Here is a 72,089-nt window from a genome sequence, read left to right on the forward strand (position 1 = left end):
TAAGAGTCTGGGCTGCTAATGCTGCATAGTTTTGTATTACCCATTGATCTCTATGTACAATCAAAAGGGTATAAAAGGCCTTTCTAGACAATAGAGGCCGGGCCAGTCATTGAAAAGACTGGTTTCCCCCATGTTACTCTTTTCTTACTCTATTTTCTGGCTGAATTCCCATCTGGGGCATGGAGGCTCACCATGTCTACTTACTTGCCCTGACTTCTAAGATCCACGAGAGAGGGAGCCCAAGGTGGGGCACCCCCCTGCTATTCAAGAGGACGCCAGCGGCCTAACGTAGATGGTGCAAGTTCCTTGTATGGAACTTTATTGGTTCTCCACGTAAACCAAGTTATTCATTCTCTTTTCTCCACTAAAATTTCCTATTATACTATGTCTTCTTAATCTCTTTATATTTCTAACTAAATAAATAAATTTTTCCTCGCCAACGCCATTCCCGCTTCGAATTCCATGGATCAACCGGGGCTCGACCCTGGCAACGATGGCTACTCCATTTCTTCTGAGGGATTCCTGCCCGCAGTAGTAGATATAATGGTCATCTGAGTTAAATTCACCCATCCCAGTCCACTTTAGTTTACGGATTCCTAGAATGTCGACGTTTCTCTTGCCATCTCTTGTTTGACCACGTCCAGTCTGCCTTGATTCATGGACCTGACATTGCAGGTTCCTATGCAATACTGCTCTTTACTGCATCGGACCTTGCTTCCATCACCAGTCACATTGACAGCTGCGTATTGTTTTTGCTTTGGCTTCATCCCTTCATTCTTTCTGAAGTTATTGCTCCACTGATCTCCAGTAGCTTATTGGACACCTACTGACCTGGGGAGTTCCTCATTCAGTATCCTATCATTTTGCCTTTTCATACTGTTCATGGGATTCTCAAGGCAAGAATATTGAAGTGGTTTGCCATTCCCTTCTCCAGTGGACCGCATTCTGTCAGACCTCTTCACTATGACCCACCCGTCTTGGGTTACCCCATGGGCATGGCTTTGTTTCATTGAGTTAGACAAGGCTGTGGTCCTAGTGTGATTAGACTGACTAGTTTTCTTTGAGTATGGTTTCAGTGTGCCTGCCCTCTGATGCCCTCTTGCAGCCCCCACCATCTTACTTGGGCTTCTCTTACCTTGGGCATGGGGTATCTCTTCACGGGGTATCTGCTCCAGCAAAGCACAGCCGCTGCTCCTTACCTTGGATGAGGGGTATCTCCTTACCGCCGCCCTTCCTGACCTTCAACGTGGGATAGCTCCTCTAGACCCTCCTGCGCCCGTGCAGCCACTGCTCCTTGGATGTGGGGTTGGTCCTCCCGGCAGCCGCCGCTGGCCTCGGATGTGGCTCCTCAAGGCCGTTCCTGTGCCGTCACAAGCTGGCACTCTCGGCTGCTGTTCCAGCCTCGGACGTGGGGTAACTCCTATTGGCCCCCGCCCTTTGGACATGGGGTTCTCCCAGCTTCTGCCCCTGACTTGGGATGTGGGGTAGCTCCTCTTGGCCGCACGTAGTGCGCTGGTTCCAGCCACCTGAGCTTAATGCATTCAAACCCCTCTGATGGCTCTCTAACTTGCCTGACAGGTTTAGCTGGACTTTTACAACTACACCTGTGGCTGTTTACAGCCTCCCAACTGCGAGAGGCATGGGAAGCTTAAATAAAGCCTTTTGAGGAGTTAACATTATTAGAATGGTACTGGTGAAGGGTGTCATTGTTGAGCCAATGTTTGCTGCCAAGTTTTCATATTGTGAGCATTAATTAACATAGTTGATATATAGAAATATAGGTAGTGGCCATGATATTAACAACACTAAACCTTGAGTTAATAAATTATTTCCCTGTTATAGCCCACTGCACCTTTGCCCTATAGGAATGCAACTTTATCTAGTGATTTCGGAGAATGGTGCCTGACTTTAGGAAAAAAAACACTTTCAGAGAAAATAAGCTTTATGCTTAACTAACCTTTATCAGAAGAAAGAGTCGTAAAATGTTAGCAGGACTCCGGGCCAGAAGATGATGTAAATCACCTAAGACCTGTGTATACAAATAGGTATACAGAAAGAACGCCTGGTTCTGATAAGGGTCAGGGCTGCTGACCGTGCATGACTCTGCATCTTCCATTATTCTCTATGTACAACTTAAGGTATAAAAGTTCCCTGTGAAAATAAAGTTGCGCCCCTTGCTCACCGAAGCTTAGTCTCTCCGTGTTGTTCTTGTCTTCTTTCTTTTTCAGTTTGACTCCTTGGAGTGCTGGGGCCCTCTGAGTTCACATTCATGCCCAGGCTTCTAAGACTCACTCGAGAAGATGCCCAAGGTGAGGCACCTTCAGCGGTTCCAGAGGGCGCCTGTGGCCTACGTGAACAGTGCAAGTCCTGTTCTGGGGATTTAGTGGCTTTCTGTGTAAACCAAGGAATATCAACCGGTCTCTCTCCTCTATTTTCTTAACTGCAACATTCATTCTTTCTTTTATTCTTCCCCCCATCCCACCCCCAACCCCCAACCGATGCCGTCACCCTGAGGATATCCCTGGATCCAACCGGGCTGGACCCCGGTAAAGAGGAGAGTGAAAAAGCTGGCTTAAAAATAAACATTAAAAAAGCCAAGATCATTGCATCCAGTCCCATCACTCCATGGAAAATAGATGGGGAAACAATGGAAACTGTGACAGACTTTATGGGAAAGTATTGTGATCCATATGATTCTGTGTTTCTATGGAATATTTTTTGTTTGTTTGTTTTAATTTGACCCCAGTTAGGATTTCTTCTAAGGAAGAAATGAATTTCTGGTGATAATGAATTTCTTTAGTGTTTCTTAATCTGGAGTAACTCTTAATTTCTCTTCCAGTTTTGAAATACAGTTTTGCAGATGTTGTAATCTTGGTTAACAGTTGTTCTCTCTCACACTTTTAATTTATTATCTATTGCTTTGTTTCCTGGAATATTTCTGCTAAAAAATCTTAGCAATTTTAAATAAGTCTGCATATACATGTGAGTCAGTTTTCTCTCACTGCTTTCCTGTTTCCAGCTTTGTTTTTTGTCAGTGGTGGCACCTGAATAAAGTTTCAGCCTTTTGTAGACCCTTTTGGTATATCTTTTACCAGTGAATATGAAACACAGTTCTGTCATCAGATACCAGGGAGAAGAGGAGAAAGATGCAACAGCAATTTGACCCTTAGATGCTCTGTTAGTTTAGGAATGAAGTTCTATTCCCAGTTGTTCGTGGAAGATTGTTTTTGGTTATATTAAGTCTTCCCTTTCTGCGTCCAGGAAAGGATCCACAAACAACCCTGACAGGTCTGGGGAGGGTTAATGTAAATTATTGTCTTTATTATTGTTTTTATTATTTAATACAATAATAATTTAATTATTTTAATTATTAGTTATTTTAACAATTTAATTAAAAGACAATAATATCTTTATTATTTATAAGTCAAATTATTGTCTCTTCTCACTCATTTAATAATTTAATTAATAAATATTAACTCTAAAAGGATATACAATTTTACATGCTTTTAGAATGATGGTTGATTGAGTGGTGAAGAAATGCAGGAAGCCCATTTAAGTACTATGAGATAGAAGTGAAAATATATAAGAGTGGAGAAGGGAAATGGAATAATGGAGACCCATGGATATTTTAGTTTAATTTCATCTTTAACCATGTTTGCTCTAATGTTAGGCTGCTGTCATGGAAATTTAATCTACAGACTTTCTTTGAGATGGATACTTCTGCTTTGAAAGCATGAAAAATAACACACAAGTCATGTTCTTTTTCTGTAAAGGTGGATGTGGCTGCTGTCCACTGGATTGATGGCATTGCAGAGCTGAGCACGGACTGCACTGGCCTCATCCAGAGGGACATCTGTGCCCTTCAAGGCATTGTCTCTTCTGTCTGGTGGGTACTGACCTCAGAGAAAGGTCAGGGGAGTGTCATGAGCTCTTTAGGTGGAGCTAAGTCTTCTTCAGAAAGAAATCCAGAGGTGGAGTTCAAACTGAAGACACCCGAAACAGTGGAGGCTTCCACTTGTCTGGAAAACTGCCTGGTAACTTCAGTGGTGTGTACAAAACACCACTTAGAACACAGAAAAAAGTGCTGTCCCTACAGCAGCAGCATTGGGCTCAGATAGGTCTGCCAGTGACAAATGCAGCCATCTCAACATAGTGGCCTTCATTACTTCCAGTTGCCCTGGAGGGAACCATGCCAGACGTCTCCCCTTCCTGCAACTTTCCAAATAAGTATCAGTGAACATATACAAGGCACTGCCACCTCAGTCCTACAGGATAGCTCAGCCAATGTAGTCTCCAGTCTGTACAAACGAGGAGCATTTTCTCTGCGTGCCACCACCTCAGTCTGTGAATCCTCACATGGTATCACCTCTTGCTTCTCCTGTGAGGCTCTTAATAGCTTCATCATCCCCAGGCACCCCACATGTGCTCTGTGCAGACAAAAGCCTGTACTGGAAGATTGGTGTCAGTCATGGGAACCTGGTTAATTCCCACTGTTGGAATAATGAGCAGCCTAGGGACCTTCTGCCAAGGCAGTCACCACTGGCCTGCTGGGGGACACAGGTCTTCTACCACTGTCACCCTGGCCTTTTCCAAGACTCCTCTTTCCTTCTCAGCCCACTGCAAACATCTGCTCTGAAATCAATAAGCATTATGCCAGGATTTCTGCCTCACCCTCCATCACCATGTTGAAGCCATACATGAAGATCAGCAGCAAGTGCCTCATGGCCAGACCCTGCAGCAGCAAGTATCCAGAGGGAGCTGAAAGCACGCAGCCGGTTCCTGGGGACACTTGGGGGAAAAAAACGGGTCACGACAGAAAGGATGGCAGCTCACCTCCTCTATTGGAGAAGCAGATGGTTACCAAAGGTGTCACCAGTAAGCCGCCAGACTTGTCTTCTGAAATGGTGGGTGTCGTTGCTTCCAAAACTGACCACATGAAGAAGATGGCTCCTGAAGTCTTGGCTCACAGCCGAGCTGGAAGTGGCTTAGTGTTCTCCAGAAGTGAAATTCCAGAAAAAACTCTGTTCCCTCCAGGAAATGATTGTGCTGTCTACAGATCTGACATCATTAGCAGAACCCCCTCATTCTCGTTGGTGCATGGGCCAAATTCTAATGAAGAGAACAGTGGTAGAGGCTTGCTTCTGAAGAACGAGAGTTTGGACTGAGCCATCCCCCAGCTGTGCAGTTCATTTTGTTCCTGAATGAGAATCACACCTGCCATGGTCACTGATGTGTTGGGGTCAAAGTTGAGTGTGGGCCACCCAGCCTTTGTGTTGTCAATCCCAAATGGTAGTGTGGATGTCACCAAAACTAGTAGGAGTTCCATGGGTTCAGCGGCGTCTCTTAATCAACATATGGGTCAGGTGTTGATCACACCTGTCAAACAAAGCAATGACACTGGCAGCAAGGGCATCAAAGCCAGGAACCCAGAACGGAATTTCAAAGCAGTGAGGGTGATCTTCCACCAAATTTGGCATTTCTGTCTCCAATGGAGGTGTTCACGTCCCCACAAATTTCCTACCATTGGAGTTACCTTCCCTACTTAGCACATGAAACCATACCTCTAAATCCTCTCTCGTATCATATCAAGAAACCTGTGCACCCTCACCCAGTTTTGTTGCTAAGCAGTACTCCCTTTCGCAGCCATCTTGCTCAAAAGCCAAGGTAGCCATGGGCCTGCCAGAGTTTGTGACAAATGAAGGCACATTGGTTGGACTCCTGTAGAGATCACTAAAGAATCAAAGAAGTTACCCTGCTCTGATGACAGATCCTCCTATGAGGACCCAAGCCTTCAAAATAAATTTTCTGAGATGTTTGGAGCTAACAGAATCATGTTACATTCGGAGATCTCCAGCGACAGGAACCTAAATGGAAGCCCTGTGTAGAATCAAGGGAAAACTGTCATCATAAATGACAGCCTTCTATATGTAGCTCTTCTGCAGGAAGAGCCAGATGAAAGATGTAATGCATACATATAGCCAGCTTTACAACTGAGTCTCCGCCAGAGTGCTGAGGGCACCAAACCCCTGACTGACCCGGTGCTTCAGCCTTATCAGGGTTTAGTTATTCTGAGGGAGGAGTTGGGGTGCATCAGTGATGAAGCCTATGCTTTCAAACACACTCCAGACCCCTCAGTCTTTAGCTTTAGCAAAGGGAATGTTCCAGTGGGACACAACAGGGAGAACTGAGAAATGCCAGTCTTGACTCTGTTCCTGCAGCCAATTCTGGGAAATGATTGCCTTGCTGTAACTTCTGGTAAAAAAGGTACCCAAACCCTTTTGCATGGCTGGTGCCCCACCAAGTGTGGATATCACCTCCACCAATACCAAAGATTGAGCTCACGAGGCAAAATCAACCAGTAGCAAAGTTCTGAAACCGAAGCTGTCTAGGCTGGCAAAGAGAATTGCTAACTCTGCTGGTTATCTGGATGACTGGTTTAAGTGTATCACTACAAGGCTGAATGCTTATTCTAGTCCAGCCAGGAGCGGCAGGCATTGCCGCTGAGCCCTCCACCTGAATTGCAGCAAACTGACCAGGTGCTAGTTTTTTAAATGCATGAAGAGGAATGGGGGGTTATTGTATGGTAGGGCAACAGGGAGATTTGGTTAATGAAGCTTATAATAATTTAAATGCTTAAAATTATTATGAAGTGTGTCCAATAAGGGAAACTACATAGTAGAATTTAGATCCTTCAGGTTAAAAAACTTCACTTGAATGGTGATACCAGAAGTTTTAATAATTGCAGACGATATTTAAAGGTTTCGTGATGTTTCTCAGTTATTTTACTTTCTATGCTGTTAGCGTATGTTTACATTGATGTTCAGAACGTGTTATGAGATATTTGGAGAAAATGTGTAGCAGCCACAAGTCTGGTAGTTATGCAGGATTCACACATCCACGTAAGAACACACCTCTTGCATAGTAGTGAATTATGATTCATACAGGAATTTACCAAGACTTTTATCATTATCTGAAAAATGAATAAAGCCAAATTATTTTTGTAATGTCATGAAAAAATATTAGCTCATGTTTATGGAATTTGAGAATTATATACCTGATATTAATTACATAAGGATTACAGAAGGACAGTATTTATGTATACCTGCTGCTTATCATCAGATAGTTTTCCAAATTTATTCTTACAAATTATTTTTATTACGATATTACATAAACCTTTAGAGTTAAGTTTTACTGCCAAATAGTTGAAGGGAATTTTATACCTATGCTCACCTTTGTTCCTTGTGCATCACTTCTTACTACTCTCTTTTATATGTGATTGTTCTTTTCTATTTATCTGAGAAAAAGAATATTGTTTTTGCAAGTGTATTCACTGAATGTACATTCACATGGAATATATTCCTTCATACCAAAATTTATGAGGAGTATATGATAGAACAGCTTTATTTCATAAATCATTGTTGGTTTCAGGCATATATATATATATATATATATATATATATATATATATATATATATATATGTTTGTTTGTTTGTTTGTTTTTTGGAAGATACTACCTTAAAGATAGTGAAAGGGAAAATGAAGTCGCTCAGTCGTGTCCAACTCTTTGCAACCCCAAGGACTATAGCCCATCAGGCTCCTCCGTCCATGGGATTTTCCAGGCAAGAGTGCTGGAGTAGATTGCCATTTTCTTCTCCAACCCTAAAGATAAGGCACCTAAAATAGTTGTGATATGTTTTTTGGTGTGTGTGTGGGGGGGGTGGGGGGTGGGGGGGGGTGGGCCTCTGTATTTATTTTCTTTCGAGCATTCAATGATGCCGTTCCCACAGTTCGAGATGATAGAAAGTGAAGCCAGCCTGAAGCCAAAGATTCTGAAATTTGTAAGTTCAGCCCTGTTACCTGGTAAAGAGTGAAAGAAAATCCGGATAAAAAGCTGAAGTTGGTAGCCCTGGAGGTCATTGCTGACCGGAATGACACAGAGAGATATAAGTACTTTGTGATACCGCATCTATGAGAACAGGTTTGACTCTATTCTCAGAGTTGAGAGAAGTGAGTGAAACAAGTTCAGTTTCAGTTTAGTGCCTGCAAGGGAAAATACCTTGCTCTTTCAGTTAGTAGAATGAAGAATTGATGGTCTCTTTGAACTTTATTGTGCCCCCAAAGGAGGTTCTTGAGACACATCGTTTTTCAGAGAAGCACTGACTCTGAAGTTACAAAAAAAATCTACGTAGTACATCTCCAGGTACATCTCTGTGGCAGGTGCCTAAAGGAAAAAAAAAAAAATATATATATATATATACTTGAAAATACAGTGCTGAAGATTTTCATTTATCCTGTGAGAGAGTGTATAGGTGTGCTTAGTCCCTCAGTTGTGTTTGACTCTTCGCGACCCCTTGGATGGTAACCTGCTGGCCTTCTCCGTCCATGGGGATTCTTCAGACTAGAATACTGGAGTGGATTGCCATGCCTTTCTACAAGGGATTTTCCCAACTCGGGGATAAAATCGAGTTCACCTTCACTGCAGGGAAATCCTTCAGCATTCAAGTCACCAGGGAAGCCTGAGCTTCCGGCATGCTGGCAGTTGAATAAAATTTTCACTTTAGAAGTCAGTAGATTAATTATGTTAACTAAACTAGCAAATGCACAAATAGGAACCATTAGCTGAACTGCCAAAGTAGATTCCTACCTTCTTTTCGAAAAATGCAGTTATGGTCTCCTATGCCAACTCTTTTGCTTGAGCAAACCTAGGACCTGCTCAGTAGAAGTGCCTGGGCAGGAACTGGAAAAAGACTAAATCAAAGAGCTTCATGCAGCTTCGTGGTCAGGAAACCTCTCTTCCATAAGACCATGTGTATGTTTTGTACATTAGAGCTTTGAACAGAGAGTGCTGGTACTTCTTTTGTAAAGGATATAAATTTTTAACAAAGTTAGGATTTGCTGGGGTCTCTAAAATTACCTGCATTGTTGGGATTTTAAATCATTGGGTAGTCTTAATCAGTACTTTTCCATTTTGCTTCCATCTAACGGGGCGTGGCTCAATAGTAGAGAGGTTGCTGTGCTGGTTTGTTTCTATGAAGAATTATAAATGTCATCATGGTGATCCTTTTGTGAGGTAATTGTATGGTACAACATGATGAATTATGGGACATATGAGCTGTGAGTCATATGACTGTGCTGCAGAAAGCAAGTGTTAAAACATAGACATGATCACCTCAGCCTAGACTGTAAGGCAAAGGAGATGTGATTCTCTATACTTAGAAAAGTAGCAACAATGACAGATTGTCATGGTCAGTCCTCCTGCATATCTCTTTGTGTAGCTCTTTGTCCTCAACTGGAGTCATTTGGATAGTGGTTGAAATGACCTCATTTACAAAAGTCCAAATTGAGATCTGCAGAAATGTGCTGTGCAGCTTCTCTTCCAAGCAGTTCAGATAGCCTGTTAACTCGATAGTCAGATGTGTTCTTCAGGAGGATAATGAGAAATACCTCGGGAGGCTTCATTTAAGAGAATCGGGATCTTTGATCTGAGAAGGCAGTACTGAAAAGGTGTCAGTTATTTTATATTTGTTTCTCATACTGCATTGGGTTGGGTGAAAGGGTGGATGGATCTAGTTTGGGAAAAGATCCTCTTGTGAAACAAAGAAAACAACTGACTATGGGTGGGCTTCCCAGGTGGCTCAGACAGTAAAGAATCTGCCTGCAGTGAGGCAGACCTGGGGTTGATCCCTGGCTTGGGATGATCCCCTGGAGGAAGGCACGGCAACCCATTCCAGCATTCTTGCCTGGAGGATCCCCATGGACAGAGGAGCCTAGTGGGCTACAGTTCAAGCCCAAAGATGGCAGCCCACCAGCAGCCTGGTGGCTCCCCCGTCCTTTGAGATTCTCCAAGCAAGAACACTGGAGTGGGTTGCCATTTCCTTCTCCAATGCAGGAAAGTGAAAAGTGAAAGTGAAGTCATTCAGTCGTGTCTGGCTCTTTGAGACCCCGTGGGCTGCAGCCTATGAGGCTCCTCTGTCCATGGGATTTTCCAGGCAAGAGTATTGCAGTGGGGTGCCATCGCCTTCTCCAAGGACAGAGCACAAATTATGGGTATGGCTTTGTTGTTTCAGTGGACCATGACTTTAGCAGTACAGGTTTTCTGATCATAGTTCAGAATGAGGAAGCACGGATTTCATCCTTTCTGTCCTTGAGAATAAGGCAGGAGGTGATCTGGCTGAGTGGGAATGGTGACACATGTGCTGCATGCTCCTAGACCTAGAGGGTGAGGAAGCACGATCTGCATTCCTTCAGTTTTTACCAGATGGGAAGCCTGAAGAAGACAGGGAGACGGCTCACTTTTTAGAAGTGCTCTTGTCTAAGGAGGAACAGGAAGATGAAGGTCCCCTCCCCCGACCCCACCCCAGTGAATCTGTTTGCCAACATGTATGAAATAAGTGCTCACAAATCCCCTGGATATTTTCTGTGGGTAGAAGACGCTAGTGAAAAAGTCAGGCAGGTGAAATATAAACTAATTTCAGGTTTACTAAGTTTGAATGAAACGGAAACCTTGTGGAGAAAACCGCTTTGAGAATAATGGCTATTTAGACACAGTTGAAACTGCTAACAGAGATAGCAGCAACTATATGATAGGTAACTACATGACACTTGAAGTTGAAATGTAAAATGCGGACTTGGAATCTGAAACTGCCTTGAATCAGAGGGCATATGTGACAAGAAAAGGATGGAAATTTGTCTTTGGGATACGTTTAAGTAGTTGCATGTGCGGGAATACGGAAAGAATGCCAGGCATAGTGTTACATGTATAGGTATGAAGAAAATTCCTCTTGCACAGGAAATGAGAGGAGTTACATGGTTTCAGTACTAAAAATTTCCCCTAAAAGTTTGAGAGAAAACCGGACAGAGAATTTCACTGTAATCAGATTGACTGCTGTGACATTGCCTGTGAACTTTGTAGATACAATTAGAAACTTTGCTAAAGAGTTCCATCCATGATTTATTTTTTTCTTCATGATTTGCCCTGTTGAACCAAGTACATTACCAGTTTTCTTTCTATAGTGCCGGGGGCCAGCGTGAGGAACTCCGCCCATGGCAAAGGTCATGAGGAAGGAGGCCTGGCATACACAAAGGCATGATCAAGGCTCAGGAAACCCCCTGTTCCTGAGCATCTACCCCCAAACCAGAGTCTCTTTTATGCTGTCACCTACACCTCTGACTTTACGGGGGGCTCTCCCCCATCACCATTTCTCTCAGAGAAGGAGTTAACTTGCAGCTCCAAGTCAATAAAAATTCCCAGGCGTGACAAGAGTGTTTCAGCTTATGGACTCCTCTGAAGGTTACCTAGCCCACCTGTATAGGTTCATCCAGCCACATGTGATTGTTTACAGCCTCCCAATCTGAGCGCCATGAGATGTTTTAGATTTACTAAAGGCAAAGTCTTTTGGGAAGTTGGAAATTATTAGTATAGCAGTTGGTTAGGAATCACATTGGTGAAGGGTTTTTCATTTGTTGTGCCAATAATTGCTGCTAACTCCCTGCCCTGGGTGGGACAAGGGTGTCTCAGATCAAACCTCTCTGTTGACAGACTAGCTTGTGTGACAGGATTATCCATACTCCTGCCACATGATTGTTTACTACCTCCTAACCATAAACAGCACAGAGAGTTTTGGAGTATTTTGAGAGTCTTAATTAGCATAGGGCTTTTCTCATTGTTGAGTCATTGATTGCCACCAGGCCTCCATATGTTTAGGCACCTGGGAATATGTTAATCAATGCATTTGGAATATAGAAAAGGAAATATAGTAGTTTTTAAGGTTAGCAAGACTAGACTTTTTGAGTTAATGCATTTTCTCTTTTGTAATAGATCACTGTACTTTGTTATAAACCGCTGTGTCCTTGCTATGTAAAAATGTAACTTTATCACTATCTTAAGACTAAATAGATCTTAAGGGGAGCAGTGGTGAAAGGATTTTCATTTGTTGGGTTGATGTTTGCTGCTAAATCTCCATGTCCCCTACCGTTATAATGAATATAACTAGCATATAGGATAAATAAGTATTAACCTTTAAGCATATAGGGGAAAAAAGCATTAACCTTTAAGATTAATCATGTTAGCCTTGGATTAAATATATTCCTTTCTAGATTGTAACTCACTACCCCCTCACCCTATAGGAATGTAACTTTATTTGGAGGGTGGTGCCTAGTTTAAGAAAAAACACCCTTGGAAGAAATAAGTTTTTTGGTTATCAGAAGGAAAGGATCATAAAATGTCAGCAGGTCTCACTCATGGCCAGAAGATGATGTAGAATCCCTAAGACCTTTTTAATCCCTAAGCACCTGATTTTGATAAAGGTCAGGACTGCTGACCCCCACGTGACTCTGTATTCATCCCTATGTGTAACAAAAGGTATAGAAGCACACCTCAAAACAGAGAAATTGGATCACTTTCTGCAAAAAAACTGATTCCCCCATGTCATTTCTTTCTTGCTCCCCGTTTTTTCCGGCTGAATTCCCATCTGGAGCATGGATGCTATTCCACATGAACCAAGTTATTCAGCCTCTTTTTCTCCACTAATTTTCCTTCTACACTATCCGTTTCTAATCTCTCTATACATCTGTAATTAAATATGCATTTTTCCAAGGATGCCGACTCCATCCCCACCTTCAAATTCCCTGGATCCACCAGGGCTGGACCCCGGCACTGTAGCTCATATTTGGTAAATATTTGGCCTCTTTATTACATCAGCCTTCACTCATTACAAAATGTGAAGCTCAGCATGTCTTCCTACAGATTTTTAGATCAGTATTGTCTTTGTAGGATTTTGCTGTGAAAGGAAAGGACCAAATTCAATGGACACTTCACGTTCTTTTCTTGTTTTCATGTCCCCAGCTATAAAAATGATAGTTACAGATCTGGTCAGTATAGGAGATAAGGCATTGTCATTTAATATGGGATCTTTCACCTGCTCCCCAGATCCTCCATTCTCCTGGTGACTTTTGGGCCTTCACTTTTGTATTAGTGTCTCCCTTCTCCAGGTGAGTGTAGCAGTAGGAAAAAAACAAAACAAAACAAAAAAAACCAAACACGATCTCTTCAAGGTCCCTCAGGACAGAGATCTTCCTGTGGAGAAGGACCTGATGGACAGGCAGCCTGAAAGTGAGACACCATCCAACCAGATGGACTTGAAGATGCCTCATAACCTCACTCACTTGCTGGATAGAAGCACAGTGTCTCAGGTGACACTGTGGAAGAGCTTCCAGAAGACCCTTTGCTGAAAGCCAAGCAGAAACGAGTCCCAAAAGCTTAGTTGCAGGAAGCCAAAAAGGAACTGAAAGAAGACATGGTGCTCACTGTAGCCTCTCAATGTCCAGGCGAAGTCTTGGGGTAGAGAAGTGAATGGCTCTGTTCTCTTACCAACTCCAGGGCAATATGGTATAAGATTACATAGAACCCACAGGCTCCGGGTATCCTGCTCATACCTCCTTTTACACCTCATCAGATGCTCAGGCTGAAAGACAGCCAAAGAAAATACTCAAATTGTCCCAAGACTTTGTAACCTGCAGCAAAGATAGTGACCAGACCTCCCTCCTTTACTGTACTGCCATTACAGAGATAGAGTGAAAGTGAAGTCACTCAGTTGTGTCTGACTCTTTGTGACACCTTGGACTATTGCCTGCCAGGCTCCTCCATCCTTAGGATTCTCCAGGCAAGAATACTGGAGTGGGTTGCCACTTCCTTCTCTAGGGGCTCTTCCTGACCCAGGGATCCAACCTGGGTCTTTCGCACTGCAGGCAGATTCTTTCCTGTCTAAGCTACCAGGGGCTCCCGTACAGATGTATGACAGTCTGACCCTTACTGCTAGGGAACTTTTTGATTACTTTGCAGTTATTTCTCCAAAGAACGACTGACCTTAGAGGGAAATGACAAGCAGTTCCTCTAACCACTTAGAAAACTCACAGTACAGTGAGCTGACTAACCGGAAGCTGAGCATCAAATTAACAGGGCCCAATCACCCAAAGCAACACCACGTGCACCTTGGAGAGCAGCAGACATTGGCAGCAGAGAGCAACCATGGCCAGCAAGGCAGGAAGAAAGTAACCCAGGCCTTTAAGCCTCAGAGCAGTAAAATATCTAAGGAGAAACCCAGCGGAAAGAGGGCAGAGGCCAGATGTAACGAAAGTTGGTTGGAAAATTCTGTCAAATCCAAAGACGATGAACAAGGTGTGAGGGGGCCACTCCTGGAGGGTGGGTCGGTCACCTACCGTCTGTGACGGAGGGTGTTGGAGGAACCTGAATGACACTGAAGTTGATTGAGTAGCATGTGGTTAGGTGAGTAGTTTTCCCATGAGATCCTACTAGCCTCCATACTTCCCTCTGGAATGTTTACTGAGAAGCTCGTTTGAAAGGAGGGAGCTTTATTTCTTGGGCCTTTCTTTACCCAGACTATCGCTGCCGAGGAAGATGTCTTATTGAGCCCTGTAGCTTGACAGCACCCTCATTTCACCTTCTTACCGAATTAATTTCCTGCTTCCTGATAACATAGACTGAGTGACCTTGTTTGGGACTGTCTTGCATCTGAGCCCACAAAGTGGGATTGGAAAAGTGTGCATAGCTGACTCCTGCTTTAGCCCTTTAAACAGTGTTGACATTTGGCATTCTGTGGATTAACCTGTTTGCTGTTTGAATGTCAACTAATTAAAATATTAAGGTTTTGCAGTTAAATTACCATGTCTTTGAAAACTGAAGTGATCAGTGTTTACAGAAGGCTTATTTTCTGCACCAGCTAAAACTTGAAATCCATTTTTCTCCTTTCCCTAAAGACGCTCCTTCACCCCCTTTTAGGCTTTCCTGTATTCTCTTGACTCCCTACCCATAAAGAATCTTTTTATCCATTATTGCAGGCAATCAGATTCAAACCCAGACAAACTTTACATCAGGCTTAAAAAGCATACCAAACAGAGGAGAATTAAAGAAAGCCCAAAGCCGGATGTACTGCACACAAATGAACAAGAGGATTGCCAGGAAAACACAGATGACATTGAGAAACCATCTGGGAAGTGACTGTGCAAAACCAAACACCTAATTCCTTAGGGGCCCAGACAGTGCACTTCAATGACAAGGGACAGTGCAGATGACAAGGTACCTTTTGATATCCTCTACTAAATGATGGTTATGTAGGCATTCCACAGATCAGTGTTTGCCTACCTGTTATTGCTTCTCAGAACAAAAAAAAAAGCTTTTCTTTTTCTGACCTCCTTTTCCAAGTTCAGTCCTGCATTCAAAGGACCATGTCTCCTAAGTGGTGATGAAATTTCAAACTCGTTAGACAAATCTCTTCCCCTTACACCCCTTTGACATCTGTCCCTCATCCAAACAAGTGAAAAGGAAAATTACCTTATGTTAGTTTTATATGTCAGAGAGAGGGGAAAAATGCAAGTGTTGGAAGATGGCCTTAAATGTTTGCACTGCCTGGTTTCATGACAGGTAACCATCCAGAGATTCAGAAATCAGCCGAGGCTCACTTCTAAGTATCATCAGTCACCAGCCAAGCAGGACCAGTCCTTGCAGCCACTGTGTTCAGGTTTACTTCCACAGATGACGCAGTCTTGCCCTCTACCGCCAGAAGCACGGAGACTTAGTGCTAATAAGAATGCTGGAGAGACCCTGCTGCAGCAGGCTGCTAACTTGGCTATGAGGTGGGTGTACCTGTGGGCATTTCAATTCGGAAATTACTTGCAGCTGCTACTTGACATGAGGTGGGAGAGTGCCTGGCTGGACGAGGATGGGGGAGGAGATGAAATACAAAACAAAGCCGCCTCATATTACAAACTGAGCTAGGTATCCTACCACAATGTTTGTATCAGTAATAACTGTGCTTATGCTGTGAGTCTGTTGGTGACTTTTTTAAGGATGAAAAGAAAGTCTTGTCATGAAAATTCACTTTGTTTAACTAGGTGGATTGCTTTGACATCCTCTAATCTTTTCCGCTTATCTCTGCTGCAAAAGTTGACCTAACCCAGGGTTTGTGGAAATGAACCCTTTTTAATTCTCATTAGCAAGGGGAGAGAAGTTATTAACCCTGTTTTGGCTTGCTTGTGAATACATAGACATTGGGGTGAGATGTGCATCATGTCTGCCAGGTAGGCAGTAAGGCAGCAGGGTTGTGGAAATGGTGGTGGCCAGACCTCTGTTTCTAAGAGTGCAGGGGAAACCAAGGTCAGATGAGACAAGGACTAACAGTTTGCACCAAATTTCTTGCCCGTTTTACCAGTATGGTTCCATAGCCATCCCCCATCTTTCCCAGGACTTGGTCACACTGGAGTTGCCACCATACTTCCTCCTCTTTTTTTGGAAAGGAGCTGCACAGTCACCCAAAGTAACCATATGCCAGTAGCCAGGTTTACCAGCATGTCACGTTAGATTCACAGCTTGAACAAATGGAAGATTCTTGTTGCCTACCAGCTGAGGGGTCCTTTTTAGTTGATGTGTCTTTTGAAAGGGCGAAAAAAATGCTGCTCACAACATACCTCACAACTGTGAATGCCTAGAGCGACCCCCTGTTTCACATGTTATAAGTGAGTCATTTACCGGTTGTCATAGAGTGTCTTCCTGTGACCCCTTAACAGCTCCAAATTACCAAGTGTTGGGTTCCCTGTACCCTCTGTCTAAGTTGTTTACATCACCATTTCCAGAACCTAACAGACAGATCTCTGCTGAGTTTGACTTGAAGGGAAACACTGACTTGTTTTCTGATGGCAGATGTTGTTCTATTTGAAACTTTAACCAAGGTAATAAAACATTGAAGAAGTTGCTGCCCTGTGTCCTGGAAGAATGTGTGTAAATATATTCATATTTTTAATAAGCCATTTATATCTTTAGGAGTTTTAACTTTATTGAATTAAGGATAAATACAGAGTTCCCACACAACCTTTTCCTCCCCAAATTTCTATTATGAATGTTTGTTATAACTGATATATGAATATTATGTTATTAGTAACTAAAGTTCATAGTTAACATTAAATGTCACTCAACTTTTTACAACCTCCTGTTTTAATTAACTACTGACTGATATTTTAACATACCAAGGAAATAAAATTGATAACAGAGATTTAACGGAAACAGTTTACAGAGAACAGAAAAAGTAGGGGCACACGTTTTTATTTCATACATGAAATGTATATGTTGAGCCCTATCATTAATGTTCAGCTCAGCTGCTCAGTCAAGTTTGACTCTGACACCCCGTGGACTGCCACACACAAGACTCAAGGCTTCCCTATCCATTACCAACTCCTATGGTTTGCTCAAACTCAGATCCATTGAGTCAGTCAGAGATGCATCCAACCATCTCATTCTCTGTCGTCCCCTTCCCCTGCTTTCAATCTCCCCAGCATCAGGGTCTTTTCTAAGAAATTAGTTCTTCATTTCAGGTGGCTAAAGTATTGGAGCTTCAGGTTCAGGGTCAGTCCTTCCAGTGAATATTCAGGACTGATTTTCTTTAGGATTGATTGGCTTGATCTCCTTGCAGTGCAAAAGACTCTCCAGAGTCTTCTGCACCACCGCAGATCAAAAGCATCAATTCTTTCGGCACTCAGCGCTCTTTATGGTCCAATTCTCACATCCAAACGTGACTACTGGAAAAACCCAGTAGCTTTGACTGGGTTTGACTACCCATACCTTTGTTGGCAAACTAGAGTCTCTGCTTTTAAATACTGCTAAGTTGGCCATAGCTTTTCATCCGAGGAACAAGAATCTGTTAATTTCATGGCTGCAATCACCATCTGCAGTGATTTTGGAGCCCAAGAAAATACAGTCTCTCACGGTTTCCATTGTTTCCCCAACTATTTGCCACGAAGTGACAGAATCCGATGCCATGGCCTTAATTGTTTTAATGTTGAGTTTTAAGCCAACTTTTTAATTTTCTTCTTCACTTTCGTCACGAGGCTCTTTGGTTCCTCTTCACTTTCTGCCATTAGGGTGGCATCACCTGTATACCTGAAGTTATTTCTCCCAGCGGTCATGTTTCCAGCTTCTGCTTCATCCAGCCTGGCATTTCACATGATGTACCCTGCATGTATGCTGAATAAACAAGGTGACAAAATACAGACTTGACATATTCACTATTGTTAATATCACCAATGTTACTTGATGTATCATTAATGTTAATAAATAAGAAATTATTACGTGGATTAAACCTGAACTGGGATGGAGCCTGAAGCAATTAGACGCTGATATTATTTGAAATGTTGTGTGGAGAATATAGGGACACACGTCATTTATATAAAAATCAGAAGTGTTTTCTTCCTGCACTCTGATCTTTCAGGAGATTGATGACCTGGCTAATCTCCTGTGTATGTCCCTCCCTCCTTAAGTTTTGGGTTATTCTTTAGCTCGTTTAACCTATTCTTATTTATTGTTTTTTTTTTTTTTTCATATTTTTATCTAAACTTCTATTGTCATATCCCCGTACCACCTATTGAGTACACCCACCAAATGGGCATGGTTTCGTGTTTATCAATACAACACTTTTGCCATCATCAAGACTTTCATATATGCTCTTGCCCTTTCACCAAGGTGTATCTTGCTTACTTATGTTACAGTGCAATTTAGCCCTGAGTATAGATATCTTTGAGGCTCACTATGTGTGATCTGATCACATCCTTTCTTCTCTACACAGTGATTGGTCTTGTACTGCCTGGAAAACAAGATTTATGATGTGCCTTTTCAAGATAATGCAGGTTACTGTGCCTTCCATGAAGCTTGTGCAAATAGATGGCTCCAAATTACTCAACACCTTCTTATATATGGTGCTAATGTCACTGTAGTGCCCACAAGCTTAGTGGCTTGTCTTGCTTGGGTACTAGCAGTGGCCCTCAGATAAGCGGAAAGTGCTTCATGAACAATGAGTAACCACATTGATAGCAAAATCTTTTTGAATGAGTCAAATGTACTTTGGCAAAGTAGACATTTTTTTTTTCCAGATTTTAATTGAAATATAAGTGATTTACTATGCTGTGTTAGTTTATACATCACAGGTATTCAAACACACACACACACACACACACACACACACACACACACGATTGTTTTCCATTTAAGATTTTTCAGTTCAGATCAGTCACTGAGTCATGTCCAACCCTCTGCGACCCCAATAAATTGCAGCACGCCAGGCCTCCAAGTCTATCACCAACTCCTGGAGTTCACCCAAACCCATGTCCATTGAGTCTCTTATGCGATTCAACAATCTCATCCTCTGTCATCCCATTCTCCTCCTGCCCTCAATCTTTCCCAGCATCAGGGTCTTTTCCAATGAGTCAGCTCTTCACATCAGGTGGTGGAAGAAACGCACTGGCATTTTAGCTTCAACATGAGTCCTTCCAGTGAAGATTCAGGACCGATCTCCATTAGAATGGAGTGACTGGATCTCCTTGCAGTCCAAGGAACTCTGAAGAGTCCTCTCCAGCAGCATGTTTCAAAATATCAATTTTCTGTATGCACCTATCTTTATAGTCCATCCATGACACATCCATACATGACCACTGGAAAAACCATAGATTTGACTAGATGGTTAGAACTGGACATGCAAAAACAGACTGGTTCCAAATAGGAAAACGGGTACGTCAAGGCTGTATATTGTCACCCTGCTTATTAAACTTATATGCAGAGTATATCATGAGAAACGCTGGACTGGAAGAAACACAAGCTGGAAACAAGATTGCCGGGAGAAATATCAATAACCTCAGATAAGCAGATGACACCACCCTTATGGCAGAAAGTGAAGAGGAGCTAAAAAGCCTCTTGATGAAAGTCAAAGAGGAGAGTGAAAAAGTTGGCTTAAAGCTCAACATTCAGAAAACGAAGATCAAGGCATCTGGTCCCATCACTTCATGGGAAATAGATGGGGAAACAGTGGATACAGTGTCAGACTTAATTTTGCGGGGGGGGGGGGGGGGGGGGGGGCTCCAAAATCACTGCAGATGATGACTGCAGCCATGAAATTAAAAGACGCTTACTCCTTGGAAGGAAAGTTATGAACAACCTAGATAGCATATTCAAAAGCAGAGACATTACTTTGCCGACTAAGGTCTGTCTAGTCAAGGCTATGTTTTTTCCTGTGATCATGTATGGATGTGAAGAAGGCTGAACGCTGAAGGATTGATGCTTTTGAACTGTGGTGTTGGAGAAGACCCTTGAGAGTCCCTTGGACTGCAAGGAGATCCAACCAGTCCATTCTGAAGGAGATCAACCCTGGGATTTCTTTGGAAGGAATGATGCTAAAGCCGAAGCTCCAGTACTTTGGACACGAGTTGGCTCATTGGAAAAGACTCTGATCCAGGGAGTGATTGGGGGCAGGAGGAGAAGGGGACGACCGAGGATGAGATGGCTGGATGGCATCACGGACTCGATGGACGTGAGTCTCAGTGAACTCCGGGAGTTGGTGATGGACAGAGGCACCTGGCGTGCTGCAAATCATGAAGTTGCAGAGAGTCGGACACGACTGAGCGATTGAACTGAACTGATAGAGAAGCGAAGTGGGAGGAAGGAGATAGAGGTGACCAGGAGGAGAGGAGAGGCTGTCAAAGGAGAGGGACCTGTCTAGATTGTGAGCAGTTCCCTCAGTGTTCACCACAGCCCGGAACACCGAGAGAGTTTCACAGAGTTAAGTACAGAAGAGAATGCGGAGGGAGGAGATGGAGGTGACCTGGGGGAGTGTTGAGGTCCTTTAATGGACCAGAACCTGGTGGTCTGGAGTCAACGGCTAGAAAGTAAAAGAGAGAGGCTGATGATATTCCCTGATTTACCCAGAAAACCAAGAAAGTCCTTGACACAGGGCTTGTGCCACTGACGTAGGCACTGGGCACCCTCTCAAGGGGATGAAGGCACAAGGAAGGGACCCTTCTCGAGAGGGTTTTAGAAGACCGGGCCAGAGAGTGAGCACGGTGGGTTTCTACACTCCAGTGAATTTTCCGGTGAGAGAGAGAGAGAGAGAGACAGAGAGACAGAGAAACAGAGAGACAGACATTACAGACAGAGAAACAGAGAGAGAGACAGAGAGAGACAGAGAGAGAAAGAAAGAAAGAAATACAAAAGAAAGACACAGGAACCCAAGCTCTGATGGAGCAAAGATGTTTTATTCAACGTAGTGTGGGTGTGTATACTGTCTTACAAGGTAGCTATTTTCAGCAGAGATAAAGATCAAAAGTCCAGACTTACAAATTATCAAGGAAACCCAAGGCAATCCGTATCAAAGAGAGTGGGTTGTAAATAATCACTTTCACCATATGGTTCATAAAAAGGAAGAGGGTTGTAAATAGTTACTTATCGCTGTATGGAAAAACTAACAAAACAAATGCATGCATTCCTCAGTCCCAGGAGCGATTTACCACTCTGTAAGGAACAGAGGATTCATGATAGATCCAAAACAGCACACAGGAAGCTTCCTGTTAAACGCTTTCTGACAATTCCCCCTATTTCATTATATTTGTAAAAAACGTCCCGACCAATTGAGTTTGTCTAGTATTAACCAACCTTACAGAAAGGCAATGATAAACAACAAATATAATTACCAAGACAATTACCAGAGTTACAGTTCCCAGACCCGATGCTGTGGGTAATACTTTGAAACCATCCTCGTGGATCTAGCCCAGAAAATTGATCAGCTAGTTGTTCAGCTAAAGTTTCCAAATTAGTGGAAGAGGGCAGACATTTAGAAAAGGTTTCAAAGATTTCCTTTTGCAGTAATTGTACATTCAGGGAGGCATTATCATGTATGTTTTGTAAATGAAATTTGATTTGTTCCCAATTGTAGGCACTATGGTTGAAATGAACAGGAGTAACACAAATTTGAGTAGAATTCCAATCACATTTTAGTATCACTTGTTTGCAAATCTATTAGTTGATCTCTGACCCATTTGATGGCTGTTTTTAGTTCCTGTATTTCCTCTTGTATATCCTCATCTACCTGATCCTGAGAAACACGCTTATTATAAGCATCTTCAGTCCAATTTTGGATAAAATTATGTGTTTGAATCAAGATATGTAAAGCAGCACCGGCGACAGAAGCAGTGGTGCAAATAGCAATTAACCCCAAAATGCCAAGATTCAGCCAATCCAACGAATTATTTAGATCTTTGGAGCAATTTGGTAAGTAATCTGGAAGCAAGTCCAGCCATGGGGCCTTCTTCCCAAGGTCATTGGAGATTTATTGGTAACCACAAATTACACTGAGATCAAATAATCAAAAGGGAATCATTTCTTAAAGAAATAGAGGAGTTAAGACAAGTATATAGTGGGCAATTAATACAAGTTACAGAACGTAAAGTCTTATTAAATTGTGATTTTTTTTTTATATCTATAACAAAAGGAAGTGTGACACAGGCCTGTTTTAAAATATGATTGATTATAGTGAAAGAAATAGTTATTGTGACTATGACTGGTCCCTGTGAAATGTCCGGTCCAAGTTCCAAGTTCTTCAGTGCTCGCAGCAAGTTTCCAACTATCCCCTTGTTCAGGCCCACTCTGTGTATCGAGGACGATCCTAGGACGAGGTGGGGCTAGTCCACTGTCAAGCCACCCAAGAAGTCCTTTGTCGTGGTAATGCTCCATCATAGTGTCATTAATTTCCCATGCCACTTGAGTAGCATAGTCACCCACAGTGCTGTTAACATCTTCTGAGCAGTTAAATAACCACATACCATGGGGTCTCCAATCAAAAATTGTATGATTAGCCACAAACATTAATTTTCCTGATTTGGCTTGACATTTGTCCCAACGAACAGGGGTATATGTAAAGTTCTTATAAGTAAACCGTTTGCATAAGGTTCTTTGTTCTTTCCCTAACTCCTTCCCTAAAGTCTCAGTAGTATAAACATGGTTCACAGACAAAGAAAGGGCAGTAAATAATCTAAGCAATGTCCGAAAATTCTTTCTGGGAGGCAGGGCAAAACCCCAAGCTTGTCTGCTAATGTTTATGCGTAATTCTGCTGGGCCCATGCACAAAGGAAGGACTTCATAACCCAGAGAAATATTAATTCGTTTTCCTTCTTCTTCAGGGTGTGAGGGCCCTATAATGCTCCAGGAAGAAGGCGTATGTATAGAGTCATTAGTTGAAATGTTTGGTCCTCTCTCCATCCATTCAACCACCTGTAGTAGAGCGGCGTTGGGTATGTAAACCCAGCAAGTATGATTAGTTACAGCTCGAACAGGGGAGGCACAGGCCAAGAGACTGAGCATTGCCAGGAGAATGTATTCAGGACTCCAAGACATTCCCTGTTGAGAGACCGAATTTTCAGCTCGATCAATAAGAGTTTTCATTTGTCCCCTAGTGGGGAGATCATAGGGTTGATGCCGCCGAGGGCGACACTTGCCAGAGATTTTCAGAGCCACCATGGGCCATATTGGGATTTCTTCCTCCTGGGGTCCTCGTTGTCCTGTCTCCATTTGAAGGCCAGGGGCCCCCTTGGGTCGAATCTTCTGAAGAGGAAGCCATGTGAGTTCATTGGATCCATCTGGGGAAATACAAGCTTACCCCTTTCCCTGTAAGATTATTTCCCCAGATTCCCATTGTTTCATTAACCCATCTTAGTACCAAACGGGCAGAGGAAGAGAAGTGTCCTTCAATTCCTCGAAATGCTTTTGTGCTCTTTTTAAGATATCTTCCTGTGGTAAGTGTAAAAAATTTAAAACAAAGAAATAAAGCTGTATTAACAATAGTTATAGATTTATAAAATATCTTATGTTGGACTCTAGTCTGCTTTAGATAGGGAAGACAGTAGTGTTCCTGTGTATTCTTCCTTTTAGGTTTTTTTTTTTTTTTTTTTTTTTTTTTGCAACTTTAGTGTGTGAAGTGCTCATTCGACTATGCTGTGTGCCTGTGGATTATAAGGAATACCTGTAATATGTTTAATAGAAAAAGATTGCAAAAATTGTTTACAGTGTCTAGAAATATAGGCAGGGCCATTGTCTGTATTTATAGAACTGGGAGGTTGCATTACAGCAAAACAAGCTAATAAGTGAGTTATAACATGTTGTGTAGCCTCACCATGAAGAGGTGTGGCCCACATAAAAGAATTAGTGTCAATACAGACAGGCAAGAAATAAAATGGAGAAAGTTCAGGGGAATGAGTTACATCCATTTGCCATAGTTCATTAGGTTGCAAACTGCGGTCGAAGACGTAGGCGTCTACAAGTAGAGCAATTACTAAAAATTTCTTTAGCCTGGTGGTATGGGATTCTCCGCAGCTGGTGTAGGGAGCCAGCCTTGTTATGCAACAGAACATGCTGTTCCTCCGGAGTAGCAAAGGAAACCAATTTATCAGCCCGCTCATTACCATGAGTCATGGTGCTGGGAAGGCAAGAATGTGCTCCAATATGCGTAGTGTAAGTGGGAGAAATGCAGTTTCAAACAACAGATGTATTTTGAGAAAGAGTTGTTGAATAATAGGTTGATTGGATTTTATGGTGGAGGTTGATATGCTTTTTAATACAAAAACTGAATGTAAAGAGTCAGGGACTATATTAATGGGGTAAGGATGTAGGCAATAACTTGAATAAGAGCATATAATTCATTTTGTTGAGCAGAATAAAATTTAGCCTAAAATACTTTATTTTCCTTAAGAGACTAGAATGGAGCTTTTTAGTCCCATCCATATTAAAAAAACAAACAAACAAACAACCCTCACCTTGTGGTATAGGCTGTGAGCTGATAATGCGAGAAATAATAAATTCAGTATTTTTGAAGAAATTTCACAGCTTTCCAGAAGGATAATGAAAAGAAATTTCTCCAAAATATTCCAGAAAAGCTATTTGGTAGCTGGTAGAAGTTTGTAATGCATTCTCAAAATTGAGATTTATTGATATGCATTGCAATTTTATGAGGATCAGAACCAGTTAGAATTTTAGTTCTATGTCTTCCACTGATAATGATTAGAGCAGTTAAATCAAGGTAGGTGTAAGTGACTTTACTCCACTAAAATGGGTATAGATCCATTCTACTGAGTATTCGTGTCAAAGAAGTCCTGTGGGAGAATGAAGAGAGGTGGGAGTATAAATAATTCAAGAGGTAAATCTAGTTTGATGCGAGTAAGAAATTGTTTTTGTAATTTATTTTGCACTAAATAGAGTTCCTCTCGTGGCTCTTGAGAAAGTGAACGAGGGCTATTTAAATCGGGATCTCCCTTTAAAATATTAAATAGGTAATTTAGTTGATAATTAGCAATGCCTAAGGAAGGTCTAACCAAATTTATATCACCTAAGAGCTTTTGAAAATCATTTAAGGTTGATAAATTGTCAGTATGGATCTGAGTTTGTTGGGGAGTAATACGTTGTCTACTAACAACAAACCCCAAGTAATAGTAAGGTGTAGAGGTTTGAATTTTTTCAGGGGCAATGATTAATCCAGAGTTTCTTAAGCATCAGTTCAGTTCAGTCTCTCAGTCGTGTCCGACTCTTTGCGACCCCATGAATAGCAGCATGCCAGGCCTCCCTGTCCATCACCAACTCCCGGAGTTCACCGAGATTCACGTCCATCGAGTCAGTGATGCCATCCAGCCATCTCATCCTCGGTCGTCCCCTTCTCCTCCTGCCCCCAATCCCTCCCAGCATCAGAGTCTTTTCCAATGAGTCAACTCTTCGCATGAGGTGGCCAAAGTACTGGAGTTTCAGCTTTAGCATCATTCCTTCCAAAGAAATCCCAGGGCTAATCTCCTTCGGAATGGACTGGTTGGATCTCCTTGCAATCCAAGGGACTCTCAAGAATCTTCTCCAACACCACACTTTGAAAGCATCAATCCTTCGGCACTCAGCCTTCATCACAGTCCAACTCTCACATCCATACATGACTACCTGAAAAACCACAGCCTTGACTAGCCGGCAAAGTATTGCCTCTGCTTTTGAATACGCTCTCTAGGTTGCTCACAACTTTCCTTCCAAGGAGTAAGCGTCTTTGGGTTTCATGGCTGCAGTCACCATCTGCAGTGATTTTGGAGCTCCCAAAAGTGAAGTCTGACACTGTATCCACTGTTTCCCCATCTTTTCCCATGAAGGGGTGGGACCGGATGCCATGATCTTCATTATCTGAATATTGAGCTTTAAGTCAACTTGTTCAATCTCCTCTTTCACTCTCATCATGAGGCTTTTTAGTTCCTCTTCACTTTCTGCCATAAGGGTGGTGTCATCGGCATATCTGAGGTGATTGATACTTCTCCCGGCAATCTTGATTCCAGCTCGTGCTTCTTCCAGTCCAGCGTTTCTCATGATGTACTCTGCATATAAGTCAAATAAGCAGGGTGACAATACACAGCCTTGACGGACTCCTTTTCCTGTTTGGAACCAGTCTGCTGTTCCATGTCCAGTTCTAACTGTTGCTTCCTGACCTGCATACAGATTTCTCAAGAGGCAGGCCAGGTGGCCTGTATTCCCATCTCTCCCAGAATTTTCCACAGTGTATTGTGATCCACACAGTCAAAGGCTTTGGCATAGTCAATAAAGGAGAAGTAGATATTTTTCTGGAACTCTCTTGCTTTTTCCATGATCCAGCAGATGTTTCCAATTTGATCTCTGGTTCCTCTGCCTTTTCTAAAACCAGCTTGAACATCAGGAAGTTCACGGTTCCTGGATTGCTGAAGCCTGGCTTGGAGAAATTTGAGCATTACTTTACTAGCATGTGAGATGAGTGCAATAGTGCAGTATTTTGAGCCTTCTTTGGCATTGCCGTTCTCTGGGATTGGAATGAAAACTCATCTTTTCCAGTCCTGTGAGTTTTCCAAATTTATTGGCATATTGACTGCAGCACTTTCACTGCATCATCTTTCAGGGTTTGAAATAGCTCTACTGGAATTGCATCACCTCCACTAGCATTGTTCGTAGTGATGCTTTCTAAGGCCCACTTGACTTCACATTCCAGGATGTCTGGCTCTAGATGAGTGATAACACCATCGTGATTACCCGGGTCATGAAGATCCTTTTTGTACAGTTCTTCTGTGTATTCTTGCCACCTCTTCTTAATATCTTCTGCTTCTGTCGGGTCCATACCATTTCTGTCCTTCATTGATCCCATCTTTGCATGAAATGTTACCATGGTATCTCTAGTTTTCTTAAATAGATCGCTAGTCTTCCTCATTCTGCTGTTTTCCTCTATTTTTTTGCATTGATTGCTGAAGAAGGCTCTCTTATCTCGTCTTGCTATTCTTTGGAACTCTGCATTCAGATGCTTATATCTTTCCTTTTGTCCTTTGCTTTTCACTTCTCTTCTTTACACACCTATTTCTAAGGCCTCCCCAGTCAGCCATTTTGCTTTTTTGCATTTCTTTTCCATGGGGATGGTCTTGATCCCTGTCTCCTGTACTATGCCACGATAGTTGAGCTTGCCAAACATGTGTTGACTTTCTAAGATAGAAGGAGCCGAAAACAGTATACCGTCCATATAGTCAACAACAAAGTTAGGAAATAGCTTTCTCACGGGCTCAAGGGCTTAGGCTATGTAATACTGACACATGGTGGGAGAATTCATTATCCCTTGTGGCAGTACAGTGCATTGGTACCATTTATGAGGTCCAATATGATTAGGATAAGGGAGAGAGAAAGCAAATCTCTCTCGGTCTAAAGGGGGTCAAGGTATATTTAAAAAAAGCAGTCTTGTAAATCAATAATAATAATGTGCCAATTTTGAGGAATAGTGGGAGGTGATGGGATTCCTGGTTGTAATGCACCCATAGGTTTCACAGATGCATTAACTCTTCTAAGGTCTGTTAGGAGACACTATTTGTTAGATTTCTTGTTTTATAACAGAAGCAGGAGAGTTCCAAGAATAGGATTCCTCAATATGCCTTAATTCTAGTCGTGTATCTATAAGTTCCTTAGAGGCCTGCAATTTCCCTTTCGTTAGGGACCACTGCTCCGTCCAAATAGGCTCCTCACTCTTCCAAGTTATTTTAATAATTGCATTGTTTGTGAAATGAGCAGTGGCCCCTAAGGAAAATGTGGAATGTATATCTGAGTTTGCCATTGCATAAGTAAGTCCCTTCCTTTTACATCAAGGGGTTAGGCTCTTAATGTTGAAGGTTGGCCTTCTGGTCCCTCACATGGATAAATCTGAGTACTGCGATAAACCTCTTGTACTTTGGTTTGAGAAATCCCTGCAGTTTGGCAAGAAATGTTTTGTACAGGCCAGGATTTGGGCCAAAAATGTTTGGAAATAATAGTAATATCAGATCCAGTGTTGAGAAGACCAGAAAATCTTTTACCATTAATTCTGATATTTTTAGTCGGCCGGGCAAATTCAGATACTAATGAGGTCCAAAAGACCTGTTTTTGCTCTGTACTGCCGAATCTGCCCGTCCACGCATCATTAGAGGAGTTAAGAGAAATGTGAGCTAAAATACAGGGGATGGGATGGCTGTATAGCATCACTGAGTCGATTGACATGAGTTTCAGTAAACTCTGGGAGTTGTTGATGGACAGGGAGGCCTGGCATGCTGTGATTCATGGGATCTCAAAGAGTTGGACATGAGTGAGTAACTGAACTGAACTGAAGGTAAAAGAAGTAACTGATCAATTTTATCCCCCTTATTGAATTGCCATAAAATATGAGACGACATCATAATTTGAATTTCTCCTTTATAATCTGAGTGAATTACTCCAGGGTGGGCAGTAATTCCTTTAGAAGTCAAACTAGATCGGCCAAGTAAAAGACCGAAGGTGCGTGAGGGCAGGGGTCCAAAAAGTCTGGTAGGTATTCTAGAGGGGACTGCTTGAAAGTAAAAGAGAAAGTCGTTTAGGGCTGGAATATCGATGGCAGCACTGCAGGATGTTGAGAGTTTGAGGGAGAAGACAGAATTTGCCCCTGGTTTTTGTTGAAGGGGTTTGGTCGGGGCGGGGTGGGGGTGGGGAGAGGGAGGTCCCCTGCTTGGAGTTTCCCGGAATAGGTTTCCCTTCAATGTCAAATTCAGATTTATGATCTTTGGCCCAATGCATTCTGCTACGGCAATGAGGGCAAGTTATTTTATTTTATTTTTATTTTTTATTAGCTTTCTTAGGGAAGTCCCTTTTAAAATGGTTCTTATTTCCACATGTAAAGCATTCTTCATTTCCCTTTCTTAAGGCAGCAAACATTGTTTCAGCTAGCATCTGCATCCTTTGAGTTTCGGATCCTAGATTGCACAAGCCCTCAAATAATAATAGTCCCTGTCTCATGAATTGGAGCTATAGCCTTTTGACAGTCCTGATTTGCATTTTCATAAGCAAGTAAATTCTCCAGTTGCCTTTTGGCTTCTTTTCCAATTACAGTGTGGGAAATAGCAGTTTCTAAGATAGCTAAAAAATCAACATACATTTCACTGAGTCCCTGTAATATTTTAGTGTAGCTATCTGTAGGCTCCTCTTGAGGAGTGATTCGATCCCAAGCTTCAGGGGCCACTGTTTTTAATTGTTCATATAACAAAGGAGGGCACTGTATTTGAGCTTCTATAGCGTCAAATTGTCCTGTACCAGTTAGCATCTCAAAAGTAATTTGATTTTGGGGAGTGCCCGCTCGAGTATTTCTGTTAGCATGATCTCTGGCTATATCATGAAACCACACTATCCATTGAAGATATTCTCCTGGTTTAAGGAAAGCTTTTATTAGAGTCCACCAATCATGAGGAATAAAATTTTGAATAGAGGATGTTATAGAATTTAGAAGTGCTTTAGTAAAAGGTGAATGTGGGCTGTACATAGTTATAGGTTTTTAAATTTGTTTCACGTGAAAAAAAGTTAATAGCCTCATAATGAGGTAATATGTGCCCTTTAGGGTCAGGATTTCTAAAAACTGGAAAGGCAGAGAAACCATCGGCTTCAGAGACTTGAGATGGCAAAGCCATCAATTCAGAGAGTGAGTAGGTAGCAAATTATTACAATTGAGTATGTGGTAAAAACATCGCTGTTATTCAGAAAGGTGTTTATCAGTTTTAATGTCAAAAGGTGTCTTAGGGGAGTCGTTTCCAGAATCACTGGGTTCTAGCAAGGGAGAGGCTTTGGGATTTGTGCCCGCTGGCAGGGGAGGAGTGCTTGGAGCAACAGGGGCAGGGCTTGTAGGAAAATTCTGAAATATTTTATGTTATTCTAGTTGGGCCTTTTGTAAGGTTTCATCATCTAATTCATATTTATGTAATGAGTGTTCTGCCTTTTACTGAATATCAGGAGGGCTAGAATTACACTGAAATGGCAGAATCACAGGTTTAATGAGAGCCCATCAATTCAGTTCAGTTCAGCTCAGTCGTGTCTGACTCTTTGCGGGCCCATGAGTTGCAGCACACCAGACCTCCCTGTCCATCACCAAGTCCCGGAGTTCACCGAGATTCACGTCCATCGAGTCAGTGATGCCATCCAGCCATCTCATCCTCTGTCGTCCCCTTCTCCTCCTGCTCCCAATTCCCCCCAGCATCAAAGTCTTCTCCAGTGAGTCAACTCTTCGCATGAGGTGGCCAACGTACTGGAGCTTCAGCTTTAGCATCATTCCTTCCAAAGAAATCCCAGGGCTGATCTCCTTCAGAATAGACTAGTTGGATCTTCCTGCAGTTCCAGGGACTCTCAAGAGTCTTCTCCAACACCACGGTTCAGACACATCAATTCTTCGGCGCTCAGCCATCTTCACAGTCCAACTCTCACAGCCATTCATGACCACTGGAAAAACCATAGCCTGGACTAGACGGACCTCAGTCGGCAAAGTAATGTCTCTGCTTTTGAATATGCTATCTAGGTTGCTCATAACTTTTCTTCCAAGAAGTAAGTGTCTTGAATTTCATGGCGGCAGTCACCATCTGCAGTGATTTTGGAGCCCCAATAAATAAAGTCTGACACTGTTTCCACTGTTTCCCCATTTATTTCCCATGGAGTGATGGGACCGAATGCCATGATGTCTGTTTTCTGAATGTTTAGCTTGAAGCCAACTTGTTCAATCTCCTCTTTCACTTTCATCAAGAGGCTTTTTAGATCCTCTTCACTTTCTGCCATAAGGGTGGTGTCATCTGCATATCTGAGGTGATTGGTACTTCTCCTGGCAATCTTGATTCCAGCTCGTGCTTCTTCCAGTCCAGCGTTTCTCATGATGTACTCTGCATATAAGTCAGATAAGCAGAGTGACAGTATGCAATCTTGACGGACTCCTTTTCCTATTTGGAACCAGTCTGTTGTTCCATGTCCAGTTCTAACTGTTGCTTCCTGACCTGCATACAGATTTCTCAAGAGGCAGGTTAGGAGGTCTGGTTTTCCCGTCCCTTTCAGAATTTTCCACAGTGTATTGTGATCCACACAGTCAAAGGCTTTGGCATAGTCAATAAAGGAGAAGTAGATATTCTTCTGGAGCTCCCTTGCTTTTTCCATGATCCAGCGGATGTTTCCAATTTGATCTCTGGTTCCTCTGCCTTTTCTAAAACCAGCTTGAACATCAGGAAGTTCACGGTTCCTGGATTGCTGGAGCCTGGCTTGGAGAAATTTGAGCATTACTTTACTAGCGTGTGAGATGAGTGCAATAGTGTGGTAGTTTGAGCATTCTTTGGCATTGCCTTTCTCTGGGATTGGAATGAAAACTGACCTTTTCCAGTCCTGTGGCCACTGCTGAGTTTTCCAAATTTGTTGGCATCTGGAGTGCAGCACTTTCATAGCATCATCTTTCAGGATTTGAAACAGCTCTACTGGAATTCTCTCACCTCCACTAGCTTTGTTCATAGTGATGCTTTCTAAGGCCCACTTGACTTCACATTCCAGGATATCTGGCTCTAGATGAGTGATCACACCATCGTGATTATCCGGGTCGTGAAGATCCTTTTTGTACAGTTCTTCGGTGTATTCTTGCCACCTCTTCTTAATACCTTCTGCTTCTGTTACATCCATACATTTTCTGTCCTTTATCGATCTCTTCTTTGCATGAAATGTTCCCTTGGTATCCCTAATATTCTTGAAGAGATCTCTAGTCTTTCCCATTCTGTTCTTCTCCTCTATTTCTTCTCACTGATTGCTGAAGAAGGCTTTCTTATCTCTTCTTGCTATTCTTTGGAACTCTGCGTTCAAATGCTTATACTTTCATTTTCTCCTTGGCTTTTCACTTCTCTTCTTTTCACAGCTATGTGTAAGGCTTCCCCAGACAGCCATTTTGCTTTTTTGTATTATTTTTCCATGGGGATGGTCTTGATCCCTGTCTCCTGTACAGTGTCACGAACCTCAGTCCACAGTTCGTCAGGCACTCTATCTATCAGATCTAGACCCTTAAATCTATTTCTCATTTCCACTGTATAATCATAAGGGATTTGATTGAGGTCATACCTGAATGGTCTAGCGGTTTTCCCTGTTTTCTTCCATTTCAGTCTGAGTTTGGTAATAAGGAGTTCATGATCTGAGCCACAGTCAGCTCCTGGTCTTGTTTTTGTTGACCATATAGAGCTTCTCCATCTTTGGCTGCAGAGAATATAATCAATCTGATTTTGGTGTTGACCATCCGGTAATGTCCATGTGTAGAGTCTTCTCTTGTGTTGTTGGAAGAGGGTGTTTGCTATGACCAGTGCATTTTCTTGACAAAACTCGATTAGTCTTTTCTCTGCTTCATTCCGTATTCCAAGGCCAAATTTGCCTGTTACTCCAGGTGTTTCTTGACTTCCTACTTTTGCATTCCAGTCCCCTATAATGAAAAGGACATCTTCTGGGGGTGTTAGTTCTAAAAGGCCTTGTAGGTCTTCACAGAATCGTTCAACTTCAGCTGCCTCAGCGTTACTGGTTGGGGCATAGACTTGGATTACTGTGATATTGAATGGTTTGCCTTGGAAACGAACAGAGATCATTCTGTCGTTTTTGAGATTGCATCCAAGTACTGCATTCCGGGCTCTTCTGAAGTTGACCATGATGGCTGCTCCATTTCTTCTGAGGGATTCTTGCAAGCAGTGGTAGATATAATGGTCACCTGAGTTAAATTCACCCATTCCAATCCATTTTAGTTAACTGATTCCTAGAATGTCGACGTTCACTCTTGTCATCTCCTTTTTGACCACTTCCAATTTGCCTTGATTCATCGACCTGACATTCCAGCTTCCTATGCAATATTGCTCTTTCCAGCATCAGACCTGGCTTCTATGACCAACATATCCACAGCTGGGTATTGTTTTTGCTTTGGCTCTAACCCTTCATTCTTTCTGGAGTTATTTCTCCACCGACCTCCAGTAGCATATTGGGCACCTACTGACCTGGGAAGTACCTCTTTCAGTATTCTATCATTTTGCCTTTAGGGGCCAGAAATCTATCAGAAAACTTTTTCCCTGCCTGGCAGCTCATTCAACAATCTCTTTGACCTGATGCCAAATTTCTAAGTCAAAACTAACTTCAGCAGGGAACGGAGCGTTACATTCAACCACTCTCTGAGGGCAAGCCTCTATTCGCTGGCATGAAACTGAAAGTGATGGAGTAAACTAGAAAAGTGATGGGGCTTTCCAGACATTTGACCCATGTCTTAGTACTTACCGACCTCAGTAGTTCCTTGGAGTCACTCCGTCCAAATCTGCCGCGTGTACCAGGCCCCTGTCCTGGCACCACTTGTTGAGGTCGTTTAACGGACCGGAACCTGGTGGTCCAGAGTTGATGATAAGAAAGTAAAAGAGAGAGAGAGAGAGAGAGAGAGAGAGAGAGAGAGAGAGAGAGAGAGAGAGAGAGAGAGAGGCTGATATTCGCTGGTTTACGCAGAAAGCCAATAAAGTCCTTGACACAGGGTTTTCGTTTCTCACGAAGGTCCCGGGCACCCTCTCGAAGGGGTGAAGGCACAGTGCACCTTCTTGAGACGGTCTCCGAAGCCTGGGTTGGAGGTTGAGCACAACGGGTTTCTATACTCCAGAGAAGTAGCCAGCGAGAGATAACGAAAGACATGGGGACCCAAGCTCTGATGGAGCAAAGGTGTTTTATTCAACATAGTGTGGGTATGTACACTGTCTTACAAGGTAGCTACTTTCAGCAAAGATAAAGATCAAAAGTCCAGACTTACAAATTATTAAGGAAACATAAGGCAATCCATATTGAAGAGAGAGGATTGTAATTATCACTTTTTACCATATGATTCATAAAAAGAAAGAGGGTCGTAAATATTTACTTATCACCATTTGGAAAAACCAGCGAAGGAAATGCGTGCATTCCTCGGTCCCAGGAGCGGTTTGCCACTCTGAAAGGAACAGAGGATTCATGATAGATCCAAAACAACACACAGGGAGCGTCCCGTTAAATGCTTCCTGACAGGGGAGAAAAAGGAGAGTCAAAAGAGGAGAGAGCAATCAAGCCAGTAATCACACTTCTAAGTAAAAATGGGTTCCAAAGATCGGATTCTTCAAGGTACCAAATTGATAGCAAATATCAAAAATTAAGATTGGAAGACTTGGGTAGGGGTTAGATTCTCAAAATACAGTATTAAAAATACAAAACAAAATCACAAAGGTATAAAAAATACGAAATTTGCTTTAAAAATAGGGTCTTTTTTTCAAGGTAACAGTAGGTTTTAAAAATGAAAATTGAAGGAGTAATAAAGAACTTAAAAATAAATATTTAAATATTAAAAAAAAATGATAATAGTAACATATATCTAGGAATTTCACTGGAGATGTTGAGGGCAGTGTGGGGTCAGTTCAGTTTCAGACAGTTCCTCGTTCCAGCTTATACTTCTTCTCAAGGTCTACAAGTCCCTTCCAATGTAGTCAGTGCTAACTACAGAGCTTTCATCTGTTGCACATGTTACTTCCAAAGCTTTTCCAAAGCTTTTCCCTCTTCTTTGTTTATTTTGGCTTCCTCTATTTTCAAATCTTTTCAGTATCTAACTTCCGGCCTGACACAAGGGGACGATGGTGTTCATTTATTTAGACATGCATGTTCAACTGTGCTGCAGGAAGGGAGGAACACTGCAAACAAATACCACTGGTGTGTGTGGGGAGTGCTCGCAGTGTCTGGGCCACAACTGGGACTGGGTTTGCACCCGTTCATGGTATGTGTGCTTTCCCGGTCTACACTGCTCAGGCTCAAGGTTGCTCTTCCAGAGAACGGTCTTAAGTGGGGTCCTGGGTTGCATGCACTTCCCAGGTCTTCACAGCTCAGGTTCATCTCTCAGGTACTCCACAAAGGCACAGACTCAGGTGGGCGTGCATTTTGTGCCCTTCCCAGGTCCGAGCAGCTCAGGCGACCAGGTGCTTGGTGAGCACACACTCCCCAGGTGCATTGCATCTTATCGCCTCCCCCATCCCAGTCGCTCAGTTTCCTGGGCACCCAGCGGGAGCACTGACTCAGTTGCGCCATGTGTCTCCTCTGGGAAGCTGATCCCTGGCTGCAACCCTCCTGGTGGCTATCAACTATCCAAGAACCCAGGAAGACTGGGTTAGCAACTGGTGGCCTGCTCACAGTTTGGTAGGGGATGCTGCCTCTGAGGGCCGAGTTAGTTCCTTGCCTTCTGACCCTGGTTGTCGCCTGACTGCCTCTATGCCTCCAGTGGGGGATGAGCCAGTCTGCAGCTGGCTAGGTCTCCTCTGGTATTATTCATTCAGTCCTTTGTTCTGTGAGTGGGCCCAGCAGAGCCGTAGGTTAGAGCTTTTCACAGGAAAGTTCTCTCTCTCTCTTTCCCCCTTTTTTCTTTTCCCTCTCTGGCTATCCCACGGTTTGGGTGGCTATCTCATGTTAGCGTCCTCAGGTTGCCCTCAGGGCATTCAGGCCCGGTCCTTACCCTAAGTAATGCAGCCCATGCCTCCCTGTTCAGTCCCTGCTTGCTGGTGGCAGACGCGAGCATCTGGGCTACTTCTCCCCTCCGAGTTGCAGTTAGGCTCACAATCTGTGGGTTTTCTTTATTTATTTTTTTCCTCCCAGACATGTTGCCCTCCGAGATTCCAAAACTCCCAACAGACCCACCAGTGAGAGGGTTTCCTGCTGTTTGGAAACTTCTCCTCTTTTACGACTCCCTCCCTGGTATGGGTCTCTGTCCCTAAATCTTTCATCTCTCTTTTTATCTTTTATTTTTGGCCTATCTCCTTTTAAACAGAATGGACTGCCATTTTTGGTGCCTGGTGTCCTCCCCCAGTGTTCAGAAGTTGCTTTGTGGTATTTGATCAGCATTCAAATGATCTTTCAATTAATTTGTAGGGGAGAAAGTGCTCTCCCTGTCTTATTCGTCCACCACCTTAGGACCGCACCCCTGTATTATATGTTCTTTAAAAAAAAACTATAAGCAAGGCCCGATGCTGTAAAGAGCAATATTGCATAGGAACCTGGAATGTTAGGTCCATAAGTCAAGGCAACCTAAATAGTCAAACAGGAGATGGTAAGAGTAAATGTCTACATTGTAAGGATCAATGAACTAAGATAGACTGAAGTGGGTGATTTTAACTCAGATGATCATTATATCTACTACTGTGGGCAGGAATCTCTTAGAAGAAAAGGAGTAGCCATCATAGTCAACAAAAGAGTCTGAAATGCAGTACTTGGATGCAATCTCAAAAACGACAGAGTGACCTCTGTTCGTTTTGAGGCAAACCACTCAACATCACGGTAATCCAAGCCTATGCCCCGACCAGTAATGCTGAAGAAGCTGAAGGTGAATGGTTCTATGAAGACCTACAAGACCTATTAGAACTAACCACCAAAAAAAGATGTCCTTTTCATTATAGGGGACTGGAATGCAAAAGTAGGAAGTCAAGAAACACCTGGAGTAGCAGGCAAATTTGGCTTTGGAGTATAAAATGAAGCAAGGCAAGGCTAATAGAGCTTTGACAAGGAAACACACTGGTCATAGCAAATCCCCTTTTCCAACAACACAAGGGAAGACTCTACACATGGACATCACCAGATGGTCAACATGAAAACCGGGTCGATTATATTCTTTGCAGCCAAAGTTGGAGAAGCACTGTACAGTCAGCAAAAACAAGACCGGGGGCTGATTCTATTGCAGATCATGAACTCCTTATTACCAAATTCAGACTGAAATTGGAAAACAAATAAACAAAACAAACAAACAAACAAAAAACCCTAGATCATTCCAGCATGACCTAAGTCCAGTCCTTTATGATTATACAGTGGAAATGAGAAGTGGATTTAAGGGGCTAGAGTGCCTGATGAACTATGGACAGAGGTTCGTGACGTTGTACAGGAGACAGGGATCAAGATGAGAGCCAAGAAAATGGAATTCAAAAAGGCAAAACGGCTGTCTGGGAAGGCCTTAACACATAGCTGTGAAAAGAAGAGACATGAAAACCAAAGGAGAAAAGAAAAGATATACCTATTTGAATGCAAAGTTCGAAAGAATAGCAAGGAGAGATAGGAAAGCCTTCCTCAGAAATCAGGGCAAAGAAATAGAGGAAAACAATGGAATGGGGAAGGCTGGAGCTCTCTTCAAGAAAATTAGAGTTAGGAAGAGAACATTTCATGCAAATATGATCTCAATAAAGGACTGAAATGGTGTGGACTCAAGAGAAGCAGAAGATAATAAGAAGAGGTCGCAATAATACAAAGAAAAACTACACAAAAAAGATCTCCATGACCCAGATAATCATGATGGTGTGATCACTCACCTGGAGCCAGACATCGTGGAATGTGAAGTCAAGGGGACCTTAGGAAGCATCGGTACAAACAAAGCTAGTGTAGGGGATGGAATTCCAGTGGAGCTATTTCAAATCCTAAAAGATGGTGCTGTGAAAGTGCTGCACTCAATACATCAGCAAATTTGGAAAGCTTAACAGTGGACCGGACATGGTCAGTTTTTATGGCAATCCCACAAAAAGACAATGCCGAGAATGCTCAAACTACCGAACAATATCACTCATCTCACAACGCTAGTAATGTTCAAAATTCTTCAAGCCAGACTTCTGCAATACATGATCCATGAACTTCCAGATGTTCGCCTGGCTTTAGAAAAGGCAGAGGAGCCAGAGATCAAATTACCAACATTCTGTGGATCTTCAAAATGCAAGAGTTGCAGAAAAACATCTCTTTCTGCTTTATTGACTATGCCAAAGTCTTTGACTGTGTGGAATACAATAAACTGTGGAAAATTCTTAAAGGGATAGGAATACTGGAACACCTGACCTTCCTCTTGAGAAACCTGTTTGCAGGTCAGGAAGCAACAGTTAGAAGTGGACGTGGAACAACAGACTGGCTCCAAAAAGGAAAAGGAATTCGTCAAGGCTGTGTATTATCACCCTGTCTATTTAACTTATATGTGGAGTACATCATGAGAAGTGCTGGGCTGGATAAGGAACCAGCTGGAGTCAAGATTGCTGGGATAAATATCAATAAACTCAAACATGCAGATGATACCCTTATGGGAGAAAGTGAAGAAGAACTAAAGAGCCTCTTGAAGAAAGTGAAAGAGGAGAGTGGAAAAAGTTGGCTTAAATTTCAACATTCAGGAAACTAAGACCACACCATCCAGTTCCATCACTTCATTGCAAAACAAATGGGGAAATAGTGGCTGAATTTATTTTGGGGGGCTTTGGAATCACTGTAGATGGTGATTGCAGCCATGAAATTAAAAGACACTTACTCCTTGAAAGGAAATGTTTGACCAGTCTAGACAGCATATTAAAAAGCAGAGACATTACTTCATCAGCAAAGGTCCATCCAGTCAAGGCTACCTTTTTTTCCGCATAGTCATGTATGGATGTGAGAGTTGGAGTATTAAAAAAGCTGAGCACCGAAGAATTGATGCTTTTGAGCTGTGGTGTTGGAGTGGACTCTTGAGAGTCTCTTGGACTGCAAGGAGATCCAAACAGCCTGTCCTAAAGGAGATCAGTCCTTGGTGTTCATTGGAAGGACTGATGTTGATGCTGAAACTCTAATACTTTGGCCACCTGATACGAAGAGTGGAAAAGATCATTGAAAAAAGATCCTGATGCTGGGACAGATTGTGGGCAGGAGGAGAAGGAGAAGACAGAGGATGAGATGGTTGGATGGCATCACCGACTCAATGGACATGAGTTTGGGTGGACTGCAGGAGTTGGTGACAGGGAAGCCTGGTGTGCTGTGGCTCAAGTGGCCACAGAGTGGACACGACTGAGCGACTGAAGTGATGTGAACAGAACTAAAAATTGTATCAGCTTTAGGTATTTTAAAAAAATATCTTTAACTTTTTAAATATCGCTAAGTGGTTTACCATGTCTACCTCAGTGAACCCAAGAGCCATCGCATGTAGGAACACCAGACATGGATTTGTCATGATGGAGAGCTCTGACAAATGTGGTCAACAGACGAAAGGAATGGGAAACTACTTCAGCAATCTTGCCTTGAGAATCCTATGAGCACTATGAATAGGCAAAAAAAGATATATCCCTGAAAGTTGAACTCCACATGTTGGCAGGTGCCCAATATGCTACTGGAGATGAGTGGAGAAATAGCACCACAAGGAATGAAGAGATTGAGCCAAAGTGGAAACAGTGCCCGTGTCTGCTGGTGAAAGTGAAGTCTGATGCTGTAAAGAAATGTGAAATTAATTGCCAGTCCAGGCTCAATGCATGAGACAGGGTCAGGGCTGGTGTGCACTGAGGGATGGGATGTGGGGGTTGGGGGGGGAGTGTGGTTCAAAATGGGTATGTGTATATCCCTGGCTGATTCATGTTTACATATGGTGAAAGCCACTACAATGTTTAAAATAATTAGCCTCTAATTAAAATTAATTAATTAATTAAAAATAAGAAAAATAAGAATATGACTTTGGAACCTGGAATGTTAGGTCCATGATTCAAGGTAAATTGGAAGTGACCAAATAGGAGATGGAAAGACATAGACATTTTAGGAAGTAGTGATCTAAAATGGACCCGAATGAATGAATATAATTCAGATGATCATAATATCTCCCATTGTGGGCAAACATCTCTTAGAAGAAATGTAGTAGCCATCATGGTCAACAGAAGTGTCTGTGAAGTGCAGTACTTGGGTGGTCTCAAAAGCGACAGAATGATCTTATTTTGTTTCCAAGGCACACCATTCAGTATCACAGTAATCCAAGTCTGTGCCAGAACAAAGAATGCTGAAGTAGCTGAAGTTGGATGGTTCTATGTGGACCTACAAGACCTTCTACAACTAACATCAAAAAGGTCCTGCTTTTTTCATTATATGGGACCTGAATGCAGAAGTAAGAAGTTAACAGATACCTGGAGTAACAGGCTAGTTTGGCCTTAGAGTAAAGAATGCAGCAGGGCAAAGGCTAACAGATTTCTGCCAAGAGAACATATGGGTCTTAGCAAACACCCTCTTCCAAAACACAAGAGAATACTCTACACCTGGACATCACTAGGTGGTCAATTCCAAAATCAGATTGATTATATTCTTTGCAGCCAAAGATGGAGAAGCTCTATACAGTCAGGAAAAAAAAAAAAATACTTCCAGGTGATTGTGGCTCAGATCATGAATTCCTTATTGCCAAATTCAGACTTGAATCGAAGAAAGTAGGGAAATACATTAGACCACTAGGGTATGAACTAAATCAAATCTCTTAGGATTATACAGCTTAAGTGACAAATAGATTCAAGTAATTAGATCTGATAGGCCTAAAAAAGCATGGATGGAGGTTTGTAACATTGTACAGGAGGCAATGGTCAAACCCTCCTATAGAAGAAGAAGTGCAAAAAGGCAAAATGGTTGTCTGAGGAGATCTTATAGGTAGCTAAGAAGGAAAGTGGCAAGCAAAGAATAGAAGGAAAAATACACTCATCTGAATGCAGAGTCCCAAAAGGAAAGAGAAGTATGAAAGCCTTCCTAAGTGAAGTGAAGAAGTATAGGGAAACTATAGAATGGTTAAGACTAGATAAAATTTGAAATTTAGAGAAATTAGAGGCTCAAGGAAATAAGAGATGCCAAAGGAGCATTTCGTGCAACAGTGGATACAATAAAGGACAAAACAGTATGGACCTAACAGAAGCAGAAGATATTAAGAAGAGGTGGCAAGAATACACAGAATAACTGTACCAAAAAAAAAAAAAAAAATCCTTATGACTCAGATAACCATTCTGGTGTGATCACTAACCTAGAGCCATACATTCTGGAGTGCACAGTCAAGTGGGCCTAAGGAAGCATTACTTGAACAATATGCCAGCAAAACTGAAATGTAACAGTGGCCACAGGACTGGAAAATGTCAGCTTTCATTCCAATCCGAAAGAAAGGAATGTCAAAGAATGTTCAAACAACTGCAGAGTTGCAGTCTTTTTCTTGCTGGCAAAGTAATGCTGCTGTTAAGTTGCTAAGTCACGTCAGTTGTGTCTGACTGTGCGACCCCATAGATGGCAGCCCACCAGGCTCTGTCCCTGGGATTCTGCAGGCAACAATACTGGAGTGGGTTGCCATTTTCTTCTCCAGTGCATGAAAGTGAAAAGTGGAATTGAAGTTGCTCAGTCTTGTCCAACTCTTCGCCACCCCATGGACTGTAGCCTACCAGGCTCCTCCATCCATGGGATTTCCCAGGCAAGAGTACTGGAGTGGGTTACCATTGCCTTCTCCAAAGTAATGCTAAAACTCCTTAAAGCTAGGATTCAACAGGACATGAACTGAGAACTTCCAGATGTTCAAGCTGGATTTTGAAAAGGCAGAGGAACAAGAGATCAAATTGTCAACATCCTTTGGATCATAGGCAAAGCAAAGAAAGTCCAGAAAACCATCTACTTCGGCTTCACTGACTATGCTAAGGCCTTCAACGGGATCACAACAAACTGGAAAATTCTTACAGAGATGGGAATACCAGACCATCTCACCTATGAGGAAACTGTATGCAGCAGTTGGAATCAGAGATGAAAAGAAACAGACCGGAAAAGGAATACGTCAAGGCTTTGTATGGTCACCCTGCTTATTTAACTCACATGCAGAGTACATCCTGTAAAATTCTGGACTGGATATATCATAAGCTGGAGTCAAGATTGCTGGTTTAAGTAAGTAAGATGTGCAGACGACTCCACCCTAATGGCATAAAGCAAAGAGGAACTAAGGATCCTCTTGATGAAAGTGAAAAAGAAGAATGAAAAAACTAGCTAAAAAGTCAACATTTGTAAAATGAAGACCATGGCATCCAGTCCCCTCACTTCATGGTTAAAAATGGGGAAGCAATGGAAACAGTGGCAGATTTTACTTGTGGGGTGCACATAAGCCACTTTAAATCAGTGTTGGAAGAAAGTAGAATGTATGTTTTAATAATGACAACATATTAACTACAAAATATTCATTAGGCACAGTACTAGACACTAGATAAGCAAGTATCTATTTTATCTTGAAAATAAAAATCATTGGAAAATATTAAAGTAATGTTCCCTCCCAGAGAACTACACATTTTCTTTAACAGAGGAGAAAGAATGCTCTTAACTGTACTAGAAATAGATTTTGTGTTAAACTAGTTACAACTGAACATTATCTATCAATTTATGTTTGATTGAGAGTCTTTTTAATTGATCTGTGTTTTAAGACTATATTCAAGAGCATTTGGACTTTCATAATTACAAAAGACACTAAGAAAAGTTATTGTTTTTCTAGCAACTAGCAATAGTTTCTTTACTACTCTTAAAAATATTTCCTTCAGTAACTATAGGAACATATCTTATGATCGTTCCCTCTTTCTAATATTATATAACTGGATTCATTTTAGTCTCAGTAGAGAAGAGTCACAGCCTATAAAAAATGCTTGAAAAAATGAGCATTTGCTCTTAAATATCATTTAAAGGAGACACATAATAAAACCAACACTTAAAATAAACTAGTTATTTTATTCTGATAAAGTATTATTTTTCAGAGTAAATGTACAGTTGGAACTGGTAACAATAGAGGTTTGATTAAAACAGAAAGTATTTACGAGAATCAAAGCAAAAAAAAAAAAAAAAAGAGAGACATTAATGTTGAATTGAAACTTTTCTGTGGAGGTACTAAACACTAGTTGCCAAAGCAGCTATCAGGAAAAGAAAATGTGGTCAGTACTGTTAAAGTAAAAATGAATAATTTCCAATATATGTGATCTGAAGCTATGAGTCCTTCATGAAAAAAGATAATAGGTAATTTAGCAAAGTACTAAGTGATGTTATTAACAGCAGCAGCAGGAGATCTATTTAAACCCCAGAATGAAGATAAAACACCTGAGGGTTTTATATAAAATGCAATGGAGTACTACAATGGAAATATGGAAATAAGATTTTCTAGAATAGATTGGCGAAATCAGTGAGATACCGCTAAACACTCACTGGAATGGCTAAAAACAAAAATCTGACAATAGCAATTACTACAAAAACGAGGAACAACAGGAATTCTTATTCATTGTTATTCTTGTTCACATGGAATGCAAAATGATACAGACAATGTGGAAGCAATTTCATACATAGCTAAGCATTTGTCATATCGTATGATAAACCAATTATGCTCCTAGATAGTTCACCAAATAAGCAGTATGAAAAGACAAAAAGATAAGACAGTGAAAGATGACCTCCCCATGTGCTGGTAGGTGCACAATATTCTGTTGGAGATCAGTGAAGAAATGACTCCAGAATGAAGAGATGGAACCAAAGCAAAAACAACACCCAGCTGTGAATGTCACTGGTGATAGAAGTAAAGTCCAGTGCTTCAAAGAGCAATATTGCATAGGAATCTGGAATGTTGGGTCCATGAATAAAGGCAAATTAAATGTGGTCAAACAGGACGTGGCAAGAGTGAACATAGACATTTCAGGAATTAGCATACAAAAATGGACTGATATGGGTGAGTTTAACTCAGATGACCATTATATCTACTACTGTGGGCAATAATTCCTTAGAAGAAACGTCATTATATCTACTACTGTGGGCAATAATTCCTTAGAAGAAATGCCATAGCCCTCATAGCCAAAAATGAGTCAGAAATGCAGTATTTGGGAGAAATCTTAAGAATGACAGAATGACCTCTGATCATTTCCAAGAACACTTAAATATGATCTCCCAAAAATCAAAGTACTTCAAGTCTGAGCCTCAACCAGTAATGCTGAAGAAGCTGAAGTTAAATGGTTCTATGAAGGCTTACAAGACCTTCTAGAACTAACACCCAGAAAAGATGTCATTTTCACTACAGGGGACTGGAATGCAAAAGTAGGAATTCAACAAATACATGGAGTAATGAGTATATCTGACCCTGGAGTACAGAATGAAGCAGAGAAAAAGCTAATAGAGTTTTGCCAAGAGAACACACTGGTCATAGCAAACATCCTTTTCCAAAACATAAAAGGAGATTTTAACATGGATATCAGCAGATGGTCAATAATGAAATCAGCTTGACTATATTCCTTGCATGCCAAAGACAGTGGTGCCCTATACAGTCAGCAAAGACAAGACTGGGAGCTCACTGTGGCTCAGATCATGAGCTCTTTATTGCAAAATTCAGACTTAAATTGAAGAAAGTAGAGAAAACCACGAGATCATTCAGGTATGAGCTAAGGCAAATCCTTTACACCTATGCAGTGAAAGTGACAAACAGAATCAAGTGATTAGCTGTGATAGACAGATTGCCTGAAGACCTATGGATGGAGGTTTGCGACATTGTACAGGAGGCAACGGTCAAGACCATCCCTAAGAAAAAGAAATGAAAAAAGGCAAAACGGTTGTCTAAGGAGGCCTTATAAATGGCTATAAAATAAGAGAAGCAAAAGGCAAAGGAGAAAAAGAAAGATATACCGATCTGAATGGAGAGTTCCAAACAATAGCAAGGAGAGGTAAGAAAGCTTTCCTCAGAGATCAATGCAAGAAAATAGAGGGACAATCCTTAGAATGGGAAAGACTAGATATCTTTTCAAGAAAATTAGAGATAGCAAGGGAAATTTTCCTACAAAGATAGGAATAGTAAAGGACAGAAGTGGTATGGACCTAACAGAAGCAGAAAATATTAAGAAGAGGTGACAAGAATACACAGAAGAACTCTACAAGGGAGATCTTCACAACCCAGATAATCACCTGAGGTGATGGCATTGTGATCGTTCACCTAGAGCCAGACATTCTGGAAAGTGAAGTCAAGTGGGCCTTAGGAACTATCACTATGAACGAACCTAGTGGAGGGAATGGAATTCCAGTTGAGCTATTTCAAACCCTACAAGATGATGCCGTGAAAGTTTTACACTCAATATGCCAGCAAATTGGAAAACTCAGCAGAGGCCACAGGACTGGAAAACATCAGTTTTAATTGCAATCACAAAAAAAGGGAGTGCCACAGAATGCTCAAACTACCACCCAAATGTTGTCATTTCACATGCTAGTAAAGGAAGAGTTAGAACTGCACATGGAACAATAGACTGTTTCCAATTAGGGGAAGAAGTATGTCAAGGCTATATATGGTCACCCTGCCCATTAAACTTATATGCAGAGAGACTCATCATGAGAGACTCTAGGCTGCATGAAGCACAAGCTGGAATGAAGTTTGAGGGGAGAAATATCCGTAACCTCCGATATGCAGATGACACCACCTATATGGCAGAAAGTGAAGAAGAACTAAAAAGCCTCTTTAATGAAAGGAAAATGAAAAAAGTTTGAAAGATGGAAGGCAGGAGGATAAGGGGATGACAGAATGAGGTGGTTGGATGGCATCATTGACTCAATAGACATTATTTGAGTAAACTCTGGGAGTCAGTGATGGATGGGGAGGCCTAGCATGAGAGTCATGCCGCAAAGAGAAAGACATGACTGCATGACTGAACTTAACTGAACTGTAGGATACATGTATTGGATTCTAAATGCCAAACTGTGTTTTTGAAGAAGTTTTAATGGTTTTCTGTACAGGTTCTCATGTCATCTACAGAGACTATGTTACTTCTTCCTTTCCAATTTATCTATTTTTCTAGCCTAATTGTTCTGAATGTGACTTAGAATACTATATGGAATAGAAGTAGTGAGGAGGGTACCCTTTTCTTGTTCAGATCTTAGAGGCAAATTTTATATTTGCATTATTGACTATGGTTTCAGATGCACAGTTTGGTGAAAGTAAAGTCTGATGCTGTAAAGAAATGTGAAATTAATTGCCAGTACAGGTTCAATGCATGAGACAGGGTCACAGCTGGTGTGCACTAAGGGATGGGGTGGGGGGTGGGGCAGTTCAAAACGGGTACATGTATACCCCTGGCTGATTCATGTTGATACATGGTGAAAGCCACTACAATGTTTAAAATAATTAGCCTACAATTAAAATAAATTAATTAATTTAAAAAAAGAAAAATATGACTTTGGAATCTGGAAAATTAGGTCCGTGATTCAAGGTAAATTTGAAGTGATCAAATAGGAGATGGCAAGACATGGATATTTTAGGAAGTAGTGAACTAAAATGGACCAGAACAGGTGAATTTAATTCAGATGATCATTATATCTGCCATTGTGGGCAAGCATCTCTTAGAAGAAATGTAGTAGCCATCATGGTTAACAAAAGGGTATGTGAAGTGCAGTACTTGGGTGGTCTCAAAAGCGACAGAATGATCATGTATATATATATATATATACATATGCCTTCTTACAAATAGACTTTTCACTCTTTACTAGAATGTTTCTCAGATAAGATGAATTAGAGTGAAATAATAGGATGATGTTTGTCTTCATAATTTTCAATTTCAAGTTTCCCCCATTCCAACCTTTGGGATATTCTTCGCCTTTCATTTATTCTTCGAATCATAGTTGATAAATACTATTAGTTTCAGATGTACAGCAAAGTGATTCAATATTAGGCTTTCTAGTTTTCCAGTGACTTAAATATTGTTGGTTTTATGGTGGCCCTTTGATCATGTTACTGTTTCTCACTTTTTTTTTTCCTTTTTTTTTTTTTTTTTTCCCTTTCTTTGAGTCCTTCTGACTGACTCTCTGTTTTCTTTGGTCTGTTTTGAGTTTGATAGTTTGTATTGCATTTTTTCATTCCATTTATTGAATTTTTGAGATGCAGAACTGTGATTCTTTTTATGATTTCTGTCATATATTTCACAGTTTTGTATTTTATTTTTACTTCATTTAATTGTTTTCTGTATTTTCTTACAGTTTACTGAGTTTCCTTAACTAGCTTATCTGAATTCTTTAATTCATAGTAGATTTTTTTTTTTTTTTTTGCCTTCAAATTGGTTAGTTAGAAGAGTGGTGAGATCATTGAGATTTCATGTTACTTGGAAATTTGTGTTGTGGTTTTCATGTTGGAAACCATTGGAAAATTGTAATCTATCCTGCTATAGATTCTGAGGCCTTTTTATATCTTGAATGAATAAGATATACCTTTGTATCATGGAAGAACTCTTAAGTTTGCTTGTGTTTTCCTGATCATGCAGAGCTGGGCCATGGAGTTTGGAACAGACCTGTCTTTTCTATTATTTTCTGGAAGTGGTTTAAGAGTACGGTGTTAAATGTTTGATATTTTCCAGTGAATTCATATGATTGTGGGGTTTTATTTCTTGGGAAACTTTTGATTATTCGTTATTTATTGTTCAAATTTCCTATTGGATGTTTCTAGGAGTTTGTCTTTTTTCCGGGCTATTCTATTTGTGGATGTTTATATTAAATAATTGTAGAGAAAATTGTTTCTTTTTATTTTTGGTGTCTGTAGCATCAGTTGTAATATTTTCTCATTTTTGTTTTATTTGATTAAAGATTTCTCAATTTTTTGATGTTTAAAAAATTAGCTCAGTTCATCCATTTTTGATACGGTAAAACTTGAAGTTGTACATAATAATTTTGTGATGGTAATCAAGTACTAAAAAACAATAGATGAATAAAAGGAAGAGAAGGGATCTAATACACTAGGCCTGTGAGCTTAAGAATAGTCTTTTGAGAGATGGGCTTATTAATAGAGTAGTCTTTTGAGAGACTGAAAGAGATTAATGAGAAACCAGGGAAAAATTTGTTGTTTATTCACTCAGTCATATCTGACTCTTTGAGACCCTATGCAGTGCAGCACGCCAGGCTTCCCTGTCCTTCAGTATCTCCAGGAGTGTGCTTAAATTCATGCCCAAATGAGAAGGAAGCAACCTGCAAATCAGAAATAGTCTTCACCAGAAGTAAATCAACTAGAACCTTAATCTTGTACTTGCTGACTTCCAGAAGTTCAATTTTTCTTATTTAAAGCACACATTTCACATTATTCATTTAAAGAGCCTGAACAGATTAATACAGCATCCAAAGAATACCTCTATTAACTTGAGCTCTGATGTTATCATAAGGACTGTATATTGTGAAGTCAGTATTTCTGGGTAGGGGAAGTTATGGCCGAAGGTTCTGATTCCTCTGTCTTGTTGATGTTACTTAGTTCTGTAATTCTAATGCAGTCTTATGATAGTACCACCAGTATTTATTGAAGAGACAGAAAAATCCATCCTAAAACTTATATGAAATCCCAATGAAGCTCATTTCTCCTGATTTGAGAATTTAGTATAAAGGCATAGTAAGGAAAGCAGCATGTGACTAGCATAAATAAAAATATATTGCCCATATTTTATGAAATAAATAGAGAAATAAAACCTTGCATACATCATCAGATGACCCTTACAAGTGTGCCCAGGTCATTTATGCTATAAACATTTCTTCAGGAAAGGTATTGCTAATCTGTATGCAAAAGAATGAAGGTGTATTTGTACCTTACATTGTATATAAAGATTAAATTAGCATTTAATTTTATAAGACCAAATAGGCTTCCCTGGTGTTCATATGTAAAGAATCTGCATGCAATGCAGGAGACCCAGGTTTAAGATGAAAACTTAGGAATAAAACTTTATGACATTTGACTCAGTACTGTTTTTTCGGATATGACATCAAAAGCATAATCAATAGAAGGAAAATGCATAAGCAGTACTACATCTGCTTTTCAAAAGATACATCAACAAGTGTAAAAAGAATGGGTGACAATGTTTGAAAATTGTTACCTAACCAGGAGTTAATAAAAAGGATTCTATTAAAAAAATACCTTCATAACATTGATTATAGTTTCTAGTTGATAAATTCGTGTATGTTCACATGAAGGCATGTTCAGGCTAGTTTGGTATATTGCAGTGATAGACTTGAACTTATTTCATTGTCTCATTCTATAATGCTGTTGTTTATTGTTTTTAAATATCTTTTTTCCCCCTGTATCTTTTGGTCTTTCCATACTTTTCATTCCAAAAATCAGTAATTAGGGTATTTTTGTATTCTAAACCAATAAAAACGATACAGGATGATGGGACATTATTTTGACCACTTTTTCCTCCTGAATTTGCATGGCTTTCCTTTGTGTCCAGCAGAAACAACTCCCTAATCTATCAGACTTGGTTGGCTTTGTGTGTGTTCTGTCAGTAATTCCAAGTTCTCACTACAGCCTTTATTTTGGGGCTAGCACTTGGACATTTATTGGCCAGTTGCAGTACTCCTTCTTCCTCATTGTGTGGTCATGTCTTCTCCTTAACAGGCTAATTGAGCCAAGAAAAGAAATATTGGCCAGTTGTGTGATGCTGCTCTAGGTTAGTCCCTGAAATAGTCCCAAGCTTTATATGAATACATTTTGATATAAAATTTTGAATCACTCCATTCAAAATACATATGAGTTACAAGTTCAAACAGTAATGAGTACAGACCTGTGATGGCTTTGTGTACACCTTGCTGTCATAAACCCCATCTTCAGAGTTGATCCCATGCCCAGCATGATCACAATATATTGGCCTGAGGTCCAAGCCTGTGCTTAGGTGCATGAGATGGTATCAAGAGGCAATATACTAGGACTGTTCTGACAGCAAAACTGAAATGTTTATGGAGTTTTATCGTTTCAAAATAGTATTCATTCGGGTTGGAAAGCAGGTCGTATTTTATCCCCTGTGGAAAAGGATCTGAAGACTCTGAATTTTAATGTAAACTCACCCTACTGACTCTGATTCTGGGCTGACTTTGGGTCCTGTTTCTTTTCTTCCTATCACTTACTGAGTTTCTGAAGCAGAATTATAATAATTAACCTCTTAAATTCCTAGGGTCCAGGTTCCAGGATAAATTTCTACCTCTCCCTTGGCATTGTATCCTGGTTCTTCTTAAAAGGGAGTAGTTTTTGCAACAACTGATACTTGTATTGGATTTCCATATTGTTGAATTTCTTTTTTTTTCCTTCTGAACTCATCTTTAAACAGTATTGTCAGTGGTTAAATTCTTTGAAAATATTCCCATTATTGTCTTCAGTGAAGACTTGGGTTAAAATAGATTTTCATTTGAGAATTATTTCTGAAAATTTTCTTTAATCCATCCTGTAAATCACTTGTATAGAACTAAGAATAATTTATTATTTCATCTTGGCTGAGTCGTCATTCCTCACTTTCACTATCTGCTGTAGAATGGTTTGAAATTGCATACTTTCTTGTTAAACTGCTTCAAAAATAAGTATCTGCACATACATTAATTCCACTGTACATCTCTTCCTAGGCCTCTTCATGAGGCAACTGAGAATCATTACTTGGGCTGAAAGAAGCACAAACTGGAATCAAGATTGCCGGGAGAAATATCAATAACCTCAATATGCAGATGACACCACCCTTATGGCAGAAAGTGAAGATGAATTAAAAAGCCTCTTGATGAATATGAAAGAGGAGAGTGAAAAAGTTGGCTTAAAGCTCAACATTCAGAAAACGAAGATCATGGCATCTGGTCCCATCACTTCATGCGAAATAGATGGGGAAACAGTGGAAGCAGTGTCAGACTTTATGTTGGGGGGCTTTAAAATCACTGCAGGTGGTGACTGCAGCCAGGAAATTAAAAGATGCTTACACCTTGGAAGGAAAGATATGACCAACCTGATAGCATATTCAAAAGCAGAGACATTACTTTGTCAATAAACATCCATCTAGTCAAGGCTATGTGTTGTTGTTGTTTTTTTTTTTTTTTCCCAGTAGTAATGTATGACTGTGTGGATCACAATAAACTGTGGAAAATTCTGAAAGAGATGGGAATACCAGATCACCTAACCTGTCTCTTGAGAAATCTGTATGCAGGCCAGGAAGCAACATTTAGAACTGGACATGGAACAACCGACTGGTTCCAAATAGGAAAAGGAGTGTGTTAAGGCTGTATATTGTCACCCTGCTTATTTAACTTATATGCAGAGTACATCATGAGAAACGCTGGACTGGAAGAAACAGAAGCTAGAATCAAGATTGCCGGGAGAAATATCAATCACCTCAGATATGCAGATGACACCACCCTTATGGCAGAAAGTGTAGAGGAACTAAAAAGCCTCTTGATGAAAAATAAAAGAGGTGAGTGAAAAAGTTGGCTTAAAGATCAACATTAGGAAAATGAATATCATGGCATTTTATACCATCACTTCATGAGAAATAGATTGATAAACACTGGAAACAGTGTCAGACTTTATTTTTGGGGGCTCCAAAATGACTGCAGGTATGACTGAAGCCATGAAATTAAAAGGCGCTTACTCCTTGGAAGAAAAGTTGTGGCCAACATAGATAGTATATTCAAAAGCAGAGACATTAGTTTGCCGACGAAGGTCCGTCTAGTCAAGGCTATGGGTTTCCCTGTGGTCATGTATGGATGTGAAAGTTGGACTGTGAAGAAGGCTGAGCACCTAAGAACTGATGAACCTGAATTGTGGTGTTGGAGAAGACTCTTGAGAGTCCCTTGGACTGCAAGGATATCCAACCAGTCCATTCGGAAGGAAATCAACCCTGGGATTTCTTTGGAAGTAATGATGCTAAAGCTGAAACTCCAGTACTTTGGTCACCTCATGCGAAGAGTTGACTCATTGAAAAAAAAACTGTTGAAGGGAGGGATTTGGTGCAGGAGGAGAAGGGGACGACAGAGCATGAGATGGCTGGATGGCATCACTGACTCAATGGATGCGACTCTTAGTGAACTCCGGAAGTTGGTGATGGACAGGGAGGCCTGGCGTTCTGCAACTCACAGGGTCGCAAATAGTCGGACACAACTGAGTGACTGAACTAAACTGATGTATGGATGTGAGAGTTGGACTGTGAAGAAAGTTGAGTGCCAAAGAAGTGATGCTTTTGAACTGTGGTGTTGGAGATGACTCTAGTCTCTTGGACTGCAAGGAGATCCACCCAGTCCATTCTAAAGGAGATCAGTTCTAGATATTCTTTGGAAGGATAGATGGTAAACCTGAAACTCCAATACTTTGGCCACCTCATGCGAAGAGTTGACTCATTGGAAAAGACTCTGATGCTGGGAGGGGTTGGGGGCAGGAGGAGAAGGGGGCAGCAGATGATGAGATGGCTGGATGGCATCAACAACTCGATGGACATGAGTTTGGGTGAACTCCGGGAGTTGGTGATGGACAGGGAGGCCTGGCATGCTGCAATTCATGGGGTCGCAAAAAGTCGGACACGACTGAGTGGCTGAACTGAACTGAACTGAACTGAACTGAACTAAACTGAACTGAACTTGCAGATTTTTTTCTGCTTCACTCCTGTCATGCTGACCTCACTTTGAATACTTACTCAGGTAGAACCATCATGGATGAGACACAAAGCAAGCTTATTTAGATGTTTCTGGCAGGCAGGTAAGCTCAAGGAATGATAATGACCAAGTTCAACAGACATTTTAAATTAAAATCTTGTTGGTAATTTGCAACATTTCCACTTGTCTAGATCCTCACAAACATTCTTTCGTTGTTCTAATTGATGTGGTATCTTATAGCTTATGTTTGCTTTGTATTAACAAATGAAAAATGTGCTCACTGGCCATTTATAGAGTTTTGGAAAAATGTTTATTCAAATTATTTGCCTGCTTTAAAATTAGATTATTCCTTTTTTGTTGAGTTGAGGAGTTCCTTACTTTGTCCTGATTAAAAACCCCACATGAGATATATGACCTGCAGTATTTTTTACCATATGTTTGTACATTGCATTTTCTCTTATTTTTATAGTAAAAATAGATTTAATAATTGTGATCATTCAACATCTTCCCATAGCCAATTCACATAGGTGCTAATAATGGTTTAGGAGAATGCTTGTCAGATTGATGTCCATTATACTATCTGGATTTAAATATCCAAACATAATACTTTTTAAAAAAATTAATTTTAATAGGATAATTACTTTACAATATTTGGGTGGTTTTCTCATACATTGACAGCAGTCAGCTACAGGAATCAGATGACGTGTGTCCCCCAACCCCACCATCCCTCTGGGTTGTCCCAGAGCACCAGGTTTGAGTGCCCTGTTTCATGTATTGAACTTGCAGTAGTCATTTCGTTTACATATGGTAATACACATGTTTCAATGCTATTCACATTGAATCAATTCTAATGAGGTGGATGAAACTGGAGCCTATTATATAGAGTGAAGTATGTCAGAAAGATAAACACCATATCATATATTAATGCATATATGTGTTATTATATGTTAGAAAGATTGTAACAATGATTTTATATGCAAGGCAGCAAAAGAGACACATCTGTGTGCATTAGTTACTGTGTGGTGTTTCTCTTTCTGACTTACTTCACTCTGTATAATAGACTCCAGTTTCACCACTTCATTAGAATTCACTCAGTGCATTCTTTTTTATAACTGAGTAATCACTGCAGATGATGATTGCAGCCATGAAATTAAAAGATGCTTACACCTTGGAAGGAAAGTTATGACCAACCTAGAGAGCATATTCAAAAGCAGAGACATTTTTTTACCAACCAAGTTCCATCTAGTCAAGGCTATAGTTTTTCCAGCGGTCATGTGTGGATGTGAGAGTTGGACTGTGAAGAAAGCTGAGCACCGAAGAATTTATTCGTTTGAACTGTGGTGTTAGAGACGACTCTTGAGACTCCCTTGGACTTCAAGGAGATCCACCCAGTCCATTCTAAAGGAGATCAACCCTGGCATTTCTTTGGAAGGAATGATGTTCAAGCTGAAACTCCAATATGATGGCCACCTCATGCGAACAGTTGACTCATTGGTAACGACTCTGATGCTGGAAGGGATTGGGGTCAGGAGGAGAAGGGGTCAACAGAGGGTGAGATGGCTGGATGGCATCACCAACTCGATGGACATGAGTTTGGGTGAACTCCAGGATTTGGTGATGGACAGGGAGGCCTGGCATGCTGCAATTCATGGGGTCACAAAGAGTCATACACGACTGAGTGGCTGAACTGAACTGAGTATTCTGTTATTTATATGTGCCCCAGCTTTCCTATCCATTCGTCTGCCAAGGGACATCTTCGTTGCTTCCATGTTGCAATGAACATTGAGTACATGTATCTCTTTCTATTCTGTTTCCCTTGGTGTCTATGTCCAGCAGTGGGATTACTGGGTTGTATGGCAATTCTGTTTCTAGCTTTTTGAAGGAGTCTCCATACTGTTCTCCATAGTGGCTTTGCCATTTTGCATTCCCACTAACAGTGTATCATGGTTCTCTTTTCTTTAAACCTTCTCCAGTTTTTATTTTTGTAGACTTTTTGATGGTGGCCTTTCTGACAGGCGTGTGAATCAGCATACCTCATTGAGGTTTTAATTTGCATTTCTCCATTAATGTGTGATGTTGAGCATATTTTCATGTGTGTATTAGACCTCTTTATGTTTTCTTTGGGGAAATGTCTGTTTAGTTCTTTGGTCCACTTTTGATTGGGCCATTTATTTTTCTAAAATTGAGCTGCATTAGCTGCTTATATATTTTGGAGATTAATCTGTTGTTAATTGTTTCATTTGCAATTAGTTGGTCCCTTTCTGAAGGCTGCCTTTTAATCTTGCTTGTGATTTCCTTTATTGTGCAAAAGCTTTTAAGTTTAATTAGGCCCCATTTGTCTACTTTTGTTTCTATTTCCATTACTCTGGGAGGTGGGTCATAGAGGATCTTGCTGTGAAGTATGTCAGAGAGTGTTCTGCCTATGTTTTCTTCTAAGAGTTTTATAAATTCTCGTCTCAAATTTACATATTTTATCCATTTTGATTTTATTTTTGTGTATGGTATTACAAAGTGTTCTGGTTTCATTTTTTTAACATATGGTTAACCAGTTTCCCAGCACCACTTGTGGAAGAGACTGTCTTTTCTCCATTGTATATTTTTGCCTCCTTTGTCAAATATAATGTGTCCATAGGTGTGTGATATATCTCTGGGCTTTCTGTTTTGTTCCACTGGTCTATATTTCTCTTTGGAACATAACGTCTTGATGACAGTTGCTGCTGTGTAGTGTAGTCTAGAGTCAGGCAGGTTGATTCCTCCATTTCCATTCTTATTTCTCAAGATTTCTTTGTCTATTCCAGTTTGTGTGTGTGTGTGTGTGTGTGTGTGTTTGTTTCCATAAAAATTGTGAAATCATTTGTTCTAGTTATGTGAAAAATATCATTAGCGACTTGATAGGGATTGTGTTGAATGTGTAAATTGCTTTGAGTAGTATACTCATTTTCACTATATTGATACTTCTGATTTATGAACATGGTATATTTCTCCAAATGCTGTGTCATCTTTGATTTCTTTTATCAGTGTTATGCAGTTTTCTATATGTAGGTGTTTGGTTTATATAGGCAAATATATCCTAAGTATTTCATTATTTGTGTTGCAGTAGTGAATGGGGTTGTTTCCTTAATTTCTCTTTCTAATTTTTCATTTTTAGTGCATAGGAATGCAAGGGATTTGTGTGTGTTAATTTTATAATATGCAACTTTACTATATTCACTGGCTAGCTCTAGTAATTTTTTGGTGGTATCTTTATGGTTTTCTCTGTAAAGGATCATGTCATCTGCAAACAATGAGAGTTTTACTTATATTCCAATCTGGATTCCTTTTATATTTTTTCTCCTGTGATTGCTTGTGGCTAGGAGAAGGCAACGGCATCCCACTCCAGTTCTCTTGCCTGAAGAATCCTATGGACGGAGGAACCTGGTAGGCTGAAGTCCACTCAGTAGCGAAGAATCAGACACGACTGAGCAACTTCACTTTTGCTTTTCACTTTCATTCCTTGGAGAAGGAAATGACAACCTACTTCAGTGTTCTTTCCTGGAGAATCCCAGGGATGGGGGAGCCTGGTGGGCTGCCGTCTCTTGGGTCACACAGAGTCGGATACGACTGAAGCGACTTAGCAGCATCAGCAGCAGGACTTCCAAAACTATGTTCAATAGTAGTGGTGAGAGTTCTCACTGTTGTTTTGTTGCTGTTTTTAGGGAAAATGCTTTCAATTTTCCCCATTGAGGGCAATGTTTGCTGTGGGTTTGTTGTATATGACTTTTATTATGATGCAATATGTTCCTTCTATGCCTGCTTTCTAGAGAATTTTCATCATAAATGGGTGTTGAATTTTTTTCAATGGCTTTCTTTGCGTCTATCAAGATAATCATGTGTTTTTTACCTTTCAATTTGTTAAGATGGTGTATCACATTGATTGATTTGTTAATACTGAATAATCCTTGAATCTCTGGGATAAATCCAACTTGGTCATGATATATGATCTTTTTAATATGTTGTTGGAATCTGTTGGCTAGAATTTTGTTTTTTGAGGATTTTTGCATCTATATTCATCCGTGATATTGGCCTATAGTTTTCTTTTTTGTGTGACATCTTTGTCTGATTTTGGTATTAGGGTATGGGGGCCTCAAAGAATGAGTTTGGGAGTTTACCTTCCTCTGCAATTTTATGGAGGAGAAAATTCACTTTATTAACTAACAAGTAATTTAAAAACAACTAAAACAATTCACAGCACTAAAGAATAGTCATGAATAAACTTGAAAACAAACAAACAAAGATTGTTGCACTAAAAACTACAAAACACTGCTGAAAGAAATCTAATTTTCTCAAGTTTTGGAAAAATTCACTTGTGAAGCCATGTGGTCCCGGGCTTTTTGTTTGTTGGAAGATTATTGATAGTTTCATTTCTGTGCTTGTGATGAGTCTGCTAAGATATTTTATTTCTTTTCTGGTGTAGTTTCAGAAGGCTATATTTTTCCAATAATTCGTCTACTTCTTCCAAGTTATCCATTTTATTGGCATAGAGTTGCTTCTTGTAGTTTATTTTGATCTGTTGTATTTCCTATCTGGACACAGTTTTTCCAAAATCTGTGCCTCCAGACTAGGGATTTAACCTGTGTATGGAAGTAAATAATAAAATCAAGACCACTAGGGCCCAGGAATTTTCCCAGCACTATTTGTTGAAGATTCTGTTTCTCTCCATGCGTTACCTTTGTTCCCTTGTGAAAGATTATTTACCAGTGTATTTTTAAATATTGTGTATTATTTAACAGTGTATTTTGAGCTCCCTAGCTGGTGCTAGTGATAAAGAAATAATTTCCCAGTGACAAAAACCTAAAAGACATGGGTTTAATCTCTGGTTCAGAAAGATACAGTGGAAGAGGTCAAGGCAGCCCTCTCCAGTATTTTGCTTGGAGAATTCTATGGACAGAGGCGGCTGATGTGTCTATGCCAGTATTATACTGTTTTGTGTTATGTTCTGAAATGAGAAAGTGAGGCCACCAACTTTGTTCTTTTTCAGGATTGCACAGGAATATAGAATCCCTAACAGACTATGTGAATTTTATAGACTTTTCTATTTTTGAAAAAGAAAAGAAAAAAAGGAAAAAGGCTAGAACTTTGAGAAAGATTGCCTTTTGTTCATATATTGTTTTGAGTAATTGGGACATTTTAACAATAACATCTGTTTAGTCTGTGGATCTGGAATCTCTCCATTTATCTGAATCTTCTTAGATTTCTTTCAGCAGTGTTTTGTAGTTTTTAGTGCAGAAGTCTTTGTTTCTTTGTTTTTAAGTTTATTCATGACTATTCTTTAGTGCTGTGAATTGTTTTAGTTGTTTTTTAATTATTTGTCAGTAAATAAAGTTAAGTCGCTCAGTCGCGTCTGACTCTTTGCAACCCCATGGACTGTAGCCTACCAGGCCTCTCTGTCCATGGGATTTTCTAGGCAAGAGTACTAGAGTGGGTTGCCATTTCCTTGTGCAAGGGATCTATCCAACCTAGGGATCCAACCCAATTCTCCCGCATCACAGGCAGATGCTTTACTCTCTGAGCCACCAGGGAAGCCCTAGTTAATAAAATTGCAACTTATTTTTGTATGTTATATATTTTGCAGTTCTGCCTAAATCACTTAATATTTTATTTGTTTTTAAACTTTTTTCCCCTCTCCAGATTATTTAAAGGTGCTACAGTGTTACAGTGATGTTGGGTTCCATCACCCTTGGGAATTCTACAGTAGCTCTGTATGTGGTAAGAAACATTTTTCTTTTTTAGTTCATTGGGAAGTAAATGAGTTATAGAACATTTATCTCGCCTCTGGTGAGAGGATGATGGGTCAGGTCCTGTAAGCAGGGATCATTAGGAAATTATGTTTTTATTTACATCTATTTAATTATTGGCAGCTGAAATTCTGATAAAGCTTATTGACCACCTTATTTTAATTTTTATTAGAACCAAATATTAAGGCTGGATTTAATGTTTTGGCAAATCCTCCAGGAGCAGAGGACCAAGATAATGAGGATCAGATTGTCAGTGACGCATTTGAATTTGAATTTTCAGATAGTCCTCTCTTGCGTTGTTATAACATCCAAGTGTCTGTTCCTCAGAGGTAAGGATTGACATCATGTGGTGGAAAAATATCTTCCAGTATTTTCTTGTGGGGAAGTCTCATTTTAAATGTAGAACAAGAGCAGTCATATTTTCCTGGCTATTGGGGATCTTATATACCATACCCCCATTAAAAAAAAAAAAAAATTCTGTGTGGTAGTTAGTAGATAAAATGAAAGGTGATGAGTGAAATTTTGTATTAACAGAAACCATAATGTTGAATTGCAGTGTGCACATAAGGAATGTCATAATTTGCTTCTAAAAATCATCAATCCACCCAGAAGATGAAAGTTTAAGTGGAAGTATATAAAAAGAACTTCAGTGTAATGTGTATTTCAAAATGTGTTCTGTTGTGCGGGGAGGAGGATCAAAATAATCAGTGCTCTTGGGTTACGTACAGACATCCCCAGTGAGTATAGTGGAACACACTGAGAATTAGAACTTTGAGTTGTAATCAGAGCTGAGTGAATATAAATTAACCTGTTTATATTAGCAGGGAGAGCAATGAAGAATGCCTTTAAGGAGTCTCTGTAAGATATGTTCTGCTGTCTAAAATACTGATGGTCTCTACATGTTGTGTTAAAACCAGATGAATTCAGAGTTATATTAAAACAAAATACTTTCCCTTATCTTCAAAAGAGCACACTGGTGATGCTTAAAAATGGCCTGCAGTGAAAGTGGAAGAAGCTGGCTCTTGTTGTGGCCTGCTTTACTCAGGATAGTAGTCAGTGATTTTTGCCAGAAACTTGAAACACTATCATTTTTCTTTTCTAGACCACGAAACTGGTGTATTCCACTGCAATCTTCTAGATATGGAAATTGTTTCAGTAGCAGAGTCAAAGTTTATTGGCAAGTTGCTGCGAGTTTCTTTTTCTCTTGCTCCAAAGACCTGGAAGTCTTAATGCTGAAAGCAAAGAGCTACTACATTTGGTTGCATTCACTAATGAACTTCAAACTCTGCTCGACTCATGAGTGAAATGGTTATATCCCAGTGATACGGCCCTGGAGGACACTGAACAGTGTAGTTTTAATGTATATGAAGTGTACTGTTTTGTTAATCCTATTCAGAGTTAAGTGTAGCCATTTCTGTAAAGAGGGGGACATTATTACAAATGAGAAAAAAATATATGCTTTTTCTTAAACTACACTTGGAAAATGAACAAGCTTGTGTTTCAAGATTTTTTTTAATATAAATGTATTTATTTTAATTGAAGGCTAATTACTTTACAATATTTTATTGATTTTGCCATACATCAATATAAATCCTCCACGGGTGGACACGTGTTCCCCATCCTGAAGCCCCCTCCCACCTCCCTCCCCATACCATCCCTCAGGATTATCCCAGTGCACCAGCCCCAAGCATCCTGTATCATGCATCGAACCTGGACTGGTGATTCGTTTCACATATGATATTATACATGTTTCAGTGTCATTCTCCCAAGTCATCCCACCCTCACCCTCTCTCACAGAGTTCAAAAGAATGTTATATATATCTGTGTCTCTTTTGCTGTCTCGCATACAGGTTATTGTTACTATCTTTCTAAATTATATATATATATATATATATGTATATGTATATTAGTATACTGTATTGGTGTTTGTTCTTTCTGGCTTTCTTCACTCTGTATAATAGGCTCCAGTTTCATCCACCACATTAGAACTTATTCAAATGTATTCTTTTTAATGGCTGAGTAATATTCCATTCTGTATATGTAGCACAGATTTTTTATCCATTCATCTGCTGATGGACATCTAGGTTGTTTCCATGTCCTGCTATTATAAAAAGTGCTGCAATGAACACTGAGGTACACGTGTCTCTTTCAATTCTGGTTTCCTTGGTGTGAATGTCCAGCAGTGGGGTTGCTGGGTCATATGGCAGTTCTATATCCAGTTTTTTAAGAAATCTCCACACTGTTCTCCATAGTGGCTGTACTAGTTTGCATTCCCACCAACAGTGTAGGAGGGTTCCCTTTTCTTCACACCCTCTCCAGCATTTATTGCTTGCAAATTTTTGGATCGCAGCCATTCTGACTGGTTTGAAGTGGTACTTCATTGTGGTTTTGATTTGCGTTTCTCTGATAATGAGTGATATTGAGGTTCTTTTCATGTGTTTGTTAGCCATCTATATGTCTTCTTTGGAGAAATGTCTCTTTAGGTCTTTGGCCCACTTTTTGATTGGGTTGTTTATTTTTCTGGATTGAGCTGCAGGAATTGCTTGTATATTTTCGAGATTAATTTTTTGTCAGTTCCTTCATTAGCTATAATTTTCTCCCATTCTGAAGGCTGTCTTTTCATCTTACTTATAGTTTCCTTTTTTGGGAAGAAGCTTTTAATTTTAATTAGATCCCATTTTTTTATTGTTGCTTTTATTTTCAATATTCTGGGAGGTTGGTCATAGAGGATCCTGCTGTGATTTATGTCGGAGACTGTTTTGCCTGTTTTTCACTAGCAGTTTTATAGTTTCTGGCCTTATGCTTAGATCTTTAATCCATTTTGAGTTTATTTTTGTGTATGGTGTTAGAAACTATTCTAGTTTCATTCTTTTACAAGTGGTTGACCAGTTTTCCCAGCACCACTTGTCAAAGAGATTCTTTTCTCCATTTTATATTCTTGCCTCCTTTGTCAAAGATAAGGTGTCCATGGGTGCATGGATTTCTCTCTGAGGTTTCTATTTTGTTCCGTTGATCTATATTTCTGTCCTTGGCCCAGTACCATACTGTCTTGATGACGATGGCTTTGTAGGAGACCCTGAAGACATGCAGGTTGATTCCTCCAGTTCCATTCTTCTTTCTCAAGATTGCTTTGGCTATTCGAGGTTTTTTGTTTGTTTTTGTATTTCCATACAAACTGTGAAATTATTTATTCTAGCTCTGTGAAAAATAACATTGGTAGTTTGATAGGGATTACCTTGAATTGATAGATTGCTTTGGGTAGTATACAAATTTTCTCTATGCTAATTCTTCCGGATCATGAACCCAGTATATTTCTTCATCTATTTATTTGTGTCCTCTTTGATTCCTTTCACCAGTGTTTTATCATTTTCTATATATAGGTCTTTTGTTTCTGTAGGTAGATATATTCCTAAGTATTTTATTCTTTTCATTGTATTGGTGAATTGATTTTTTTGCTTTATTTCTCTTTCTATTTTCTCATTATAAGTGTATAGGAATGCAAGGGATTTCTCTGTGTTAATTTTATATTCTCCAAATTTACTATATTCACTGATAGGCTCTAGTAATTGTCCAGTGGAGTCTTTAGGGTTTTCTATGTAAAGGACCATGTCATCTGCAAACAATGAGAGTTTTACTCCTTTTCCAATTTGGATTCCTTGTATTTCTTTCTCTGCTCTGATTGCTGTGGCCAAAACTCCCAAAACTATGTTGAATAATAGTGGTGAAAGTCGGCTCCCTTGTCTTGTTCCTAACTTAAGGGGAAATGCTTTCAAACCATTGAGGATACTGTTTGCTGTGGGTTTGTCATATATAGCTGTTATTATGTTGAGGTATGTTCCTTCTATTCCTGCTTTCTGGAGAGTTTTTATCATAAACTGATGTTGAATTTTGTCAAAGGCTTTCTCTGCCTCTATTGAGATAAACATATGGCTTTTATTTTTCCATTTGTTAATGTAGTGTATTACATTGATTGATTTGTGCATATTGAAGAATCCTTGCATCCCTTGGATAAAGCCCACTTGGTCATGATGTATGATCTTTTTAATGTGTTGTTGGATTCTGATGGATAGAATTTTGTTTAGGATTTTTGCATCTATGTTCATACGTGATATTGGCCTATAATGTGTGTGTGTATGTGTGTGTGTGTGTTTGTGTGTGTGGCCTCTTTGTCAGGTTTTGGCATTAGGGGGATGGTGGCCTCATAGAATGAGTTTGGAAGTTTACCTTCCTCTGAAATTTTCTGGAAGAGTTTGCATAGGATAGGTGTTAGCTTTTCTCTCAATGTTTGGTAGGATTCAGCTGTGAAGTCGTCTGGACCTGGGCTTTTGTTTGTTGGAAGATTTCTGATTACAGTTTCAATTTCTGTGTTTTGTGAAGTGTCTGTTAAGATTTTCTGTTTCTTCCTGGTTCCGTTTTGGAAAGTTGTACTTTTCTAAGAATTTGTCCATTTCTTCCAAGTTGTCCATTTTATTGGCATATAATTGCTGAGAGGAGTCTCTTATGATCCTTTGTATTTCTGGATTGTCTGTTGTGATTTCTCCATTTTCATTTCTAATTTTGTTGATTTGATTTTTCTTCCTTTGTTTATTGATGAGTTTGGCTAACAGTTTGCCATTTTATTTGTCCTCTCAAAGAACCAGCTTTTGGCTTTGTTGACTTTTGCTATGATCTCTCTCTCTCTCTCTCTTTTTTTTTTTTTGCATTTATTTTTGCCCTAATTTTTCAGATTATGTTCCTTCTACTAACCCTGGGGTACTTCATTTCTTCCTTTGCTAGCTGCTTTAGGTGTAAAGTTAGATTATTTATTTGACTTTTTTTTCCCTGTTTCTTGAGGTAAGCCTGCATTGCTATGAACTTTCCCCTTTGCACTGCTTTTACAGTATCCTGCAGGTTTTGTGTTGTTGTGTTTTCATTTTCATTTGTTTCTATCCATATTTTGATTTCTTTTTTGATATCTTCTGTAATCTGTTCGTTATTCCGCAGCGTATTGTTCAGCCTCCATATGTTGGGATTATTATCAGTTTTTCTCCTGTAATGGAGATCTCATCTTAGTGTCTTGTGGTCAGAAAAGATGCTTGGAATAGTTTCAAATTTTGAATTCACCAAGGCTAGCATTATGGCCCAAGATGTGGTCTATCCTGCAAAAGTTTCCGTGTTTGCTTGAGAAAAAGGTGAAATTCATTGTTTTGGGGTGAAATAGTTTTATAGATATCAATTAGGTATAACTGGTCTATTGTATCATTTTAAGTTTGTGTTTCTTTGTTTATTTTCTCTTTAGTTGATCTATCCATAGGTGTGAGTGGTGTATTAAAGTCTTCCACTATATGTGGGTTATTGTCAATTTCCCCATTCTTCAGCTAAGTTCAGTTCAGTCACTCAGTTGTGTCTGACTCTTTGTGACCCCATGAATCGCAAGCACACTAGGCCTTTCTGTCCATCACCAATGCCTGGAGTTCATTCAGACTCACATCCATCCAGTCAGTGATGCCATCCAGCCATCTCATCCTCGTTCATCCCCTTCTTCCCCTGTCCCAAATCCCTTCCAGCATCAGAGTCTTTTCCAATGAGTCAACTCTAGGCATGAGGTGGCCAAAGTTCTGGAGTTTCAGCTTTAGCATCTTTCCTTCCAAAGTAACCCCTGGTTGATCTCCTTCAGAATGGACTGGTTGGATCTCCTTGCAGTCCAAGGGACTCTCAAGAGTCTTCTCCAACACCACAGTTCAAAAGCATCAATTCTTCGGCGCTCAGCCTTCTTCACAGTCTAACTCTCACATCCATACATGACCACAGGAAAAACCATAGCCTTGACTAGATGGAACTTAGTCGAAAAAGTAATGTCTCTGCTTTTGAATATACTGTCTAGGTTGCTCAGAACTTTTCTTCCAAGGAGTAAGCGTCTTTTGTCTTACATACTGTGGTGCTCATTTGTAATGTTCATACGTATTTATAATTGTTACATACACATACCCATTTTGAACCACACTCCCCCCCCAACCCCCACATCCCATCCCTCAGTGCACACCAGCCCTGACCCTGTCTCATGCATTGAGCCTGGACTGGCAATTAATTTCACATTTCTTTACAGCATCAGACTTCACTTTCACCAGCAGACACGGGCACTGTTTCCACTTTGGCTCAATCTCTTCATTCCTTGTGGTGCTATTTCTCCACTCATCTCCAGTAGCATATTGGGCACCTGCCAACATGTGGAGTTCAACTTTCAGGGATATATCTTTTTTTGCCTATTCATAGTGCTCATAGGATTCTCAAGGCAAGATTGCTGAAGTAGTTTCCCATTCCTTTCGTCTGTTGACCACATTTGTCAGAGCTCTCCATCATGACAAATCCATGTCTGGTGTTCCTACATGCGATGGCTCTTGGGTTCACTGAGGTAGACATGGTAAACCACTTAGCGATATTTAAAAAGTTAAAGATATTTTTTTAAAATACCTAAAGCTGATACAATTTTTAGTTCTGTTCACATCACTTCAGTCGCTCAGTCGTGTCCACTCTGTGGCCACTTGAGCCACAGCACACCAGGCTTCCCTGTCACCAACTCCTGCAGTCCACCCAAACTCATGTCCATTGAGTCGGTGATGCCATCCAACCATCTCATCCTCTGTCTTCTCCTTCTCCTCCTGCCCACAATCTGTCCCAGCATCAGGATCTTTTTTCAATGATCTTTTCCACTCTTCGTATCAGGTGGCCAAAGTATTAGAGTTTCAGCATCAACATCAGTCCTTCCAATGAACACCAAGGACTGATCTCCTTTAGGACAGGCTGTTTGGATCTCCTTGCAGTCCAAGAGACTCTCAAGAGTCCACTCCAACACCACAGCTCAAAAGCATCAATTCTTCGGTGCTCAGCTTTTTTAATACTCCAACTCTCACATCCATACATGACTATGCGGAAAAAAAGGTAGCCTTGACTGGATGGACCTTTGCTGATGAAGTAATGTCTCTGCTTTTTAATATGCTGTCTAGACTGGTCAAACATTTCCTTTCAAGGAGTAAGTGTCTTTTAATTTCATGGCTGCAATCACCATCTACAGTGATTCCAAAGCCCCCCAAAATAAATTCAGCCACTATTTCCCCATTTGTTTTGCAATGAAGTGATGGAACTGGATGGTGTGGTCTTAGTTTCCTGAATGTTGAAATTTAAGCCAACTTTTTCCACTCTCCTCTTTCACTTTCTTCAAGAGGCTCTTTAGTTCTTCTTCACTTTCTCCCATAAGGGTATCATCTGCATGTTTGAGTTTATTGATATTTATCCCAGCAATCTTGACTCCAGCTGGTTCCTTATCCAGCCCAGCACTTCTCATGATGTACTCCACATATAAGTTAAATAGACAGGGTGATAATACACAGCCTTGACGAATTCCTTTTCCTTTTTGGAGCCAGTCTGTTGTTCCACGTCCACTTCTAACTGTTGCTTCCTGACCTGCAAACAGGTTTCTCAAGAGGAAGGTCAGGTGTTCCAGTATTCCTATCCCTTTAAGAATTTTCCACAGTTTATTGTATTCCACACAGTCAAAGACTTTGGCATAGTCAATAAAGCAGAAAGAGATGTTTTTCTGCAACTCTTGCATTTTGAAGATCCACAGAATGTTGGTAATTTGATCTCTGGCTCCTCTGCCTTTTCTAAAGCCAGGCGAACATCTGGAAGTTCATGGATCATGTATTGCAGAAGTCTGGCTTGAAGAATTTTGAACATTACTAGCGTTGTGAGATGAGTGATATTGTTCGGTAGTTTGAGCATTCTCGGCATTGTCTTTTTGTGGGATTGCCATAAAAACTGACCATGTCCGGTCCACTGTTAAGCTTTCCAAATTTGCTGATGTATTGAGTGCAGCACTTTCACAGCACCATCTTTTAGGATTTGAAATAGCTCCACTGGAATTCCATCCCCTACACTAGCTTTGTTTGTACCGATGCTTCCTAAGGTCCCCTTGACTTCACATTCCACGATGTCTGGCTCCAGGTGAGTGATCACACCATCATGATTATCTGGGTCATGGAGATCTTTTTTGTGTAGTTTTTCTTTGTATTATTGCGACCTCTTCTTATTATCTTCTGCTTCTCTTGAGTCCACACCATTTCAGTCCTTTATTGAGATCATATTTGCATGAAATGTTCTCTTCCTAACTCTAATTTTCTTGAAGAGAGCTCCAGCCTTCCCCATTCCATTGTTTTCCTCTATTTCTTTGCCCTGATTTCTGAGGAAGGCTTTCCTATCTCTCCTTGCTATTCTTTCGAACTTTGCATTCAAATAGGTATATCTTTTCTTTTCTCCTTTGGTTTTCATGTCTCTTCTTTTCACAGCTATGTGTTAAGGCCTTCCCAGACAGCCGTTTTGCCTTTTTGAATTCCATTTTCTTGGCTCTCATCTTGATCCCTGTCTCCTGTACAACGTCACGAACCTCTGTCCATAGTTCATCAGGCACTCTAGCCCCTTAAATCCACTTCTCATTTCCACTGTATAATCATAAAGGACTGGACTTAGGTCATGCTGGAATGATCTAGGGTTTTTTGTTTGTTTGTTTGTTTTGTTTATTTGTTTTCCAATTTCAGTCTGAATTTGGTAATAAGGAGTTCATGATCTGCAATAGAATCAGCCCCCGGTCTTGTTTTTGCTGACTGTACAGTGCTTCTCCAACTTTGGCTGCAAAGAATATAATCGACCCGGTTTTCATGTTGACCATCTGGTGATGTCCATGTGTAGAGTCTTCCCTTGTGTTGTTGGAAAAGGGGATTTGCTATGACCAGTGTGTTTCCTTGTCAAAGCTCTATTAGCCTTGCCTTGCTTCATTTTATACTCCAAAGCCAAATTTGCCTGCTACTCCAGGTGTTTCTTGACTTCCTACTTTTGCATTCCAGTCCCCTATAATGAAAAGGACATCTTTTTTTGGTGGTTAGTTCTAATAGGTCTTGTAGGTCTTCATAGAACCATTCACCTTCAGCTTCTTCAGCATTACTGGTCGGGGCATAGGCTTGGATTACCGTGATGTTGAGTGGTTTGCCTCAAAACGAACAGAGGTCACTCTGTCGTTTTTGAGATTGCATCCAAGTACTGCATTTCAGACTCTTTTGTTGACTATGATGGCTACTCCTTTTCTTCTAAGAGATTCCTGCCCACAGTAGTAGATATAATGATCATCTGAGTTAAAATCACCCACTTCAGTCTATCTTAGTTCATTGATCCTTACAATGTAGACATTTACTCTTACCATCTCCTGTTTGACTATTTAGGTTGCCTTGACTTATGGACCTAACATTCCAGGTTCCTATGCAATATTGCTCTTTACAGCATCGGGCCTTGCTTATAGTTTTTTTTTAAAGAACATATAATACAGGGGTGCGGTCCTAAGGTGGTGGACGAATAAGACAGGGAGAGCACTTTCTCCCCTACAAATTAATTGAAAGATCATTTGAATGCTGATCAAATACCACAAAGCAACTTCTGAACACTGGGGGAGGACACCAGGCACCAAAAATGGCAGTCCATTCTGTTTAAAAGGAGATAGGCCAAAAATAAAAGATAAAAAGAGAGATGAAAGATTTAGGGACAGAGACCCATACCAGGGAGGGAGTCGTAAAAGAGGAGAAGTTTCCAAACAGCAGGAAACCCTCTCACTGGTGGGTCTGTTGGGAGTTTTGGAATCTCGGAGGGCAACATGTCTGGGAGGAAAAAAATAAATAAAGAAAACCCACAGATTGTGAGCCTAACTGCAACTCGGAGGGGAGAAGTAGCCCAGATGCTCGCGTCTGCCACCAGCAAGCAGGGACTGAACAGGGAGGCATGGGCTGCATTACTTAGGGTAAGGACCGGGCCTGAATGCCCTGAGGGCAACCTGAGGACGCTAACATGAGATAGCCACCCAAACCGTGGGATAGCCAGAGAGGGAAAAGAAAAAAGGGGGAAAGAGAGAGAGAGAACTTTCCTGTGAAAAGCTCTAACCTACGGCTCTGCTGGGCCCACTCACAGAACAAAGGACTGAATGAATAATACCAGAGGAGACCTAGCCAGCTGCAGACTGGCTCATCCCCCACTGGAGGCATAGAGGCAGTCAGGCGACAACCAGGGTCAGAAGGCAAGGAACTAACTCGGCCCTCAGAGGCAGCATCCCCTACCAAACTGTGAGCAGGCCACCAGTTGCTAACCCAGTCTTCCTGGGTTCTTGGATAGTTGATAGCCACCAGGAGGGTTGCAGCCAGGGATCAGCTTCCCAGAGGAGACACATGGCGCAACTGAGTCAGTGCTCCCGCTGGGTGCCCAGGAAACTGAGCGACTGGGATGGGGGAGGCGATAAGATGCAATGCACCTGGGGAGTGTGTGCTCACCAAGCACCTGGTCGCCTGAGCTGCTCGGACCTGGGAAGGGCACAAAATGCACGCCCACCTGAGTCTGTGCCTTTGTGGAGTACCTGAGAGATGAACCTGAGCTGTGAAGACCTGGGAAGTGCATGCAACCCAGGACCCCACTTAAGACCGTTCTCTGGAAGAGCAACCTTGAGCCTGAGCAGTGTAGACCGGGAAAGCACACATACCATGAACGGGTGCAAACCCAGTCCCAGTTGTGGCCCAGACACTGCGAGCACTCCCCACACACACCAGTGGTATTTGTTTGCAGTGTTCCTCCCTTCCTGCAGCACAGTTGAACATGCATGTCTAAATAAATGAACACCATCGTCCCCTTGTGTCAGGCCGGAAGTTAGATACTGAAAAGATTTGAAAATAGAGGAAGCCAAAATAAACAAAGAAGAGGGAAAAGCTTTGGAAAAGCTTTGGAAGTAACATGTGCAACAGATGAAAGCTCTGTAGTTAGCACTGACTACATTGGAAGGGACTTGTAGACCTTGAGAAGAAGTATAAGCTGGAACGAGGAACTGTCTGAAACTGAACTGACCCCACACTGCCCTCAACATCTCCAGTGAAATTCCTAGATATATGTTACTATTATCATTTTTTTTTAATATTTAAATATTTATTTTTAAGTTCTTTATTACTCCTTCAATTTTCATTTTTAAAACCTACTGTTACCTTGAAAAAAAGACCCTATTTTTAAAGCAAATTTCGTATTTTTTATACCTTTGTGATTTTGTTTTGTATTTTTAATACTGTATTTTGAGAATCTAACCCCTACCCAAGTCTTCCAATCTTAATTTTTGATATTTGCTATCAATTTGGTACCTTGAAGAATCCGATCTTTGGAACCCATTTTTACTTAGAAGTGTGATTACTGGCTTGATTGCTCTCTCCTCTTTTGACTCTCCTTTTTCTCCCCTGTCAGGAAGCATTTAACGGGACGCTCCCTGTGTGTTGTTTTGGATCTATCATGAATCCTCTGTTCCTTTCAGAGTGGCAAACCGCTCCTGGGACCGAGGAATGCACGCATTTCCTTCGCTGGTTTTTCCAAATGGTGATAAGTAAATATTTACGACCCTCTTTCTTTTTATGAATCATATGGTAAAAAGTGATAATTACAATCCTCTCTCTTCAATATGGATTGCCTTATGTTTCCTTAATAATTTGTAAGTCTGGACTTTTGATCTTTATCTTTGCTGAAAGTAGCTACCTTGTAAGACAGTGTACATACCCACACTATGTTGAATAAAACACCTTTGCTCCATCAGAGCTTGGGTCCCCATGTCTTTCGTTATCTCTCGCTGGCTACTTCTCTGGAGTATAGAAACCCGTTGTGCTCAACCTCCAACCCAGGCTTCGGAGACCGTCTCAAGAAGGTGCACTGTGCCTTCACCCCTTCGAGAGGGTGCCCGGGACCTTCGTGAGAAACGAAAACCCTGTGTCAAGGACTTTATTGGCTTTCTGCGTAAACCAGCGAATATCAGCCTCTCTCTCTCTCTCTCTCTCTCTCTCTCTCTCTCTCTCTCTCTCTCTCTCTCTCTCTCTCTCTCTTTTACTTTCTTATCATCAACTCTGGACCACCAGGTTCCGGTCCGTTAAACGACCTCAACAAGTGGTGCCAGGACAGGGGCCTGGTACACGCGGCAGATTTGGACGGAGTGACTCCAAGGAACTACTGAGGTCGGTAAGTACTAAGACATGGGTCAAATGTCTGGAAAGCCCCATCACTTTTCTAGTTTACTCCATCACTTTCAGTTTCATGCCAGCGAATAGAGGCTTGCCCTCAGAGAGTGGTTGAATGTAACGCTCCGTTCCCTGCTGAAGTTAGTTTTGACTTAGAAATTTGGCATCAGGTCAAAGAGATTGTTGAATGAGCTGCCAGGCAGGGAAAAAGTTTTCTGATAGATTTCTGGCCCCTAAAGGCAAAATGATAGAATACTGAAAGAGGTACTTCCCAGGTCAGTAGGTGCCCAATATGCTACTGGAGGTCGGTGGAGAAATAACTCCAGAAAGAATGAAGGGTTAGAGCCAAAGCAAAAACAATACCCAGCTGTGGATATGTTGGTCATAGAAGCCAGGTCTGATGCTGGAAAGAGCAATATTGCATAGGAAGCTGGAATGTCAGGTCGATGAATCAAGGCAAATTGGAAGTGGTCAAAAAGGAGATGACAAGAGTGAACGTCGACATTCTAGGAATCAGTTAACTAAAATGGATTGGAATGGGTGAATTTAACTCAGGTGACCATTATATCTACCACTGCTTGCAAGAATCCCTCAGAAGAAATGGAGCAGCCATCATGGTCAACTTCAGAAGAGCCCGGAATGCAGTACTTGGATGCAATCTCAAAAACGACAGAATGATCTCTGTTCGTTTCCAAGGCAAACCATTCAATATCACAGTAATCCAAGTCTATGCCCCAACCAGTAACGCTGAGGCAGCTGAAGTTGAACGATTCTGTGAAGACCTACAAGGCCTTTTAGAACTAACACCCCCAGAAGATGTCCTTTTCATTATAGGGGACTGGAATGCAAAAGTAGGAAGTCAAGAAACACCTGGAGTAACAGGCAAATTTGGCCTTGGAATACGGAATGAAGCAGAGAAAAGACTAATCGAGTTTTGTCAAGAAAATGCACTGGTCATAGCAAACACCCTCTTCCAACAACACAAGAGAAGACTCTACACATGGACATTACCGGATGGTCAACACCAAAATCAGATTGATTATATTCTCTGCAGCCAAAGATGGAGAAGCTCTATATGGTCAACAAAAACAAGACCAGGAGCTGACTGTGGCTCAGATCATGAACTCCTTATTACCAAACTCAGACTGAAATGGAAGAAAACAGGGAAAACCGCTAGACCATTCAGGTATGACCTCAATCAAATCCCTTATGATTATACAGTGGAAATGAGAAATAGATTTAAGGGTCTAGATCTGATAGATAGAGTGCCTGACGAACTGTGGACTGAGGTTCGTGACACTGTACAGGAGACAGGGATCAAGACCATCCCCATGGAAAAATAATACAAAAAAGCAAAATGGCTGTCTGGGGAAGCCTTACACATAGCTGTGAAAAGAAGAGAAGTGAAAAGCCAAGGAGAAAATGAAAGTATAAGCATTTGAACGCAGAGTTCCAAAGAATAGCAAGAAGAGATAAGAAAGCCTTCTTCAGCAATCAGTGAGAAGAAATAGAGGAGAAGAACAGAATGGGAAAGACTAGAGATCTCTTCAAGAATATTAGGGATACCAAGGGAACATTTCATGCAAAGAAGAGATCGATAAAGGACAGAAAATGTATGGATGTAACAGAAGCAGAAGGTATTAAGAAGAGGTGGCAAGAATACACCGAAGAACTGTACAAAAAGGATCTTCACGACCCGGATAATCACGATGGTGTGATCACTCATCTAGAGCCAGATATCCTGGAATGTGAAGTCAAGTGGGCCTTAGAAAGCATCACTATGAACAAAGCTAGTGGAGGTGAGAGAATTCCAGTAGAGCTGTTTCAAATCCTGAAAGATGATGCTATGAAAGTGCTGCACTCCAGATGCCAACAAATTTGGAAAACTCAGCAGTGGCCACAGGACTGGAAAAGGTCAGTTTTCATTCCAATCCCAGAGAAAGGCAATGCCAAAGAAT

At 40.8% G+C, this 72,089-nt stretch overlaps 1 pseudogene; it reads left to right on the forward strand.

The window, feature by feature from the left end:
- Positions 1-2,300: 2,300 nt before the first annotated feature.
- Positions 2,301-59,486, forward strand: LOC128070935 (BCL-6 corepressor-like; annotated as a pseudogene).
- The last annotated feature ends 12,603 nt before the right edge of the window (positions 59,487-72,089 follow it).

The sequence above is a fragment of the Budorcas taxicolor genome, chromosome Y (genome assembly GCF_023091745.1).
Source record: "Budorcas taxicolor isolate Tak-1 chromosome Y, Takin1.1, whole genome shotgun sequence".
Classification (NCBI taxonomy): Eukaryota; Metazoa; Chordata; class Mammalia; order Artiodactyla; family Bovidae; genus Budorcas; species Budorcas taxicolor.